At 51.1% G+C, this 57202-nt stretch overlaps 1 protein-coding gene across 1 annotated transcript; it reads right to left on the bottom strand.

The window, feature by feature from the left end:
* Positions 1–14173: 14173 nt before the first annotated feature.
* On the bottom strand, positions 14174–54266 carry KIAA1755 (KIAA1755 ortholog). Its single transcript, XM_055305726.1, has 14 exons — positions 54090–54266; positions 43261–43458; positions 38353–39697; positions 37655–37843; positions 31804–31927; positions 29186–29279; positions 28267–28353; positions 26644–26760; positions 24596–24694; positions 23552–23700; positions 21450–21588; positions 20136–20258; positions 19314–19535; positions 14174–15386 (listed from the first exon to the last, which is right to left on the bottom strand). Exons 1-14 carry the CDS (start codon positions 54090–54092, stop codon positions 14685–14687), a joined length of 3591 nt encoding a protein of 1196 aa, XP_055161701.1. The 5' UTR covers positions 54093–54266; the 3' UTR covers positions 14174–14684.
* Positions 54267–57202: the final 2936 nt, after the last annotated feature.

The following is a 57202-nucleotide window of genomic DNA, read 5'->3' as shown; positions in this document are numbered from 1 at the left end:
TCCATTCTTGCCCCTCCCTGCCTGTCGGAAAGTTCTCTGGGACAACAGAAAAGAAGCGAGGGCCTGCCCCGTGCCTAGGTGCTTGCGCAGTGCGACTCCACCCTCATTACCTCCTCAAGGCATCCGGTGCCTATCAGAAGCGGTGACAGGAAGAGGAAAGAGGAAATTGAGGCATGGAGAGGAGATTAGAACCCAGGCCACCTGGGGGTAAACTCAAAGAGTTTTATGCTGAAATTTTTCCGATTTGTCCCTCGGGAGGTTTGAGCTTCTAGGTGGGGCCGCAGATTCCCCAGGCAAACTTTCTGGAAAGGGCCACGAAATAAATGTTCTAGGTTTTGTGGACCATCCAGGACTGGGCCCTTACAGCGGAAGCAGGCACGGCCATCTGTCAGTCATCGGGTGTGGCTGTCTCACAGTAAAGCCTGCTTGCAAAACAGGCAGTGGCCCAACCCGAGAGCTGTCCTGTGCTGATTGCTCTGGAGCATCTGGTTTAATCAGAGCTTCCCTTGCAGCACAGCAGGTAGCTGCTGGAGGCTGTGTGACCCTGAGGCAGTCCCTGGTACCTCTGAATCTGTTTCTTCCCCAAAGCAATGAGGGGATGTTCTGGGTGAGGTTCTGCAATGAGATGGGGTGAGAGTGGCCACGGTGGGGCAGCCCTCAGCAAGGCACACTGTTGCAGCACCACCATCTCTGCCTCCCAAGCCTCCCAAAATGCTTCATGGCATAAAGCACCATTTCACAATGCTAGATTCTGTGGGTCAGGAATTCAGACCAGCACCATTAGGGACAGTTTGTCCCGATCCCTGATGTCAGCTGGGAACACTTGAATGGTGATTCAATGGCTAGAGTCTGGAATTATCCAGAAGCATCCTCACTTGCAGATCTGGCGATCTATGCTGGCTGTCAGCTGGGGGCTCAGTGAGGCTCTGGCCAGAACACCTCCACGTGGCCTTTCCTGGTGGTATCTCCCTGGGGGCTAGTTTGGGTTTCCTTTCAGCAAGGTGGCTGGGTTCCCAGAGAGCAGAGTGGAAGTGCATTTTTATGACTTAGCTTTGGAAGCCACAGAGCGTCGCTCTGGCCCTGCTCTGGTGGTCAAAACAGTCACAAAGGGAAGGGAATATAGACAATCGCCTCCCGTCCTCCGGGGCTCTGTGAAGAAAAGTCAGGGTCACATCTCCATGGTTGTCTTTGGGAAACACAGTCTGCCCCATACACGTGGTGTGAAAGCCCCTGAGAGGCATCGGGGCCGAGGATCTCCTTCACTGGTTCTAGGCAGCATCAGCGTCCTCACTGGCTGCCTATTCTGCTCAGACCCTTCCCTGGGACCCAGTTAAGCTTTCTCTGATCAATCTCAGCCCATGCTCAATCCTGGATCTCCTGCCAGAGCTGATCCTGGGGCCCTTCCGGCGGAAGGAAGAGTCGTTAAGCATTTTTCTTACAATGAAGGAAACAAAGGCAAACACCTCCCCACTCACACATCAGCCCTATGACCCCCAGCCATTTGCAAGAGTGTTGGCCAAACAGATGGGAGAATGTTGAGACAAAACCAGCTGGGAAATGCCTCTTCAAGCCCAAGGACACAATTACGTATTGAGGGCTGGAGGGCGGAGCTGGGGTTCTGGTTTTTCCTGAAGAGAAGAGCGAAGACTCTCAGACAGCTGGTGGTCAAAAGAGGCCCAGAGCACACCAGCGTCACATGGTTGTGAGCAGATTTCAGAGAGGAAAGAATCATTGACATCTGGGTGGCTGAGATTCTGCGGGGAGATGGGAGAGCCAGGCCAGCCCTCAGATTAACAACAGCTCCCTGGAATCAGATCCAGCCGATTCCCAACCTCCACCTATTCCAGGGTCCGATCCTCCCCGCAGCAGGATGGGAGAAGAAACCGGGGCTCAGAGACGGGGAAGGACTCACAGTAAACTGGTGGCCGAGCTGAGACTTGAGCCCAGGGTGCTGCCTTCTTCCACGGAGGTGGCCCTGCAGAGACCTCTTAGGGTTCAGAATCTCTTTTAAATGGGTCCAATTATCAATAATAATGTGACCTCCCATTCGTGGGACTCCCAGGCTGGGCATCACAGCACAGGCCTCCCTTCACCCCATCCCACAACAGTGCTGAAGGGTAGCGGCTGTTACTAACACTCCCATCTTCCCAGGAGAGAAAATGTGACTGACACAGGAAACAGAGGGTTAAACAAGGGTGAGACCATGGGCCTGGCACTCATGCCCTCAGAGAGAGGGAAGTGGCCTGCCCCAACCGTGCTGGACATGCTGGCATATTCCCAGTCCTTGCTCAGGTGCATTGGTGCTTCCTGCCCCGGGTCATTGGCAACTAGAACTCCTAGCAACCCCAGCCAGGTATGACTGGATTAACAGGAGTTCCTGGGGTGGGGGTATGTGGGGGGTGGAAGCTGGTGGCCCCTGCAGGCATCTCACTCCCAGCCATCCTATCCCAGCCTCCTGGCAATTAGAGCCAGGATAATTGTCCCCATTTTAACAGATAGGAAAACTGAGGCCCAGAGAGAAAATCAGGTCACCCCTCTTCTGGAGTAGTTGAGGGTGGGAGACAGAAGTTGCAGCTGCATCCTAACTGACATCCTGCCCACACGGCCCCTTCCCCAGGGTGAGTAAGATGCCGAGGAATGATCCCGCAGCTCCTTCCCTGCAGACTTCAACAATCCGATCATCCCCATGACTCATCCCCACACCCGCATGGCCCTGAGGCTGCTCTCCCTTCAGCCTGCTACCCCAGCCTTGCTCCTCAGCAGCGAGGAGGCCACCAGGCCTGCCCATCCCCTCCATCATTCCTGGGGAAGCATCATCCTCCAATGAGAGACAGCAGATGGGTAGGGTGGTCATGAAATTTACTGTTCAAACCAGAACACTTTGGGGAGCTATTCATAATTACAGGGGGGACAGGACGCCTAGACTATCTAAGGCAAATAGGGAAGTCTGGTCACTCTGCTGCTGGGCTATTGCTTAGCTCAAAGTATTAAAAGCACAAATCTCCCACACGGAAGTACCAGTCACAGACAAGGGCAAAAGAGTTCCTAGGGAGATATATTTTTGAGAACTCTTCAAGTCATAGGGCAAGCCCGGGGGTGGGGTGGGGTGGGGTGGGGTCGAGTGGGGTTCAAACCTACATGCAGAGCTTCAGAGCACATACCCCAAAATGAGACTGTCTGGCTTCACATCCTGGTTCTGCTTCTTGAGGGCCGTGTGAGTTCATGTCTGTTACCTAACCTCTCTGACCCCTACTTTTCTCATCCATAAAACCAACCTACCCCCGAAGAACTGCTGTGAAGGTGAACACGGGTAATGCAGGTGAATCGTCCACAACAATTTCGGCCCAGGTTAAATGCTCAGAAAATACGAGGCCATTGCTATTTTGTAGTAATTTTATTGTTATTAATTAATGATGCCAGGCACTTAAAGGGGCAGACCTCAAGGTCTCAGGTATACACAGTCTTGTGGGAATGAAGGCTTGAAGGACAGACCCGGGGCTGTAGAATTCAGAGACGTGTGGGTGGCCACCTTTCTGACTTGAATGGGGCCATCCGGGCGGGCTTCCTAGAGGAGGTGGCCCCTGGGCAGGGTCATAGTTCAGAATCTTTGGAGATTACGGCCACAGTTCCTGTTTCTAAAGAGCTTCTGATGTCCCTCGGTCTCCACATGAGTACCCAAAAAGAAAGTTCACTGAGGTTCTGCTTTTTATCTTCATGACAACTTCCATGTTGTATTTGAGATGTCAAATACCAAAGTCTTTTCCCTCCAAAGTTCCTCTTGGGGTCCTTGGGCTCACATTTCTTCTGCCTAATGTTTTGTCCCGGTTGCAAGGATCACAAGGCCCTAGAGCTAGCTGGACTGAAGCTGGACTGGCACACGGGGTGGTGAATGGGGGTGGGTGGGGCAGGGGCCAGCAGGTCAGCAGGCAGCCTGGCCTCAGAGCAGGGCTGATGGCTGGAGCTGGAGGCCAGGGCCCTCACTGCCTCTGGGTCTCTCTCGAGTCCGGCTCTGGGCCTCTCAGTTTTAGTCCACCCCCACCGGGGAATACTTTCCTGCGTTCTAGGGACATGTTGTGACACAGCGGCCCTCTGCGCTTGACTTTACACCACCTGCTCGGTTCAGAAACTGCCTAGCATCGCCGACTCCCAAATTCAAATCCTGGGGACAGACCCCCACTGGCGAGCTTGGGTCACTTGTGTACTCCTCACCCAACCCCGGCTTCAGGGCCCAGGACCTAGGACTAGCAGAGGACTGCTGGCGGGGGGCGTTGGCCGGCCACTCTCAGGAAAGGCAGAAGGCTTTGCAGGAGGGGGACACAGCTCAGCCAAAAGCGCAGAGGCGGGGCAGTGGCGGCTTTGTGTGGAGGACACCGGGTGGCTGGGTTGGTGTCAGCCCAGCTGTGGCTGCTTGAGGGGTGGCTGCTGCAGCCACATCCCTGCGTCTGTGCCCAGCGGCCCAGACGTGGCCCAGAAAGGGAAGTCACAAGTCACTCAGCAACAGAACCAGAGCTCAAAGCTGTTTCCTCCTCCCAGCCCAGGCTTGAGTGTCTGAGGTGTAGGAGGAGGGAGAGGAGGGGAGAGGAGCAGGGAGGATGAAATCAAGAAATAACAGGCTTCATAGGAGCGATAATGACATTTTAACTTGAAAATTGCAAGGAGACAGGGCTGTGGAGGCGTATGCAAATTTCCATGCAGATGAGATGCAAATGAGCCTGCCTGCTCTTGCCTGGTGCACCTGGATGTGGCTTGGTGACAAATCCTAACGGGCACCGCATGGCTGTGTGATTGATTATCAAGGCCAGCTGGGATGACAACTGCACTCCCCTCTTGGGAGCTGGGGGAGAGAAGAGACTGCTTCTAGAGCGCCCTCTGATGGGGCACCCTGAGGCATGGCCCTATTGAGTTGAGGAATGGCAAATTTGGGACACATCTATTACTTTTATCTATGCTGGCATCCGTGGCAGACATCATTAATCAATCACAGATTCTTCTCACTGAGCCAGCTGTGCGCTCTAGGCAGTCCCTACTAATTGATCAAAGTTGGCATTCATTCATTCATTCATTCATCCACTCATCTAACAAATTTTGTTGAGTTTTTTTTCCCTGTGCCAAGGATATATTGAACAAAGACTTTCAATTTCTGCTCTCATGAAACACACAGTTTAGAAAGGGATATGTGCGTTAACAAAATATTCCAGAATGGCAACTGGAATCTGTGCTGTGATGAAGTACCTGGTTTTATTATATTATTTTTTAAGATTTTGTTTATTTATTCATGAGAAACACAGAGAAAGAGACATAGGCAGTGGGAGAAGCAGGTTCCCTGTGGGGATCCCTATTCGGGACTCGATCCCAGGACCCCAGGATCACCACCTCAGCCAAAGGCAGATGCTCAATCCCTGAGCCACCCAGGTGCCCCCAAGTACCTGGTTTTAATACAAGGGGGGTTTAACTTGGTCACCAGGGCCAGGAAAGGGCCAGCCTGTTGCAGATACCTGAAACATAAGAAAGGCTTAACTAACTGAAAAGGTAAGGGAAGAATGTTCTAGGCCCTGAGACAAGGAAGAGCTTGTAAGAAGACATTCTCCATGCTACACCTACATTCCCTATGGTTGCTTTTTGTTTCTTTGCATCCCTTTCACGACTTAAAAAAAAAAAAAAAAAAAAAAAAAAGCTTTATTGAGTTATACAATTCACCCAAAGGGTACAATTCAAAAGTATTTTTGGAGTATTCACATATTCACAGATCCATATAACCACCACAGCCAATTCTGGAATATTTCATGACCTCCAAAAGAAACCCTTTACACTTTAAGGATTCATACCCTTTTACCCCACACCCCCAGCTCTAAGCAACCATTAATTTACTTTCTGTTTCTACAGATTTGCCTGTTCTGGACATTCCATGGAAGCAGAATCATATAACATAATCTCTTATGACTGGCTTCTTTTACTTAACATGAAGTTTATAAGGTTCATCCATGTCATAGCATGCATCAGTATTTCTTCCTTTAAAACATTTTTTTACTGTGATACAATATAAATAACACAAAATTTTCCATTTTAACTATTTTTCAGTGTACAATTCAGTGGCATTAATTATACTTGCAATGTGTCATCATCACCACTATTTCCAAAATGTTTCCATCACCCCAAACAGAAACTCTGTACCAATTAAACAATAATTCTCCATTCTCTCCACCTCTCAGGTCCTGAGAACTTTTTTTTTTATTATTATTTTAACTGGGTTCCAGGCCCAGCACAGAGCCCAATGCAGGACTTGTACTCACCACCTTGAGATCAAGACCTGAGCTGTTATCAAAAGTCAGATGCTCAACCAACTGAGCCACCCAGGCATCCCAGGCCCTGGTAACTTCTAACTTACCTTATGATTCTATGAATTTACTTATGCTAGATATTTCATATATCAGAATCATACAATATTGGTCCTTTTTGTCTGGCTTATTTAACTTAGCATATTGTTTTCAAGGATCATCCATTGTAGCAGGTGTCAGAATTTCATTCCTTTCTATGGATGAATAATTTTCCAATTTAGGTATATATCACATTTTCTTTATCCATTTATCTGTTGATGGACATTTTGGTTGTTTCCACCTCTTAGCTATTGTGAATGATGCTGCTGTGAGCATTGGCTTACAAGTTTGAGTCCCTGTTTTCAATTCTTTGGGATACACACCTAGGAGTAGAATTGCTGGGTCATTCTGTGTTGACCTTTTAGAGGTACCCTCAAACTTTTCCACAGTAGCTGCATCATTTTACATTTCCATCAGCAATTCAAGGGTTTCAATTTTGCTACACCCTTACCAACATTTGCTATTTTTCTGCTTTTTTGATTATAGCCATCCTAGTAAGTATGAGGTGGTATTTCACTGTTCTTGATTTGCATTTCCCTAATGATAATTATGTTGAACATCTTTTCACCGGCTTGCTGGCCACTTGTATATCTTTGGAGAAATGTCTGTTCAATTTCTTTACCCATTTTTAAATTGGATTATGTGTCTTTTTCTTATTGACTTGTAGTTCTTTATATAGAATAATTATTATTATTTTTAGAAAGAGTGTGTGCATGAGCCAGGGGGTGGGGGACAGAGGGAGAGGGAGAGAGACAATCTCAAGCAGGCTTCATGCCCAACATGAAGTACAATGCAGGGCTTGATGTCATGACCCTGAGATCATAGCCTGAGCCAAAATCAAGAGTTGGTTGTTTAACCAACTGAGCCACCTAGGTGCCCTTGTAGTTCTTTTGATATTTTAGGTATTAAACCCTTTATATATATATGATTTGTGAATATTTTCTCCCATTCTGTGGGCTGTCTTTTTCACTTTCCTATTGTCCTATGATGCACAAAAGTTTTCATTTTGATAAAGTCAAATTTATCAATTTTTGCTTTTGTTGCTCGTGCTTTTGGTGTTGTATCTAAGAATCCACTGCAAAAGCCAAGCTTATGAAGATTTACTTCTAAGTTTTCTTCTAAGAGTTTTATAGTTTCAGCTCTTACATCTAGATTGTTGATCCATTTGAGTTAATTTTTATATGGTGTGAAGTAGAGGTCCAACTTGCTTCTTTGACATGTGGAAATCTAGCTGTCCCACCAGTTTGTTGGATGGACTTGGTACCCTTGTTGAAAATCAATAGGCTATAGCTATATGGATTTATTTCTGGACTCTCAATTTTATCCCTTTTGTCTGGATGTCTGTCTTTATGACAATATCACACTATTTTGATTACTGTAGGCTTGTAGTAAGTTTTGAAATTGGGAACTGTGAGTCCATCATCTTTGTCCTTTTTTTCAAGTTGTTTTGGCTGTTTGGGGCTTCTCGCAATTCTATGTGAATATGAGGATTGAGGGATGCCTGGGTGGCTCAGGGGTTGGGGGTCTGCCTTTGGCTCAGGGTGTGATACCTGAATACGGGATCGAGTCCCACATCAGGGTCCTTGCAGGGGACTTGTTTCTCCCTCTGCCTGTATCTCTGCCTCTCTCTGTGTGTTTCTCATGAATAAATAAATAAAATCTTAAAAAAAAAAAAAAGAATAAGAGGATTGACTTTTCCATTTCTTCCCCAAAAAATCTGTTGGAATTTTGATACAGTACATTGAATCTATAGATTGCTTTGGGTAGTACTGACGTTTTAACAATGTTAAGTCTTCCTATATATGTACCTGAGATGTCTTTCCCTGCTTTTAGGTCTTCTTTAATTTTTTTCAACAATGTTTTAAGTTCGCAGTGAAATTTAACCAAGTCTTTCACTCCTTGATTAAATTTATTTTATTCTTTTAGATGCTATTGTAGATGGGATTGATTTTTTAAAAAGATTTATTCATTTATTTGAGAGAGAGTAGAGGTCCAGGGGCAGAGGGAAGAGGGAGAGAGAGACTCATTGAGCAGATTCCTCACTTAGTGCAGAGTCTGATGCGGGGCTCAATCCCAGGATCCCAAGATTATGAGCTGAGCCAAAATCAAGAGCCAGCTGCTTAACCGACTGAGCCACCCAGATGCCCTGTGAATGGAATTGATTTCTTAATTTTCTTTTCAGATTATCCATTGCTGATGTATGTATAAAAACACAACTGAGTTTTGTATCTGATCTTGTATCCTGCAACTATTAGCTCTAGTAGCTTGCTTATGGATTACATGGGATGTTCTATATACAGGTTATGTCATCTGTCAATACAGATTGTTTTACTTCCTTTCCAGTTTAGATGCCTTTTATTTCTTTTTCTTATCTAATTGCTCTGGCTAGAACTTCAGTACAATGTTGAATAGCAGCAGTGAAAGCAGGCATCCTTGTCTTTTTCCTGATCTTAGGGGGAAAGCTAATGCCATTGAGTTTGATGTTAATTGTGGGGTTTTCATAAGTGCTGTTGAGTGTGTTGAGTAAATTCCTCTCTGTGCCCAGTTTTGTGATTATCTTTTATCATGAGAAGGTGTTGGATTTTGTCAAATGTCTTTTCTGCATCAAGATGGTCATGTGGATTTTTAACCTTTCATTTCATTAATGTGGTATATTACAGTGAACTATTTTCTTATGCTTAACTCCCCATGCATTCCTGGGATAAATCTCAATTGGTAGTATTGTATAATCTTTTTAATATGCTGTTATATTTGGTTTGCTAGTATTTTGTTGAGGATTTTTGTATGTATATTCATAAGATACATTGGTGTGTAATTTTATTTTCTTGGGATGTCTTTATCTGGCTCTGGTATTAGGATAATGTTGGTTTCATAGAATAAGTGAGGAAGTGACTTCATTCCTTTTTATGGCTGAATAATGTCCTATTGTTTGAATATACCACATTTTGTTTATCCATTCATTAGCTGATCAATATTTGGGTTTCTTCTACCTTTTGGTTATTATTAACTATACTATAAACATTCATATACCAATTTTTAGGGGAACTTGATCCAGAGAGAGCTTGGAATGGCTGAGGAATTAAAAGGAAGTCAGTGTTACCAGAACTCAGAGAGAATATGGAAATTGGGGGATACAGTGAGGCGAGAGCAGTCGGCAGATGTCTGACCACACAGAGCTTTGTGTAACACAGTGAAATGTGGGTCTTGATCCGGAGAGCCATGGGATGCCACTGGGTGGTGTTAAGCAGGACCTGACTTTATTTGACATTTTGTAAAGGTCCCTCTAGGTCCTGTGTGGAAGACCATGGAAGGGGCCCAACTGGCTGTAGGAAGACCATGGAGGAGATACTATTACAGTTGTCCAAGGGGAGAGAGGATGGAAGCTGGGATGAGGATGGGTAGTGTGAAAGGAGAGAGAAATGGAAGTTTAGAGAGAGATAGGCAGGTGGATTTCAGGGCTATGGGGAAGCTCAAGGACAACAACTGGAAGATATCCAGTCTGAGCACCTGGATAGATGATTGGTGAAGAGAGGGGGAGGCAGGATTGAGAAGGCAGAGAGGGAGTTCCACATGCAAGATGACACCAGCTTACCATCAGTTTCTGGCCCAATCCCCTCATTTTACAGATGGGGCAAGCGAGGCCTGAGGAGCAGAGTGATTAACCCAGGGTCCTCCATCATGGTCTGAACAGAAGGGGATGGGACTTCAGGAGTCCTGTTGCCCAGCCAGAGCACTTACTTTCCAGGAGGCCCACTGTCTCCAGCCTCAGAAAACTATTTTTTTAGCTGAGAGAGGGCAGGGTTTTGAGGCTGATGGATTTGTCCCAGGCTGGAGGCCAGTTCCAGCCCCCAGAGAACAGAATATCTCTGTTTCATGAGGGCAGCCCATGCCCTGACTCTAACCAGCTGACCTGTCTGGGTCTGGTATGAGTAATTTGACATCAGGAGGGTGTGGGGCGCTCACATCAGAGTGGCTGACAAATTAGAGGCTTATCTGCACTCCCGGATTTGGCATTGATCAGAACTGGGTCCAGATCCTGAACTTTCCCCTCTTTGCCTTGTGACCCCTCTCCTTGCCATTTGACTTGGGCAAGGCACCTTCCCCTCCCCAGTCTTCATTTGGTCTTCTCATCTGTAACATGGGGACATCCCAGAGTATGACTTTGGTTTCCTCAGCATTGTAGTGACCATCAGATGAGAAAACAAATGGACCAAAAGGTCTTTGTAAACTGTAAAGTGCCTAAATGTCTATTTGGGCCCAGTCCTACCTTTGCCCCAAGCCACTACTCAGTGGATTCCTAAGGCTTTGCTCCCCGACAAGATAGTCCACCCCTCTGGAGAGGATAAAAGTCTGGCATGGACCTCAGAGACCCAGAGATTTTATCACCCTGGCCTGGGAGACTTGATAAACCCATTGGACAGGTGGAGAAAACAGAGAGGCGCCCACTGGCTCAGAGTCCCAGGCTGTTATGCTTAGATTCAAAGGCAGGGCTCTCTGATTCTAAAGATGCAAAAAATCCTTTCCTGTTCAATGACCCAACTGGACAGGCAGGATAAACTGAGGGCCAAAGGGGAGGCAACAGGGTGTAAGTGCCACCTGAGGTCCTTGCCTTCTTCTACCACCTTTTGCCTACCAACCCCTCACATGTGAAAGGGGGCACCCATCATGGTGAACTATACGTCGTCATGTCATTGGTAGACGCGGGGTTCCTTGACAGCCCATCTTCTAAGCACAAAGGGACACTGCACCTCTGCCTCCTCCGAGCAGCCTCTTAGGGGCTGAGGCTTTGCTGACACAAAGCTCTGTTGTCACGAGTGGGACATCTCCTGGGCGAGGTCACATGCCATGCACCCACCCACCGTGGGCAGGTTAGGGCTGAAGGCAATTAATCAGAAAACTAAGAAATCCACATGATTCAAAGAGCAAAAAATTCTTTTGGAATCTTGGTGGCCTCTGGAGAAATTTCTTCCTTGATTTGCTGGATAATGAAAGCAGGGACTGGCTGGGCTGGTGCCAAAGTATGATAACAGATACAATCACTTACTATGTTCCAGGCACCTTTCTAAGGGCTTTCCACGTATTCATTCATTTAATACTGACAGCAATGGGATCCCTGGGTGGCGCAGCGGTTTGGCGCCTGCCTTTGGCCCAGGGCGCGATCCTGGAGACCCGGGATCGAGTCCCACGTCGGGCTCCCGGTGCATGGAGCCTGCTTCTCCCTCTGCCTGTGTCTCTGCCTCTCTCTCTCTCTCTCTCTCTCTCTGTATGTGTGTGTGTGTAACTAACATAAAAAAATTAAAAAAAAAAAAAAGAACTAATACTGACAGCAAGGCTCTGAGATCTGATTAGTCTTATTTTATGGGTAAGGCAACCAAGGCACAGAAAGGTAGCACAACTTGGCCAAGGACTCACAGCTTGTGAGTCAGGGAGCCTGGGCAGAAATCTGGCCTGTCCAACTCCAGAGCCACGTGATGGACCACTTTGCGACCCTGGCTAGCGTGCTACAAGAGACCAGATGTGCAGTGCCCAGAGGATCAAGACCAGCTCAGCCAAGGCCCCTGGGGCACTCGGCAGCAGCCCAGGCTCAGCAGGATTTCTGAGGAGACAAAGCCTGTGACCAATTCAGAAACAGCAATCAGCCCAGGCTTGTCCCAAGATAAGTCCAAGGTATCAGTGTGGTACCAAGTCCTGGCTCTGCCACTCACTGCATAACACTTGTCGGAGTCTTGGTATCCTCCCCAGTAAAATGGAGTGAAATTGGTATTGTATTGACTTCCTAGGATTGTCATGAAAGATCCAGTGAGCCTTGTAAAGCTTCTAAAGTGCTTAGCACCGAGCTAGGCGCTAAGAAAATGCAGCATAAATGTTAGCTATTATTATTATTATTATTAATTTGTTTTTATATACTAGTATGCATCATTATATTTCATGTCTGCCTCCCCTCTCCCTCATGGGCTGCTCTTGGGGTTTGGCTCTTTTTAGAGTCAGTGGGATGCACAAGATGGCTTTGGGGAGCCCTCCCTTCCAAGGATTCGGGGATCATCCATCCGCCTCCTCAGCCCCTCTCCTCCCTTACAGTGTCTTGTATTCTCTCTCAGAAGTTAGCTTCTATCCTTGCACCCCAGGTGCCCTGGCTCCCTGCCCATGGTCCCCACTGGTTGGATGCTGTTGCTATGGCAACAGCATTTTAAGAGCCTTCAGCCCCCCTCTGAGGCGACAGGCATGGATGGAGGTGGGCTTATCACCGCCTCCTGCATCCTCAGGCCAGTCTGGATGGAAGGCAGGAGAGTGGAATGCAAGAACGTGGGCTGGCCTGGGCTGGGGGGCCAGCTCAGACCCTAGCCTCAAGTGTGGCCCCACAGTACCTCACCTCGCCGTGTCGCAGGGGAAACACCCAAGTAGTTGATTACAACTGCAGTTCCCTGCCATGCCCTGGCTCCAAGGGTCTGATTTTAATTATCTGGGTGGGACCCCCTAGGAAGCTGCCTTTGATCAACTCTGCTCATGGTTCTGAGGCAGACAAGCCACAGACCACACCTGAAGAAATCTCGAGTCTTAGAAGATTCCTGAAGCCAACTTGGGCATTGAGGTTTGTGTTGCTTTCTCTGCTGAGCTGTTTCCCAAAAAACTTGCCTGGCCCTCCCAGGCACACTCCCATCCAGCTTCCTTCTCTTTCCAGAGTTGAGCTGAGTGCCCCACCCTCTGCCCGGAGCTAGGAAGATTCCAGGGCCAGGCTGCCAGGGGCCACCTTATTAATATATCCTAGGCAGGGACAGGGCCTCATACTTTCCCAGCATCATGACACTCAGGGGAGGCACTAGCAGGGGTTACTCTGAGCCAAGTGAAAGGCTGGCTGTCTTCTAGATACCCTAGAAAGGACAGTTGGGGTGAGGTAGAGAGAGATAGGTAGGAGGCTACGTGACCAGGCTCACAGAAATCCCAGAAATGCTGAGGCCTAACAAAACCAGAGATAAGGGAACAAACCAGACTAACCTGCCCTGGGCATCAGCGGTAGGGTCTTTTTATGGCAGTCACACTGTGACCAACCAAGAATAACCATACCCCATGGAAGAAGTGAGCCATTAAAGATGTTATCACCAGTCCTTACTCAGACCAAGCCATCCCAAAAATGATAAGGCCACAGGCTCCCCAGTTAGTTCTAAATAAGACTGTCGGTGGAGGCTCATGTTGGCAGCACTATTGGGACCCCTCTCACTCCTGAGAGCTTTTTCTGTACCCTTGCTTCATAAAACTCTATCACTTTACTCATTCTCTTTTGTCCTCGGGACTCATTCTTTGACTCTGTGAGACAAGAAACTCGCGCTCCCGCTTCACTCTGAGATCGGAGGTGTCAAGGCCTTCCCACCCTGTCCTCCTGTTGGATGGGGATGTGGCTCCCTACTCTCACCCAAACCCAACCACCAGCAGAACCCCACCTAAGACCTGGGGCACCAGAAGCTGTGCCTAAAGAGAGATGGGGACCTGGGGAGTGGGGGAGTGAAAGTCGAAGAGTCTGAGGAGATGTGTGGGGAGAAGAAGCTAGAACATCACCGGGGGAGAGGGTTCTCTCTGGAGTGCGTGGAGGGGGACAAGATCTCTTGGGGTTCCTGGACTGTGAGACTGATGGCCCTTGTGTGTGGGAGGCGCCAGCGAGAGAGCAGAGAGTGCATGCCCTGCCCTTACTTACTCCTTCAGGGTACACTGACTGGCTTCCAGCAGATGATTCTCTTTGCCCGAGGCCGAGGCTGGCCCAGAGAATAAACAGTCAGCATGCGGTGATTTACTGGACAACGCGCCCTTTATTCCCTTCCCACACTCACCTCCTCCCTGTGGTTCCTGGAATCACTGCCAAATAAACAGGCACTGGAATCCTAGTCTCGGATCAGAAGCCACTCCCCGGAATCTCCCCACTCATGGCAACTATGCCCCCGCCCCGGGCCCCAAGGAGAAGCTAATGCACCCCCGAACTCCAGATGGGTGTCAGGCTTGCCAAGACCTCTGGAAGGGTCTGTACCAACAGCTCCATCCATGATGGGATGCGGGGCTTACGGAGTCTCCCAGGCTCTACGGTGTCCTGCCTTGCCCTCAGTACTCTCTATTCCGATGGAGTCAGGTCTTCCTAGAGTTTTCTAGAGCTGGGAATGGGTTCGGGTTCTTACCCTCTCCTAGCATGGGCCAAACATACAGCGAGTGCTCAGGAGCCAGGTCCCATAGGATCAGCCAGGGCTCCGCAGCGTCCTCTTGTCCCTGGGCCCCTTCCCAGCCACCCCCCCCGACCCCAGAGCCTGGTACGATTGGAGGGGGTCCTAGCTAGAGGGATGCAGGGGGACTCGTCTGGGGGGAGTCCTCCAGGGACGTCTGTGAGTCTGTCCCCTCTGAGGAGAAGCTGCCCCCCGTGGGATGGGGGGTCTGACTCTGCCTGGGGAGTCGCTGCCAGGAGAAGAGGGGGGCCAGGAAGCCCTCAGGGGCAGGAAACGGAAATGGCTCATGGGGGCCTTTGCCTTCATCAGCCTCTGGGGCCTGACCAATGTCCTGCGGCAAAAGGCCTGCCTGCAAATTTCTGTTCTGCCCCTCTCTGGGGGCCTGAGGCCAACAGGAATTTGGCGAACTATCCAGGCCTAGTGAATCCTGGAGGGGCAGGCCTGGTCTTCCCCTGGAAGTAACATCTCCATTCAGACTCTGGCCCTTGGCAGCTGCCCTTCTGAGTCCCGGGTATGCTGAGGGGGGAGTGGGCCCTTCTGGGCATGGACAGTGGGCTAGTGCCTTCTTCAGGAGGGTCTGGATCTCCTCGTGTCTCACCCGGGCCTCTTCCCACAGGTCCTGGCCCAGGCCCTCCTGGCTCAGAGAGGCCACCTGCAGCTCCATGGCCGTGAGCTTCTCTGCAGGGAACTCAGACGCCAGTCGCTGCAGGTAGCGGAGGAGGCGGCGCTGGTCTCCAGGGCTGGCCCTTTGGGTCTTGCCCAGCCTGAGCTGTCTCATCAGGTCCTGACAGTCCATGTGAAACCAGGTCATCTGGGGGCGAGAAGAGGGGGATAAGGAGTTCAGACTACGAGTGGGACTGTGGGGCTCCATGAGGAAAGGGATGCGCCTCTCCAAGCAGAGAGTAAGTATTCCTGGGCTGAATTCCTAAGAAATGCCCAATCAGTGACCTGGCCTCCTCTGTGTGCCATGAGGGTCTCTGCCATCAGTGAAGGCAACGGTTTCCCTCTCTTCCCTGAGGTAAACACACCTGCGATCAGTAAAGGGTCCCTAGCACCCCTTGGATCCTCAGGCATGGTCTCACAGACCCAGAGGGCCAGCAAAGACTTAGCCCCTCGGGAGCTCAGTTATTCCTTCTCGAGAAGATGAGGTTGTACTAGATGATCATTCGGGTTCTTGGATTGTGGTAACAATTGTCTTCCCGCCTTATGAGTGACACGGAGAGAAGTGTCTAGTGGATGTTAATTGAGCACCGACTGTTCGCTGGGTTCTATGCATCTCAGGTAGGATCACACTGAACTGTACCAGTAGCCCATTTTACAGAGGAGGAAACCAAGGCTCAGAGACATGAAACCTCTTGCCCCAGGTCATGCTGCAAGTCAGTGGAGAGCTGGGATTTGAACTCAGAATGTGTCCAGCCTTAGACTCCGATGTGTCCAAGCACCTCCTTGCACGGGAGAGACTGGCCCAGGCAGGGTGGTGCCGGCGCAGTCACCATCAAGACGGCCAGCCAACCCGGGCCCGGGCTCCCCTCACTCTGCCCCATTTTAGGATGTGGCCCGTCCCTACTTCACCCACAAAATGTCTGCAGGCTGCAAAGGAGCCGACACATTCCCAGCAGCTTGTGAAAAACATAATCTTTCTCTCCATTAATTTAGGAGCCGACAGCGAGCTGTTAGCTGTGGGGATTGAGAACCGTTTTCTCCAAGGAAACCATCTTTCCACGGATTAAGGGAACTTGTCTTTAGATAAATGGCTTCATATTCGCGGAAGCACACGGAGCTCATGGCTGGGAAAGGGCTCCATAAATCTCTGTTAGCGGCACAATTGTTTCATTATTATTTAGTGCCAAAGCTGTGGTCCACGCGCTCTCGGCCTGGGGCTGAGTCCAGCCCCAGGGCTGTCCTGTCTGTCCGTCTGTCTGGGACCCCATGTTCTAGGCTGAGCCACACGGGGATGGGTAGCCCCCCGAGATCATCCTGTCCAACCCTGGATCGTGTGGATTAAGAGGAGCAGAGGCCTGCTGCCAGGTCAGTGAGATGGCCGGGGTGAGATTCCAGGGTTGAGGCCACCTCCTGTCTGACTTCCAGGCCTGGCAGGGGGTGGCCAGGGGTGGGGGGGATCTATCCTCCCACTTGCCTCCCCCCCCAGTCTTCCTTCCTCTGCCTCACTCCTCGCTCTTCCTGTAGCTACTTGGCCTCTGTGGGGGCCGACCCTGCACCTGGCACCAGGGATGCATGAGGACACAGTCCGGGGCTCACCTCCCCAGTCACAACAGGCAAGCAGGGGAGGAAGCCACAGGATAACTGCAGATGGTGAGGAGCACCGTGAAGTGAAAAAAGACAGGGTGACTGCAGGGATGGGGGGCCAGGCGGTCAGGGAAGGGCGGGGGCCAGGAGGGGACCTGCGAGCTGAGCCTGCAGAAAGCAAGGCAGCAGCCGGTCTTGAGGCAGATGGTTCCCCACGGAGGGAGCCGCAAGTGCAAAGGCGCAGAGCTGCAGCGAGATGGCTTTATGGGGCTGAAATCGGCTAAAATTAGTAAGCAAGGGAGAGAAGCTGCCAGATGCCCTTAACCCATGAGGCATTCCACGCTCCTACTGCTACTAATGATGATCATATTGGTGTCGATAATAATAACACCAAATTTGAGTAAAGCCCCAGGGGGTGAGGGTTTACTTACATTTCCTTTCATTCTCTCACTACCCAGCAAGGCTGGCACCAGAGCCAAGGGTTCTGGGTTTGAATCTCAGCTCTGCCGCTTTCCAGCTATGTGACCCTGGAGAGTTATTTGACCTCTCTGTGTTTCCTGGTGCATAAAATGGGCATAATAATAGCATCTGCCTCAGAGAGTTGGCGTGACAATGAAATGACCTGTGAAATGACGGACAGGGCCCACCACATAATAACTCCAAAAGCATTGGTTATGATTACTATGACGATCGCTGTTACTGATGAGGAGCTGAGGCCCAGAGCAGAGAAGACAGTCGCTGAGGTCACACGGCCTGTGCAGGCAGGAGCTGCCCCACTGGCTCTAAGCCCCAGACTCTGGCACCGCCTGGCTCTCTGCTGTCAGCTGGGAGTGGGGGTCCCTTCACTGCCACTGTCATATCCCTTGCCAGCTGCCCTGCAGAGACAGAGTGGCCTGTTCTTGCAGTGCCCCAGGCGGGACTTGACCAGAGTCCCTCCTGCTGCCCTCTGAAGCATCCGGTGTCATTGTCTGCTGTGTGCTGGACCAGCCTGACAGCTGGGAGGCTGGGGTCAGGCCCTTCCCACACTCTGTCCTCGGGGGCAAGTGCGAGGGGGCAAGTCTGAGGACCCTGGGCCTGGGCCAGAGCTGTGGGTTCTTGTCCCATCTGGGGTGCAGCTTTCTGGGGCTGTGCCTTGTCCTCCTAAGCCTCAGTTCCCCATCAGAAAAATGAGAGATGTGGCTAAATGGCTAAATGGTGGGGAGGGTCTTAAGTCAAATCCTGCTTGGCCACCAGTCCTCTGGGGAACCATGAGTGAGGCACTCTCCTCTTTAGGTACCCTTTCCTCGTAAAGATATGGTGAGATTAGGGGTGCCTAGATGGCTCAGTCAGTAGAGTGTGTGACCTGATCTCGGGGTTGTGAGTTTGAACCTCACATTGGGCATAGAGCCTACTTTAAAAAAAATAAATGGAAAAAAAAAAAAAGATGAGATCAAAACAAGCATGTGTCTGGCACGGAGTCCACAGTCACTAATGTGGGCTACTCTGATAATGATCGTACCATCATCATCACCATCATCATCACACCCAGTTGAACAGGGGAATCTGTTACCACCGGCCTTCTCACCGTTGGAGAAGAACACAGAGCATCACGAATGCATCTGTGTTTGGATTCCAGCTCTTTTCTGCAGCCTTGGGCAAGTGGCCTTAGTCAAGTCCCTTCCTTCTCCTCTCAGGGCCTCAGTCTGCTCATCTGTAAAATGGGACTGCTCAGCCTGGCGACACTGGATTGCCGAGAGATGATGGATGCCAAGCAATGGAGTTCCCCTTGCCTCCTACCCCAGCACTGCCCCACTCCCATCCACCTTCTACCTTCTCCTCCCCATTCCTAGCCAAACTCTGGGCTCCCGGCAAGGGCCGAGGCCTCAGCTCTGAGGGTGCTCAGAAAAACCCCTGGGCCCACCCTGCGCCGACGGTCCATCCCCTCTTTCCCAGCTCCTGCTGTCTGTGCCGGACAAGGTGGGGCATGGGAAAGAGCACTAGAATGGTGTCATGGGCTTGCTGTGTGACGCTGGCTGAGTGACAACCCTTCTTTGATCCTGTTTCCCCAGCCAAAGGAGTAGGGTAAGGTCAACATTCTTAAGGCGGGTCTGGCCACCAGAAGTTGTCAGCTGGGAGCTGACAGGTAGCAGACAGCTACCTGTGGAGACAAAGTCCACAGCTTTGATTGGATTCTCGGAAATACCTGGCCTCCTTTCCCCTAATCCCAACGTTTAAGAAGCAGATGATTTCTGAGTGTCCTTTGAGAGCTGGGAAGCCACCTGGGTTAGTGGGACAAGCTGGGGTCAGAGATCAGCCAGGACTGATTTAGGGGAGTAACCTATCCTCTCACACGTTGCTTCTCTTCTAGAAAATGCTAGGTAATGCTCTCCTGCCACCCCCCAGGACTACAGAATGAATCACACTAAGAACCCAGGGCTGCGTGCGGGTTCCCACGCTCCCTCCCGGCTGGGGTGGGCAGGAGCGGTCTGGGCAGGGGAGCCACGAGGCTCACCTTCCTGCAGAAGTGGTATAGGTGCAGCAGCGTCTCCAGGTCTGTGCGCTGCCGCTCGGCCGCCATGTAGAAGTGGGTCAGCTTCGCCTGGAAGGCCCGCCGGGTGGAGGCCAAGGCCGCCAGCTCCGGACACTCCGCTCCTCCGGCCTCTCTGGTGCCTTCGGCCGCAGCTCCCAGCTGAGCCGCCTGCTTGGACAGCTCCAGGCCACGGCGGTACTGGGCCTGGGCGGGACAGGGGGCGTCCACTCAGCTCCCATCTCGGCTGAGGCCTCCTCCAGAGGTCAGGAACCTCTGCTGCCCCGCCGCTGAATTGCGGGTCTGTAAGATGGGGGCCAGGCCTCTGCCTCAGCAGCTCACTTGCCTAGCTGGGACTCTGTTTAGTGTCACCTCCTTCTGGAAGACTTCCCTGACCCCGGGCCTGGGTTAGGGGCTCCTGTTGTGTGTCCCCTTTCTGTTTCCCTGTTTGTCTGCCCCCAGAGCTCCCTGAGGACTGAGAAGGGGCTGAGTCACCGTGTCCTAGGGTCCACTACATCAAGGGTACAAATTCCTTGCCCACGACCTCTAAGGCCGACCCCGGAATCTGTATTTTATGAAATCTGCCAGGGATTTGGAGATAGGTCTTTTTTGGATGTGGTGGTCCAGGAAGGATTCTTGGAGGAGACAGCATCTAAGCTGAACCCTCTGTGATCTAAGCTGGTCTTCTCTGTGTCTCTGGAAGTTTCTTCATACTCTCCTACCTCCACACCTTTGCCCCACAGGGCCCCCCTCCTCCACTGCCTTCTCCATTTGCTCTGGTCCTGTGTCTCAGTCTTAGGAACGCACCGCAGCCTGAAGGAAGAAGTCCTCAAACTCGGCGTGGGCCTTCTCTATAGTCTCCAAGCTTGTGTCTTTGGGGGTCAGCACTTGCAGGCACCGGCTCCCCTCCTGCTCCATCCAGCTGCTGACCTAGGGCAGGGGAGGGAGGTTTGGACATGGAGGGCGGGTGCCTGGGGGGACGTCCCTTAGCCAGTTCCCCAACTCCCTTGGCGGTGGGGATCTTCTTGTCCTCAGTTATTCAGTGGCTGGGCCTATGCCCATTGGCCTAGACTGAGGCCTTCCCAGTTCTGGGGAGGAGGGACAGTTTGGGGAGGGTGGGTGTATTGTCACGATTTTCAAATACCTGAAGGGGAGATGACTCCCGAGTGGAACCCCAGTACTACTGTGGTACCCTGGCCAATACCATGCACAAAGTAAGCCTTCTGGGCATGCTTGTCCAAATGAAGTCACGGGGAGGCGAATTTCAGCCTGTGATAACCACTTGGTGCCACCATTCATAAGAGGCAGCTTTTAGAGTAATGAGCTCCCCATCCCCAGGGGTATGCATACAGTGCCAGAGGAAAAGCTGCCTTCTGTAGAGTCGGGTGCACCAGTGCTGTGAAGTAAGGTGCAATGAACTCACTGTGTGAACTGGGCAAGTTATACTCCTCCTTCTGGGCTTCAGTTTACTCAGTGGCATAATGGGGTAGACATGAGGATTCAGCGAGGGATGGAGGGGATACAACGGCTCTTGAACCCATGAGCAGAAGTTCCCTTCTTATTCTGGGACTATGTATTCCCTTGCTTTACCCTCAAAAAGCCTGGTGTGGCAGGCACTACTATTATTCCCCATTGAATGGATGGGGAAACCGAGGCAGAGAACAGTTAAATAAACTGCCTAGGGTCAGAGTCAGTGCTGGAGCCAGGATCAGAGCCCACACTGGCTCTGTGATAAAGGGATGCACTAGTTCTAGGCGCCAGCAGTCAGAGTAGTGATGCCAGGTGTGGGCTCCAGGATCGCCAGGTGTGTGACCACAGGCAGGTGATGTAATGTCTCCCAGCCTCAGTGTCCTCATCGATGAGTGGGAGAAATCCTGGCATCTTCCCACATCACCGGTAAGTGATAAGGTTGGAAAATCATGGCAGACACAAAGGCTCCGGCCCAGGGCTTGGCAGGGTAAGTATGGCTTTTGGGGTTAGGTCTTCACTGGTTGGGCACTCATGCAGCGCCGTCATGTGCCATGTCACGGGACACCAGCCTTGGGTCCTTACACCAGAGGGAGTGCCTGGCTGGGGCAGGGCCCGGGGCTTCCCTGTGGAGAGGTCAGCCTCCCCTTTCACCTGGTGGATGGCAGCTTCCAGGCGGCCCAGTCGGATGCGGAGCTCCAGCCTCCCCAGGAGGTGGTTAGATGCAGTGACCAGGACATGCAGCTGCTCATCCACGAGGCCGTACCAGGTGACAGCTTCAGCCAGATGGCTCCTGGGAGGTGGAAGAGAGGGAAAGGGGGCCCAAAATCTTCCTCCCCACCAGTACTCCTGCCCAGCACAGGCCTGCCCCCTGCAACACCTACCAATTCTCTGGTTCCAGCCTGGGTATTCCAGCTGCTGCCTTGCTGTGTGACCTTGGGCAGGTCCCTATACCTCTCTGGACTCAGACCTGGCCTTCCACGGGACTGAGAAGACCAGAGCACACAGCAGGAAGCCAAATGACCCTCCCCTTCCCTGGGAGGGTATGAAGTGACCTGGACAGATCCGGGTTCAGATCTTAACACCTACCCTAAGCCAACTGAATCAGACTTTGAGTACGGCCTGGACATCAGTGCTTTCTAAAGCTTCTTAGATGGTTCCAGAGGGGCAGTAGGGCCTGAGAACCAGCCCTCACACATTCAGACCTCTTACCACAGGGCCCACCACACAGTGTTTGTTAGCACTTATCATTTCTATTGTAATGGTGGTGACTGGCCGGAACACGTCCTTCCAGCCTCGCTTCCATTTTACAGATGGGCAAACTGAGGTCCAGAGAGAAGAACTGACTGGTGCATGGCATTCCGAATTGAAACCTGGTCTGCGGCTTTTTTGCACAGTTTTTTAAAAGTCGGCAAAGCCAGTAAGACATAAGTGAAGAGGCACAGACTGGATTGGGGCATGGTAACACTCCAGGGAAGGAGGGACCTCAGGGCTCTTCCCAACACCCCTCAAATCCCACCCCACCCCTCTGCCCTCCGAGGTCTTACTCCAGAAGGAGATGGAAGGAAAGCTGCTACCCATGCTCTGGGCCTCCTCATCTGCCTGCAGCTGCCCACAGATCACTGCCCTTCCCGGGAGGGGTGAGGGCCCAGGGCCCGGATGGAAAATGCTAGCCTGCCTGGGGGCACAGAGGGCCGCAGGGGTGGGCGGGCAGAGCTGCAGGGACCCGGCGGCTCAGATGGGAGCACAGCGCCCCCTGGCGGAGCTGCTGGTGGCCAACGGTCTGCAGAGGCCTGGGGAGGCCGGAGGAGCCAGGCGGCCAGCCGCGGAGGCCGGTCACTCGGGGAAGGACAGTGCCAGCCCCGCCGGGCCCTGGGCCAGGCAGGGGGACGCGCCCAGCGCCAGCACCCACGTCAGCGTGAATCTGTCTGCAGCTGCAGCTCGGGGTGGCGTGTTCAAGAGTCTGGGCCAGGCTGCGTGGGTTGAAGTCCCGACCCCACCACACCCCCATGTGTGATCCTGGGAAAGTCACTCAGCCTCTCTCTGGGCCTCAGGCTCCTCCACAGTAAGATGAGGATAATGCTAGACTCCACCTAGTGGGAATGAAACAAGTTAATATTCGCAAAGCCCTCAGAATGAGGCTGCGCTCGCACTAAGTGCTATTAGGTGTTGGTTACACAAACTTATTCTCGGGTGCTTGGGTAAACTTTGTTTTGTTGTTTGTTCTAATGGAGATAAAATATCTCCAATTACTGGCTGATTTAATTACTGACTTGCACCCCCACCCCTATATTTAAGAAAACTGGTACTGGCCAAGAATATATATGTGTTTGTTTTGTGACACAGCATGGGGTTGTCTCGGGCAGGCTGAAGAGCCCACCAGGGAAGGCAGGGTCTGCAGGGGTTGCTGCTCAGATGTCCTGGCTGTCAGGGCATTTCTCAGAGCCCTGGTCACCCATCGGCCAAATGAGGACTATATGGCCCTCACAAGGTTCTTTTGAGGGATAAACAGATGGACCCTTGAAGGGACTCAGCCCAGTGTCTTAGAAAGTCAGAAAAAGTGCTTGAGGGTGGCCTGGAATGGGCAGGGGCCGTCCTCTGCCTCTTCTTCTACCTCGGGCTGAAGAAGGGACGGGGATCTTACCAATGCCTCTGCGCAGGAGACGGGCCCTGCAGATGCCCATCTTAGGCGTCCCAGCTCCAAGCCCTCAGGCCAGGGAACAAAGGTGGGGGAGGATAAGCCTGGGTGTTGGTACCTGACATCGGGGTTGAAGTCCAGCCGACCAGCTTCCTGCCGCAGCCTGGCCAGAGTGGCTCCCCCTTCCCGCTGGAGGCCCAGCAGGCCTGGGTCCCTCAGCACGGCCTCCATCAGCTCCTTGGACTTGCTCAGACACCTGGAGGCCTCCTGTCAGTGTAGGGAGGTGACCTGAGGCTCAGTCCCCACTCTCACTCTACACCCAGATCAGGCCAGACTGCCCCAGTAGTGGCATTCAAGGTCCTGCAGAAATCTGTCCTTTCTATCTGTAAAACGTCTCCTTGAGCCACTCTTCCTCTTGTCGCCATGGCAACCTCACTGGTCCAAGCGCCATCATCTCTCCGGGACACTCATCTCAGCCTCTTCACTGGTCTCCCTGCTGCTCTCTGGCCCCCCACCCCCTGCAGTCTGCTCCCCACACGGCAGCTGGACGGATCTCAAGATGCCAAGGTGTTCATCCCACTGCGTAAAAGTGGGCTTCCCTGCCAGCTAAGAGTCAAATCCCAGCCCAGCTCCTTGATACAGCCTCCACCGGATTAGAAGATCCTCCAGCTGTCCTCTTCGCCTAACCCACTCCCACCACTCAGCTCTACGTTGGCCTCCGTGCTACTCTCAAACATAGCAGAACAATTCCATCTCAACACCTTAGCACGGATTTGCCCTCCTATTCCATGGCTAGCTCCTTCTCATGCTCAGGTGGCAACTTAAATACCATCTCTTTAGGGAGGCCTTCCCTCTTTCCTTATTGTTCTTGATCTTTCATGACATTTGGCCCAATTTATAACTACATACCCATTTTTCATTTACTTTTTTAATGACTGCCTCTGCCACTGTACCACTAACCACTCCAAGGGCAGGGATGAGTCGGCTTGCCCAGGCTGGGTCTCCAGGGCCTGACACATAGTGAGTGTCCAATAAACATTAGTCCAGTGAATGGATGAAAAATGGGATGATGATGCTCACTGTGCCAGTCCCCTTCACTGAGCCCTTGCTCCATGGAATCTGGGGTGTAGTGGGGCTTCCCCACCCCATGCACCTGGCTCACCTGCACCCCTCCAGGGGGGTGACTCTTCTCAAACTGCTTGATGGAAGTCTTTAGCAAGGAGGAGGCCTGGCGGAGGTCAGCTAGGAAAGGGTCCAACTTCTGCAGGATGAGAGGCCAGAGTGGGGGTGTTAGCCTGGACCAGTGAGGACGGCACCTGGCCCCCTCCAGGAGGACATAGGGTGGGTGTCGGACAGTGGTTCTCAAACGTTAGCTGCATCAGAATCACCTGGAGGGCTGGTTAAACTCCAGACTGCTGAGCTCCACTCCTGAGTTCCTGATTTAATTTTGGGGGGGTGGGGCCTGAGAGCATGCATCTCTAACAAGTTCCCAGGTGGTGCTGATGCTGCTGGTCCAGAGACCACACTCTGAGAACCACTGGCGCTGGGAATGAGAGAGGGAGAGAAAAGAAGACCCAAGGAATCCCCTTGGGGAAGAGGAAGGAGCAGGTGTGGGAGGGCAGAGCTAGGAGACATCCTCTGTTGGGTCCCACTCCAACCCAACTCCACCATTGACTGGCTGTGAGACCTTGAGCAAGTTGCCTAGCCTCTCTGTGCCTCTGTTTCCTCCTCTGTAAAATGGGATGGCAGTAGTTCCTACCTTACAGGCTTGTGTGAGGATGAAATGGGTTCATGTGTGTGAGGCACTAAGTGTATTAGCCATCATCATCATTAGTTTTATATTCTGTGGGTTAGATTCTGTTTCAAGGGGTGGTTTTAAAGTGAAAATACAGGGATCCCTGGGTGGCGCAGCGGTTTGGCGCCTGCCTTTGGCCCAGGGCGCGATCCTGGAGACCCGAGATCGAGTCCCACGTCGGGCTCCCGGTGCATGGAGCCTGCTTCTCCCTCTGCCTGTGTCTCTGCCTCTCTCTCTCTCTCTCTGTGACTATCATAAATAAATAAAAAATAAAAAATAAATTAAAAAATTAAAAAAAAAAGTGAAAATACAGCTCAAAGGCCACTGGATTCATCAGAGGGGAACGGGGGATGAACAGGAAGGCAGATTGCTCAATATATACCCTTTAGTAGCATTTGAATTTTTAATGTACCGCCTGTTCAAAAACAGGCACATGTTCAACAAGAGAGTGCCTGGGCCCCAAACAAATAAATCAACCACCACATCAGACCGTTAGTGTAGACCAGTGATTCTCACTGGGGGTGATTTCATCCCCCAGGGGACATTAGGCAAAGTCTGGAGATGATTTTGGTTGTCCTAATTTGTGAGGCACTCCTGCCAGAGTGCATGTAGTAGCCGGAGACGGTGCTAATCATGCTACAATGCACAAGATAGCAACTCCCTACCCCCCTCTAAAAAAAAGAATTACCAGTCCCAAACATGGACAGTGCCAAGGGTGAGCAGCCCTGCTCTAGGGAAAGTCCAGGGTGGCATTTATGAGCACTGGTTTCTGTGCAATTTGAGCCTGGAATCTTCTGTGTGCTGTTGTGCTAGGGCCCCTCCCTGTCCTCTGTGTCCTCATGTGTTAAACTGGGCATGAAATGCCCCCTCCGGGGTCGTGCCGAGGAGAAGCTGAGATCACTCGGGGAGGGAGCCCAGCCCTGGCCCTGGCGGTTTCCTGATCCCTTCCCTCTCTCGGGAGGAAACGAGTCTGCCTCCCCGACCAGCCCCTGTGTTCTCTGAGCTGTGTGGGTCCACAGAACAAATGTCTGTCCATTTATTTTCGGTTAACATCAACACAGCTCTTTGCATGCGCCAGCCACTCTTCTAAGCTCTTCGCCCACGTTAACTCAATTAATCCTCACCACGGCCCCCTCGGGAAGTGCTATCATTACCCCTTCTGTTTTGTACACAAGGTAAAGGGCTCAGAGAAGATAGATAACTTACCCAAGGTCACACAGCAGAGCTGGGATTGGAACCCAGGCTGTCTGGGCCTGGAGCCTGAGCCCTTCATAACTGTACTCTGCACCCTCATCACAAATGTTTGTTGAATGTCTGTTGTGGAACATGACAGGGTCACTGGATTCCTGAGGCAGGACAGTGAAGGGAGGAAGAGGAGGAGGCAGGGTGGGGGGTGGAGGCTGTGAAGCAGGCACCTGGAAAAACTGCACCCATTCGCCGTGGCAGTAGGGGAAGGGGCCCTCCAGGGCTGGGGGCAGCTGGCTGGGGTCCACGTGGTGGCCGAGAGCCTTCAGGGAGGTCACCGCCTCTACCTGCAGATGAAAGAAGCTTGTCAAGGGGACCAGGGGACTTGGGTGTGGGGACATGTTTGAGAAGGGTCTGCAAGATCCCCGCCCCAACACCACTCCACCCGCCACAGGTAGAGCTGGCCTTGGCTTTCTGGGCCAAGGATCTTCTCTGACAAATCAAAATTCAGAATGAGACCCTGGCTAAGGAATGGCAAGTAACAGTGGTCATACTGCCCCTCTCTTATCCTGTGCCCAAGGCAGACATCACTAATCAATCACAGCACGGGCTCCCTCTAAGCCAGCCTCTTGCCCAGCACAGCTCTCCCGGCAATCGCACAAGCTCATTGAAGCTGACCCTTCTCATGTAACTTCTCTGTAATCTTTGAACTGTCCTCTGATGACCCACCAAGGTGCTGTGCCTTTTTGGGGCGGATGAAAAAGGTCACCAAATCTTGACAGTATCTTCTAAGACATGGAGGAGGGATGAGGCAGCTGCCTCTCCTGAGCGGGGAAGTTGGAAGCTTATGCCAGGCCCGGCTCCAGAGACCTAAGCTTGGGATTGGGTGGATTCTATTTTTTCTTTTTTTTGGACTCTTCTCTTCTCCTTGGTACTCAAAGTGTGGTCCAGAGACCAGCAGCAGCAGCAGCACCTAGGAGCTTCCTAGAGATGCAGAATCATGGGCCCCATCCAGAACTACTTCATCAGAACCTGCACATTGACAAGGTCCCCAAGGGATTCACTGGCACATAAAAGCACCTCGCTGCTGGCTCACGACATGCCTCTTTACCAGCGAGGAGGAGGGAAGAGGAAGGAGGCCTTTAAAATCATTTCCTGAAGCAGGGCAGAGGGCAGGGTGTCCACGCTCAGGATTGTAATACATGGCACTAATTAAAGAAAACAGCAGGGCTTTTTCCTACAAAGCCCCAAATCATCTCAGTATCTGAGCTGGAGATACTGAGACACGAGGGAGGGGAATGCAGGAAGACAGAGGCCACAGTATGCCTCTAGCTTGCCATGTGGCCATGGGCCTGTTTCCCCTTCTGAAAAGAGGGAGGGAGTGGTCAGGGGGTTGAAGGTTTTTTATTTTTTTTATTTTTTTATTTTTTAATTTTTTGAAGGGTTTTTAAAAAAAGATTTTGTTATTTTTATTATTTATTATTTATGAGCACGAGCAGAGGGAGGAGAAGTAGACTCCCCGCTGAGCAGGGAGCCTGACACGGGGCTTGATCCTGGGACCCTGGGACCATGACCTGAGCCAAAGGCAGATGCCCAACCACCCAAGCCACCCAGGTGCCCTGAGATGAAATAGGTTTCATGCCACCGCAACTACAGTCATGTGGCAGTGTCCCCACAGGAGGTGCTGGGTTTGCCAGAGAGAGTGAACTGTATGATTTGGGAACACCTGCCACAGAGGGCAGGCCACGGGGTTGTAGCATCCCACCTTGAACTTGTTGACCTCTACTAGGTTGTTTCACGGTGACCCCTAGCAGGTGAATCTGCACCCCTGCTCAGCTCAGCCTCTCCCTCACCTGGATGCCAGGTAACGTCTCCAGCTGGAGAGCAGCCTCCTTCTCCCCCAGGTAGAGCACAGCACGGATGGAGGCTGGGGCCAGAGCCTGCCAGAGAGAACCATTTCAGAGAGGCTCTGCCTAGACCTTCACCAAGCCCCCCTGCTAAGATTCGGGCAAACAGAGAAGTGGGGCACTGCTGGAACATGTATGTGGCATGTTTGGAGGGTGAGTCATTGGGAGTCAATAGAGCAGCAGGTCCAAGCCATGTTACAAACTTCCTGTCCCTTCTGGGCCTCAGTTTCCCCATCTATAAAGTGAGGAGGAGGAGAAGAGATCGGACCATTAGGTAAGCATATGCCAACCTTCCACTTCCTCTGCTCCCTAAACCAGCTACTTAGGAACCTCTGCTTTCCTCTGGCATTCTGGGCTCACGAGGCTCATGGCACCCAAGTCTAAGCCGATCAGTGTGTCGCATTCCTCTGGCCACAGAGATTGGCTGGTGGATGGACACCTGAGCTTAAGAGACAGAAGGAAACTTGCTGGGACCTCTGGGAAGGCAACCTCTCACTCTTTCTTACTGGATTTAAACGAAAGACCATGAAAAATGACAGCTGTGGGGAACCTGGCTGAGAATAGCACCCTCCTAGGAGAACCCAGCCAGGCGTGGAGAGACAGGAACCAGGTCTCAGTGACAATATTCAAGCCCCTGCATCCAGCCGTACTTGCAGTTGGATTTAATTTCTGATTGTCAAGTCAATGAACCAATGGACGCCCTCCATCTTCAGGCCTGTCTGCGCTGGGATTTCTGTACCTATAACTAAGAGCACCTGCCTGGGGCTCCTGGGCCCAGCTCTGAGCCCCCTGGGCTCCATGAATGTCATAAGTCCCCTGGAGCTCTCAAGACTTGCTAGGCTGAGGCTGTCCACCTCCTACTCACCTGGGTGGACTGCAGGGCACTGACCAGACCAGGGTGTGGGGGCTGTTTCCTGGCATCGATCACAACCGCCAGCCCCTTGGTTTTATCTTCAGGCCTGTGGGTGGCAGACAGAGTTGGCAGTCTTGCTGGATGGGCTGGGCTTTCTAGAGGGAAGGACCTAGTGGAAGGGGAGGGAAACTGGCTTCCAGAAGCCTTGATTTATCGGTGAGCTCTTCATCCTACAAGACCAACTGCCAATGCCCACCCCACTCCAGGAAGCCCTCCATGATCCCCCTGCAGGTGGAGTCCATCGCTTTTCTCTTTGGTGTCCCCACAGGACCTCACACAGCCCTCTGTCACATCTTATAAGCCACTGTCCCAGCCGTGGTAGGTGAGCCACCCAGCATTCAACCCATCCCTTCCATGTGGCCAGAAGCCTCATTTTGTTCAAGAATCCATAGCCCTCCAAACAACAGCACCCCCACTCCCCCCACCCCCGCACCGGGGGGCTGGTTTATGATTGGTTGAGGTCATCACTGATGAGCTAATTCCTCTGGCCAATGATTGTTTTAAGTAGGGGTCATATGACATATGACCTCTGTCCAATGGGAAGTGAGGGGACTTCTCGGAAAGACAGGCTCTCCTTTAGGAGATTCTTCCTAAGAGCTGGAAAGTGGAGACCAAGAGAGAAATTTCCGTATTAGTTGAGACCTCTTGAATGGACTTTGTTATTTGCAGCCGGAACACCCTCACTGGTTCACGCTGTACTTTTCAGTAATTACCTTAGGATTTCCCAAACGGGCCTAATTGTCTGGACTTGTTAAAATAATCGACTCCTCACCCCCAGCCCTGCCCCATCCCCCCAGACATCTGGCAGCAGGTGCAGGGTGAGGGAGGGGGGTCTGTCTGGTTCCAAGTGCCCTTGGCCATCCTGATGATCAGGCAAGTTGGGAAAATACCTGCCCACCCCCCACCCCCCACCCCAGGCCTCATAGATAAAAGCAGAGGTGGCCAGTGTGGATGGAGGTGGAGTTGCGACGCTGCCATAGTATCTGGTCACCTGGGCATGTTGTTTCATCTTGTTGAGAGTCGATTTCCCCATCTGTAAATGGGGGCAATAATAGTGCTGGCCCCGTGGGGCTGTGGTGAGGACTGATGAGTTCATTAGTGGAAGGCACTCAGTACCTGCACAGAGTAAGAGGAATATAAATGTCTGCTACTGTCACTGCCCGAGAAGGGGAAACTGAGGCACAGAGCAGTGACATGGCAGACAGTGAGGAGAGGCCCTTGGAAGGGAGGCCATACCTCTGACGTCATGACCTGCACCTCGCCTGCCTCTAGCCGATCAAGCTGGGAGCACGGTTGGCTTCCACACCTGCCTTGCTATCAGCCTGGAGGCCCCTGGAGGGCAGAGCCTGATGTGAGGAGCATCTGAGGAGCATGTGAGGAGGGGCTGGGTCTCTAGCATGCCCAGTGTGAAGCTGGGTCTAGTACTCCAGTTTACAGTGGTCATCAGAGTCCATTTGCTTATCCCTTTTTTTCAAGTGAGACTCAGAGAAGGGAGGTTACCGCCTCCAGGTCACACAACAAGTTGGTGGGATTCCAGACTCTACCATGCTGGCCAACATCTCAGCACAGGAAAAGAGGTCCCATCTCCCCCAGAAAAGCCATACTACCTTGGAGAAGAGGAAGAAAAATCTCAATGGCCAGCAGATGGCAGTGATGGCCTCCATGGGGTAGAGCAGGTGGGGAAGGTTCCAAAGGGTTCCATCAGTCCCTCCACACCCTACTCCTAGCCACATAGCCTCTAGGTTGGGTTGGGGTATATACCCACAGTCCTGAGCAAACACCACGTCTGAGACCCTCCCAGCTGGGGGCCAGACCTCTGAGGAAGGGATGGTGCCTTTCCCCAGCCAGTCCAACATGAAGTCACTCAGGTGGAGGAGTGGACGTGTTACAAATTAGCCTGGATCACCCATTACTCACACACTAATTCTTTCACTCTCTTATTCATTCATTCATTCGTTCATTCATTCATTCATTCACTCATTCGTCCTCATTTGCCCAACAAATATTTATAATTCAGATGCCAGCTCAATGATCATCTCCTCGGGATGCCTTCCCTGATTTCCCAGTTGAAGTTAGCCCCCCACCCTTCCCACTCTACTACAGTGGTATTCAAAACGTGTCCCTAGCCCAGCAGCATCAGGATCACCAGGACGTTTGTGAGAAATGTAGATTCTTAGGCTCGAGATCTGAATGACAAACTTGGGGTGGGGCCCAGTGATCTGCTTTAACAGCTCTCCAGGTGATTCTGATGTATGCTTGAGTTTGTGAACCACTGATCTACATCATCCCGTTTTCTTTACCTCACTGATACTCCTGAGAGGGGCTTGTTCATACTTTGTTTCTTACACATCATCCATCTCCTCCCTGTCGCCCCCCCCCAAACTGGGAACCCCATGATGGCAGGGACGAAGTCTGTCCTGGTTCCCCGCCGCCCCCTCAGCATCTGGCTTACGACTGGCTCTGGGAACAGATGCCTGGGTGGAAGGACATGTCTCCATTCAGTGCCTGGTCCTGGCTCTGGGCCATGAAGTCAGAGGGGGATAGGGTGGCCAGCTGGCCCAGCGCCTTACCTGGGGACTGAGCACAGGTAGGAGAGCAGCTTGGTGACCTCTGAGGCTGTGCACCATGGTGCCTCCCAGGCCCCCTGGGTGGTTGACACCAGAAGCAGGGGCCTCCCTGCCCTGTCCCGACCACCTGGAGGAGAGAGGACACACGTGAGCGGTGAGAACTTTGGTGGAGCCCCCTCTCTCTTTGGGAACCTGCTCTGTGGCCTATAGGTCCCTCCACCTGGGGTGTCCCTTCCTCCTCCCCCGTGAGCTCTGAACTCAGCCTTCAAGACCCAGCTCAAAAACCACTTCCTCAGAAAGCCATCCCTGTATCCATCCTCCATGCAGAGAGACCCTCATTCCTGCATAGGACTGGACCCCCCTCTGCACAGGGCACTCTGGGAGGCACAGCTCAGGGAACAGACTTTGGAGTCACACTGATGGGTTCAAGTGGCAGCTCTGCACTGACGCACTGCGTGTCCTGGCGCTAGTCAGTGTGCCTCTGAGCCTGTGTCCTCCTCTGTCACACGGGGAGAAAAAAATATGGAGCTTACTCCCTAATTTCGAGGACTAAAGGAGAAGGTCCTGAGAAATACTCTGAGCCTCGGGCTCAGTGACAGCAGTTATTATACACATCTCTGTCGTCTATGCCCCCGGCCCACGGCTCCAGCTCTCTATTCTTGCAGATTTTTACCCATTGGTTCTCTCCAGACTGTTTCCTGTCCCCGGAATCAGGGCTGTGTGGCCCACTGCCCCCATAGGGATTAAGAGGCCCATGAGTAAACAAAAAAAAAAAAAAAAAAGAGGCCCATGAGTGGCAAGGTGAAAGGGAAGAGGGGGAAGGAGGCTCAGGCTTCTGGAAACTGGGCCTGCCTCGCACCTTGAACTCAGAGCCCGGCCCTCCAGAGTCATCTATTGCAGAACCATCCAATGGCTGCTGCCTACTCCATGTGGGCATGACCCTCTAAGTGTGTGAGTGTTATGAGACCCTTTATGGCTCACGAAGCCTGGGAGACAAACTCAATTGCCTTCACAAGCACTGTCTTACACAGGGGTGTAGACTGCTGGAACATTTCTTTCTTTCACACGTCTGCAAATTTGACATGACTTTAAAATTTTATTTTTTTTAATTTAAAAAATTTAAAAGATATCCATCTGTGTGTGTGTGTGTGTGTGTGTCTAACTTTATAGCCTCTTGATATTATGAGTTTGATTTTTTTTCCCCTAATACTCCCTTATAAATTTGAAAAACATTTTGTTGGGGACATTGCAGGAAATTTGAATATGAACTGGCTGTTGAATAGTAATAGAAATTATATTTAGTTTCATTAGATGTGCTAATGGTGTTGCAATTATTAGGGGAAATATCCTTAGGGCTGAGAGAGGCATGCTGAAGTATTTAGAGGCAAAATATGAAGATCTTTCATTTATGCCCAAGTGTGAAGCTTTATTAAATCTGAGTGATCGTATGGGGGTGTTCATTATACTACAGTTTCTACTTTTTTGTGTGTTTGACATGTTTTATAAGAGAAGATCAAAAAATGTGAAATGATTAAAGCATGGGGAAATGACATAACCTGCAAAGTCAGAGATGTCTGTCCATGTCCCTCTGAAATCCTCTGGCAGCCACTGGGGCTGTCAGGTTGAGAAATGCTGCATCACGCCCCTGGGCCCATTTTATTGATAAGGAAACTGAGGCCTGGGGAGGGGAACTGGCTTCCCAGTCTCCTACAGAGCCAGGTCCCTAACCTGCCAGCGAGGGAGGGGGTCATGCTTGATCTGGCCCTTGACCACACAGACAGATGAGCACTCATCTCTGTAGACCAGCGACTAGAGTTCAGTAGCGGCTCCCAGGGTGCTACTGCCCTACTCTAAGCCCTTCGTGGCTCCCCATGGCCATCAAGAAAAAGTGCAAGCTTCTCAACTCGGCACTTAAGGCTCTCCAGGGTCTGCACACTCTTCTGGGCCCATTTCATTCACTCTGTGTTATGAGCTGCATCATGCCCGCCACATGCCTCCCCACACCTTCCTATGTTAAAGTCCTAATCCCTAGGACCTCAGAATGTAACTGTATGTAGAGATAGGGTCTTTAAAGAGGTGATTCAGTTAAAATGAGGCCATTGGAGTGGGCCCTAATCCAATAGGACTTGTGGCCCTATGAAAAGAGGAAATGTGGACACAGACACCCATACAGAAGAGCACATGAAGATGTAAGAAGATGGCCCTCTACAAGCCAGGGAGAGAGATCTCGGGGGAAAGCGGTCCACATGACACCTTCATCTCAGTTGTCCAGCTTTCAGAACTGTGAGAAATAAATTCCTATTGCTTAAGCTCCCCACCAAGTCTGTGGCACTTTGTTATGATAGCCCTAGCAACTAATACACTGTGTCACCCCTTGTCACCTATGGCCCAGCCAGAATGGGTCAACTGTCATTGCCTAAAGTAGTCTGATCCTTTCTCATGTCCCCACATTTCTGTGCTATTTCTTCTCTCCTCCTATCACTGTCTGGTGAAACCCTCTTCATCTTTCCAAGCCCTGTTTAGACGCCACCTTCTCCAGGAAGACCTCCTCCCTGCCCTTCTATAGAAGCCCCTCTTTGAACCCAGCCTCCTTTAGCAAATGTAGGCTGGGTTTATTAGGTCCCACAAGACTGAGGGCTCCAGTGTACACTGGCTCAAACTCATCATATCCCAGCACTCAGCACAGAATTGAAACAGATAATCAATGTCTGTGACTGATGAATGTGTAGATTATGAGCATTGTGCCTCTCAGACTTCCATGCGCCTGAGGATCATGCTAGAATGCAGATTCTGATTCTGATCAGGTCTGAGAGTCTGCGTCTCTCCCTAGCTCCAATGTGATACCCGTATAGTTGGTCCCCAGACCACACTTTGAGTAGCAGAGGGTTCCACACTGGGACTCAGCTATCAGCTCATGTGTCTGGTTCCCCAACAAGCACTGCCTGGAATTGGGTTTGCCCACCAGAGCTAGCTGGGCACGCAGATGCTGGCTGCATCCACTGGAGTGATGGGCAGTTGTCCACCTGATGTGCCTTCAGCTCCAAGGCCCTTCTGCCCCAGATGCCTCCCTTGTCTGACCGCTGGAGCCACCAATACCGTTAGTGCCTCGGAGCCCTGGCTCAGAGCTGCGCTGTTCACACTGGGTTCTGAGTCTCAGGTGGAAATAGGGACTGCAAGTTGGGGGAGGGGGGCGTACCAAAAGTCACCAAAAAACTGTTGCACCTTTCTGCAGCATTGTTCTCTCCCAGTCTGGGGGGGAAATGGTGAGTGATTTAACTGGCAAGCAATCGAGAGCATTTTTTAATATCAAAGCAAATATGAATGTATTCTTAAGTAGAACACAAAACGAATAGAAATTTTAAAGACAAAAACGATTTCAAAGATACGTGTAATGCAACTGAGAGCTTGGGGTGAAGTCTCAACCCCTATGACCTTGTTTACTTTTTTCTGTATTCCAGGTTTCTCCATGCGAAGCCTGAGAAGCCCTCTCCAAAGGCTGGGTGCCTGTGGTAGTGGAGTGGTTGCAAAGATGCCCACATCCTAATCGAGAGCCCTATATGCCAGGTTACCCGGCAAAGGGACTTTGCAGATGTGATTAAAGCAGGACCTCCAGTTGGAAGATTAGCCTGGATTATGCAAGTGGTCTAATCTAACCTAATCATGTGATTCTTAAAACCAAACACCTTTCCTGGCTTCAGGCAGTCAAGAGAAAGTGTGAAAACAGATGGGCAATATGCCAGCATGTCTTATGCTGGTGGGAATGGTCCGAGAGAGGAGAATCTTGCGGCAGGGACATCTCTGAGTAGGTGAGCAGGAGCAGAGCTGGGAAGAAGTGAGGACATGATGATGGTGGAGAGGGAGGTTGAGAAGGTAGTTGGACCAATAGGTTGAGGGTCTGTGGGACTAGAAGATTATTAAAATTGGGCCGGTGGGTGAGCCAGAAAGAGGGGCAGTGTACTGTAATTCTGGGGGTGGCATGGTGTGAGGAGCCGGTGGGAATGATCACCAAAGGACAGGATCACCAAAGACAAGGAGATGAAGGGAGGGAATGGAAGGAGCACCTACATGGGGAATATTCATTCACTCAAAAAATTCTTTTTGAGGGATCCCTGGGTGGCGCAGCGGTTTAGCGCCTGCCTTTCGCCCAGGGCACGATCCTGGAGACCCAGGATCGAATCCCACATCGGGCCCCCGGTGCATGGAGCCTGCTACTCCCTCTGCCTGTGTCTCTGCCTCTCTCTCTCTCTGTGTGTGACTATCATAAATAAATAAAAATTAAAAAAAATTCTTTTTGAGCACCAGACACTGCTCCAGGCACCTGGGACCCATTAATGTGTGTTGCAAGTCCAAAAATTACAAGTCATTGTGGAAAGTGACAGTGAGCCAAGTCCTATCTGCTTCTACTCCTCTTACATAAGGAGGAGCCTGAGGCTCAGAGAGGGCAAATGATTCTTCTGAGATCACACAGGAAGCTGATAAAAATGGTCTCCTGCCTCCTAGAACAGGGCCCTTTGATGGATTAAAATCTGAGCGCTTGGAACACGACAGCCCTAAAAGGACTGTGAGACCCTTTGTGTACAATTAATATGGGCAAACACAGCAGGAGTTTCAACAAAGATGACCAAGGAGAGGACAGGCAGTGCCTCCTAGGAGCTTCAAAAAGACAGAGCAGTGTCCAGGACCCTGCGGAGATGTCAAAGTCTACGAAGTAAAATAGAACTTCAAGACAGTAGGTCACAGGAAGCGCTGTGGTCTCTCTTGCCCCTAGACATTTGCACATCCTGTTCCCTCTGTCCCGAACACTGTTCCCACCCCTTCACCTGGATAACACCTGGTCATGCTCTAGGACTGAGCTTCATATTGCTTCTTCCTTCCTCCCTGACCTCTCCTTCACCCCACGCCTGAGCCAGGGTGCTCCTGGGTCCTCCCACAGCCCCCTGTACTGCTCCACAGCTGCAGTTTGTTTACACAAACAATAACCTGTTGCGTTTTCTCTACCATGAGGATAGAGACCTCTTGAGAGCAGAGCACACATCAGACTTGTTCCCCACTGAATCCGCAGTGCTAAGCTCAGGGCCTGGCTGGGCACAGCAGGTATTAAAGAAATATTTATTGCAAAGATGAATAAATATTCAACAGAAGTGATAGCACCTTCTCTATCGGATGCTGGTAACACCCCACTCAGATCCCCTCGTCATCAGAATACCCATTGCCCCCTGTTTTCTGTTGGCTGTATCGGCTCACAAACGTCCCCACCTCTGGGAAATTGCCCTCAGTGGAAGTGGATCACGGACTCACCCTGCATCGCCATCTCAGGCTCAGCCTGGGTGGATGACCAACAGACCCAAGCATACGAAAGACCAGTCCCCTACGCCTTAAAATGGAACCAGCTCTGTCGTGTAATTCATACTCCAGAGCTTCTCGTGGGGTCAGGCCACATCCTTGCTTAGCTCCTCCCCTGCCCTGTCCTGCCTCCTTCACTCCCTTTCTCCTGAGAGCAACCCTCAACAAATCACTTTCCCAAAGATCCCTGTCTTAGGCCCTGCTTCTAGGGAGCTGACCTAACGCAACCACCCTGGTTGCGCCACTGAAAGTAGGATGAATGGATGGATGGATGGATGGATGGATGGATAGATGGATATCTAGAAACTGCTTTCATATAATCAAACTCCTTCAGTGGAAAGATGAAGAGTCTGAGTCCAGGGAGGCTTGGTCCAGAACACAAGCCTCTAGGACCTTCCCTGCCTTCTCCATACCCACCAGCATCAAGGATGCTCAGAGACCCGCTCCCCACTCTGGCCTCCACCCCAACACCCTCCACTCCCCCTCCAGCTGCCCCGTGATCCCCGAGGACCTGGCAGGCATGCTATCCTTGACTGGAAGAGCTCCGCACTCAGAGCCCCAATCCTGGGCTCCAGCCCTGGGGACTCCTCGTCCAGACTGGGGCCTCTTTCTGGAGGGCCTTCTGGGAAGCCAGCCTTTTCCCCAGTCAGTGGGCCTGAGTCAGCGGCTGGGCCAGATGTTTTGGTCTGAGTTGTTCCAGCTGGGGAAGAGCAACAAAGAAAAGGGTATTAAGCAGAATATGGGTTTCCCCACAAGAAATGTCTTCTCTTGCACCTTCTGATTGCTAATAACAGCTTATTGATCTCTTACCATGTGGCGGATGTTATGCTAAGCTCCTTTCTATTTTTTTTTAAGTTTATTTGTTTATTTAGTCATCTCCACACCCAACGTTGGGCTCAAAATCACGACCCGGAGATCAAGAGTTGCATGCTCTACCCACTGAGCCAGCCAGGTGCCCCTAAGCTCCTTACTTCTGGTGTGTCTTTGTGTCTTTGAACCTCAAAGGTTCAAAGGTTTGAGGCAGGTAAGACCCACACTGCATGGAGGAGAACTTGACTAAAGGTCAGCTAGCTGGTGTGGGGCCGAGCTCGGTGTGGACTCAGGCCAGCTCAATACAGCTCAGCTCCAGATCCATGAGATGTCAAGCTTTTTGACCTGTCGCCTGTGCACTAAATCCCTGATACATCCCTGAGTGAGCAGGCACCTTACCTTTCCCCAAGCACTTGGCTCGGTTGGGTTTGGGAGAGTAGAGCGAACACAAGACTTTCCAGGGCCCGTCGTGCTGGGGTGAGGCTTTCTCGGGGGGTTGGGGGGCTTGCCTTTGCCCTTTCAAGAAAGAGAATCTGGGCCCAGGAGTGGGGGGTCTGGAAGAGGAGGTATGCTGACTGGGATCAGTCCCAGGTTTGAGAAGACTCCCATATCCCTGTTTGGCTCTCTCTTCCACCTTGGTTCCAGGGGCCGGAGCAGCAGGAGGGGAAGCTGGGCACAGGTGCAGGGAGGATGCTTGTTTTGGTTCAAGCCTGGGCTGGACCATATTTTCTGGGTTTCCTAGAGGTCCCTGCATCCTGGAGGAAGCTGACTCATCTGAACCACCTGTCTCAAGGCCAGAAGCACAGGGCAGTGGTTTCTCAAGGATGCTGAGGTACGGCTCTGGGGGCTGGTGTTCGGAGTCGTGAGTGGGTGAGTCAACTTTATGATTGACCTTTCTCCTGAAGCCCAAAAGGCAAGGCTCATCTTCTGAGTTTGCTGGCTTCTCACAAGCCCATTTTTTCAAGGAAGGTCCCCCATTTGTACCTGAGAGAGGTGGCATTCTTTGAGAGAAAGGGATTTCCTTAGTTTTGGATTGTTCCTCCAGGGTCCCCAAAGGATACCCACTGGATGTCTCCACTTCCCTACTGGGAGACCCTCCTCTGCTCTCCAGGAGGGCGACATAGTCTCCTTCCAAGTCCTGGATGGCCACATCGTCCATCCTATAGGGCACCTTTGCAGACCTGGCTTGCTCCACCTTGATGAGTCCTGGGTATTTGTTTCCATATGTCCTGCCCTTACCCTTGGCCAAGCTCTGGGTAAGCAGCAGCTGGCTGCCTGGGGACCGGGGCTGGGGCAGCTCCGGGGGGCGGCTCAAATCAAGTGCCTCTAATTGAAGGGAACTCCAGGCCAGGGAGAGGACATTCACTGCTTGGGGTCTGTCATCCACAAACTCTGGGCTGGTTATCTTGGTCCAGGGCACAGGGGCAATCCCATCTTCTGAGGCTACCAGGCAGTTGTGTAGGGGACTTCCCTCAAAGTCACTGTTGATGGCCTCCAGCCACGTTGAGGTGAAAAGTATCGGGTAGGATGACTCGGGAACAGGCTTTGTGTCCACTGTGCGGAGGTCCAAGGAGAGGCACTTGAACATGATGCAGGCCGACTGCTCCTCCTGGGGTTCGACTTGGAGGTAGAAGTCTCCCTGGCGCAATAGGAGGGGATTGAGGGGAGCCAGGTGCACCACGACCTCACCCCGAAGGCACAGGGGCCAGCCCTCATGCAGGAAGAGGCAGTGTGAGTACGGGGCCTGCAGACAGAGGGGTGACGTCAGAGAATCCTGTCTTGAAAGGCCCTGCCTGCCCATGGGTCTACTTCCTTCCCTCTTCCAGATGGGATCTGGGGCAGGTCAGGGATGGGGCCCGGGGAGGCAAGAGGGGCCCATCTCAGGGCCTTATTAGTCACACAATCCTGAGAACAAGTGCCTCTCCTGCCTCGCCCTAGGCCTGACCCTGACCTTAAAAATGCTTGCTAGCCTTCTGGCCCAAGGGAGAAACACTCTGAATGGCAGGCACCAATTAGCAGGTGCCTTTCCCGTGAAGATCATCTTGCTCAGGTCATGATCCCTTCTCCTCATTCACCCAAAACTGCTCTCAACCGAGATCAAGTCTAAGGCCTTCATTTTGGAGCCAGGGAGACATGAGTTCCAAGGTTTGAATCGCTAATTTGTGCAAATTACATAATTGCTTCAAGCCTCAACTTTCCTATCTGCAAATAGGAATCATAATATGTATCATATGATTGCGTTGGTATGAGGATTAGGCGAGATGTATCTAGATCAATCAATTGATCGATCTGTCTACTTATTTATGAGCTCCCCACAGCACAATGCCTGGCTACATACACTAAGTGGATGTTCGATAAATATTAGTTTCCTTGTCCTTTGACATTTACCCTTTGAAAAACTGGGAATTTTTTATTAAAAAGTAAGACATTTGGGATCCCTGGGTGGCGCAGCGGTTTGGTGCCTGCCTTTGGCCCAGGGCGCGATCCTGGAGACCCGGGATCGAATCCCACATCGGGCTCCCGGTGCATGGAGCCTGCTTCTCCCTCTGCCTGTGTCTCTGCCTCTCTCTCTTTCTCTCTCTGTGACTATCATAAATAAATAAAAATTTAAAAAAAATAAAAAAAAATAAAAAGTAAGACATTTTTACCATTCTCTAATTTTTAAGTGGAGAGATTACAGAGTGAAATCAAAACAAGACTGAGTGAAGACCCAGGAAATTTGCGGGATGACCTTGAAAAAAAAAATCATTGCACTACCTGGGCTTGAAGGTGTATTATTTATTTGTTTATGATTTACTTATTTATTTTCCTTTACTGAGTAATAACATGGCAGGTGAGGCAAAACTTTGTTTGTTCGTTTGTTTGTTTTAAACAGGAGGTGCCAGCAAGTCTCTGTATAGGTAGACACAGCGGGGCATCCTGGAGCCAGTTGGACACAGTGATCCCTCTTGATGGAGCTGCTCCACTGGGCTGTGCAGGGACCCGCGTCCAACAGTGACACCATGTAGCAACAACAGAAACAACACCCCACCGAACTGACAACAGCTCTCTCTCTCTCTCTCTCTCTCTCTCTCTGAGAGTCCTGTGGATTGAGTAAACCCTGGATAATCTTCTATCATTTGCATGCGTATGTGGGAGACCTCTGCAGAATGAACCAGAAGCTCCCACTCATTAAGCAGGTGCTTCCTGGCATTATTAATTGGGGAGATACTAAGAACTGACCACACTCGTACCTCGAGTGGATAAACCAGTTCCCAACAGCTACACTGTAGGTTTGGTGATCCCAGGGAACCTTCACATCCATCACCTCCACGAGTCTGTGAGTTCCTCCGCTACTGTCACTTAGCGCTCTGCTGTTTACAGCACGCGTTCTCCCGCCTTCTCATCGAACGAAGCAGAGCAACCCAGCAGCATTGTGCAAACAACGACGCACCACAGAGATGACGGTTATGATCAACTTATTTGAACCTCACAGTAAGTTGGTGGGGCAGGGAGCTTAGGCATCATTAGGGGATGAATGAGGCTGAAAGGGGTTCGAGGACTGGCTCAGAGTCACACAGCCGATAGCCGCATAAACAGGGCTTGTGCCTATGCCTTCACGTTTGGAGTCATCTCTGTCTGTCCCTGACCCTCACTGGACTGCAGTTGAGGGTGCTGGCTGCCTCGGGATGCTGGCCATTACCAGGGCCGACTTTGGGGCCGCAAGTTCTTATTTCCAAGGGAGAAAGGAAGTAGTGGGATAGTCACAGCCAATGGCTGCTCTGTGCTTACTGCAAGCCAGGCTCTGGGCCAGGCTGTGTGTATCATCTCTGTGAGGTAGGTTCTGTGTTATCAACATTCCCACTTTCCCATTAAGGAAATGAAGCTCAGCAGATGATCCTGCGGCTCCACAGTGGTGGACACTTGGCTTTGAACCCAGGGCACTTGACTCCTGCTGCCATGCTATTAATCCCACCCCCGGCTCTGAGGTGATATGAATTCATCTATATAATTATAATTAAGATCGCCTATAATTAAAAATAGAGAAATTAAAAGTTGTGACCCTTGTTCCTGGATGAAATGGGGAAGGAGACCATGCAAATGCAATTTTAATGGCCCAAAAAGGGAAGCAGAGGGTTGAAGAGCTTATCATGGGGAACCAGTCAGGAGCGGCAGGATGTGCATGACCTAGTGTCAGGGTAGGTAAGTGGGAATTGGGAGCAGGTTTTTGGTGAGAATCTTCCTTCTCACCAGGAGCCATACTTTTTGCTCCTGAGGTATCATGTCCCTGATGCACAAGAGCCGGCAGGACTTGTGAATCTCTTAGTGATTCTGGAGGCAGGGGCAGCAGGGGGATGGGCATCAACAGCAGAGCAGAGCACAGTTGGCAACCCTGTGAAGGTGTGGGCAAGTTCCTGCAACGGGCGTCTGAGGGTTTGGTCTCCAAAGGCCTGTCCCCAACTTTAAAATAGTCACCATCTCTGACAGAAATGTAGGCATATGATGCAAGCCCGGCCAGCCCCGCTTTCTCATTTCTCTGGCTGCAGTGATTGGTCAGGGATGGACACAGGACCCAAGCCTGGTCAGTTAGGATCCTTCCCGGCAACTTTTCTATCTGCAGTTGACAGGGAAGTGTCCTTTCGCCTCTCTAGGACAGGAGCTGATCCCTGTCTTGTGGGGACATTGAGCCTATAAAAATGATGTTGGCAACCAAGAAAAAGCAGAGGCAAGAGACAGAAACCCCTTAAGAGTTTGATTGGTGCATCAACCTGGATGTCAAACGGAGGCCAGATCACCTCGAGTAAAGATCTGTTATTTGCAGCCAATGAGACTTATTTCAAACACTTCTTTCCACTTTGCCTTAAAGAGGCTCCCTGAGATGGGTTCAAAGACGTCTCTGGGGAAGAAAGTGAGTCCTGAGGCCTCAAGGGCTCCAGGAAAGATCTGGAACATTGTCTACTATTTCCACTGAAGCTGACCCACTTCAGCCAAGGCAGTCTGGTGATGCCCACAGTGCCAGCCCAGGGCAGGCCCCCAGGGGCTATCCCACAAGGATGCCTTTTAGCCAGGATTTACTCCCTGCTGGTGAAAATATAAACATGGTTGATTCCTAGATACCAGAGAGCAAAGGGCCAAGTGAGCTTCCTGCTCCACCGGGGGTGCTGACCCCTCCCTTTGGGCAGGCAATGGTAGCTGGAGAATCATCCCACGTCCTCAGTTCTTGCTCTGACATATGACACATACCAGCTCACTTCCTGCTCTGCTCACCTCCAGCCCCCTGGTTCTGGGACAGCTTGTCCCCCGGCCCCACCATCCCTTCCAACTTACACAGGCTGCTTCACGCACATGCTCACACAGGCGCTTGGCAGGAATAAGGAAATCCAGAAGAAAGCTCAGCCCATCCCCCTGGAAGTCAGAATCCAGGAGACGGAACACCTGCCCCAGGATGGTGGGTGCTGTGGCCTCAAAAGGAGGATAGAGGCCTGCCAGGGCATGCTGGATGGCTGTGTCCAGGGATGGCGGGTCCTGTGGGGGATAGGAGGAGAGTGTGAAAAGTGATCGTAGCAGTAATAATAAGGGTAGTGGCCACTTCCCACGACCTTCCAGGCCCCATATGACTAAAGCTGCTCCTAACTCATTGATGTCCTTTGTTACCCCTACCCCTCAAGCCCTCTTCCACCCCCTGTAGCCACACTGGCCTTCTTTCCTATTCCTCAAACACACTGGGCATCATTCCACCTCAGGGCCTTTGCATTGGCTGCTCCCTCTGTCTAGAATACTCTTCCTCAAGACATCCTCATTCCTTCACCTCCTGTAGTCTTTACTCAATGTCATTCACTGGTTCGAGGTGGAGTGGAGGAATGGGGGGCATTCAAGTCAGGGTCAGAGGGAAGGGGAGGCCAGCATCCCCAGATCCTACCATCTGACTAACCTGCGGACTTACAGTTTGAAGCTGAGCCATCAGTGAAGCCCCACCTGCAGTCAACGTGCAGATGCATCAACGTGTAGGTGCATGAGTGATAATAAATAATTGCTGTTTTTTAACACCAAGTTTTGGGGTGGTTTGTTACACAGCAATAACCGATTGATACAAATTAATGTAATTGATATGTGAGCTCATAGATCCAGACTCATATAACGAGCTGCCTCTTGGATGCCTCCCCTAGATGTCCACCAGGCACAGATCATCAACACATCTAACTCAACTTAATACGTCCCTAAACCCACTCAATATGTCCCTATGCCCATGCCTCTACCCTAGTGATGACGGCACAGTCCAGTCAGACTCCCAGACTAGATATCTGCTCCCCGTCCTGCCCCTCCTCTTGTCTCCTCTGTTCACACACACCCCTCAGCCGTGTCCTATACTCTTCTCACCTGCAGCAGCTCACCTACCAGCTCTGCTCTGGTCCCCTGTCCCTGCCCTGACCCAGGTCTCTGTCTCTTCCACTGAATCCCCTCCTCATTGCCATCCAACCTTTAGGCTGCCTCACTTCCAACCATTCTAGATTAGGAACCCACAGTGATCTTTCTCAAATGCAAACCTGACCATGAAAGTACCCCTGCTGCCTTCAGGAAAGCATCAGCCTCTGGTCATCCAGGTCCCCTGAGATCTTCATAGCCCCTTGGCCTCTCTCATGCTTCAGCCACAGTGCTGCATGCATTCTCTTGCTTACCTCTGCACCTGAAGTTCCTTCCTCCTGGAATGCTCTCCACTTCCACTCCCTCTTCACCTGGCTAACTCCCTCTCGTTCTTCGAGTCAGGTGAGGCCTCATTTGCAGCATGAGATTTTTCCTGAATTCACTCCTTCACGCCACCAGTGTGGAGCTTCTACGGCGCACCTATCATAGCAGTTCCCATGCTGATTGCCATCTCCCTCAAGGGCTCTGGGGTCCCCGAGGACAGGACAGGTAAACAAAATAGTGGCCCCCAAAGATGCCCATCACCTAATCTCCAGAACCTGTCAGTATGTTACCTCATAAAGCAAAGGGGAACGGAAGCTGCAGTTGGAATAAGCATTGTGAATCAGCCAGCCTTAAAATAGAGAGCGTGTCCTGGATTATCCAGGTGGGTCCCAAGCAATCATAAGGGGCCTCCAAAGTGCAAGAGGATGCAGAAGAGGCGGGAGTCAGGGGCAAAGGTGACATCGGAAGAAGGACCCAAGAGAGACCATGTTGCAGGTTTTAAAAATAGAGGAAGAGCCCAGGAATGTGGGCTGCTCCCAGCTGCTGCAAAAGGTGAGCAGATTCTCCTCTGGAGTCCCCCGGAAGGGGGGCAGCCTGCCAACACCTCAATTTGAGCCCAGTGAGCCCCGTATTGGGTTTCTGGTCTGTAGAGCTGCGAGATAATAACCGTAGGCTGCTTTAGGCTACAAAGTCTGCGACCACGACCAGCAGCCCTCGAAACTGCCACAGCTGGCGGCTCCTCTTTCTCCAGGGCCTCGGCCTCCTGGCGTGGGGCCTGGGCCAAAATACCTGCTCAGTAAACACTGTGGGAGGACAAACAGAACGTCCCTCTCTGAACCACAGGTTTTCCCATCTGTCAAACAGCCTGGACAAGACTGGAGGTTTCCAATCAGGTGTAGCATTAGAACCCACAGGTTATGATTTTCAGTTCTTAGGAAGCCCAGGGGAGGCCGTTTGGGTTGGCCCAGACTGGTTGTAAGCTCTGGGCCCACCTGTCACTGAGAGATGCAAAGGAAGATGGGAATGAACGAGAATCCAGCATAAAGGGAGCTTATGTGGGGCAGAAAAATCATTTTTACAAATGAGGTCCCTTAAGACAGGGAAATAAAACACTGTCTACCCCTCAGCGAGTCCAATGCCAGGAGGCTATAAAGCAGGGGGCGCTAGCCCGGGGCAATTGGAGGCCCAGCACCCACACAGCGCTGGGCACAGAGTAGGGTCCCCACCACTGTTTGCATAAGCAATGAATGTCTGTCTACGGCCCGCATTCTGCAGGAAGGAGGGTCTCGCCACCGACACGGCGTGAACTCAGCGAGGACAAAGTATTGCAGGTACTTGATGTCAAAAGCACGCGTGCCCAGGAAGGGCTACGTTCACATTGAGGTGCTAGGCAAGGTTGGGCCGGGGGCATCTTCAGTTAGCAGAACAGGGAAAGGCTCATCTGGCCTGGCCACCTCTTCTAGTGCTCTTTCCCTCCAAAGCAAGGCCAAAACCCCAAGAGGTACTCTCCACTGACACAATCCTTGAGGACAGCAGTGGGAATGGGGACCCAGAGACAGAGGATCCTGTCTGACATCTGTGAACACATGGACACACTAAGTCAATTAAGGCAGCACCCTTCCCCCACCCCATGCCCTCCCCACCCCACCCAGCCTCTCCGGGGCATTTGCTTCCTGGGTTCCAAGTCACTGTGCCACCACCTTCAGTAGATGCTTTCCTTCTCAGGGCCCCTTTCCCTGCGTGCACGCCTAGATGAGCTAGGTTTGTTTCCTTTTGTTTGTGGAAATTTAATCATTGAAGTTTAGCATATGAATCATATGAAGTTTAGCATATCCCAGTACCATTTGTACTATTAGCTCTTACTGGTTTGTTTTTTTCAAATCACTCACTTTAAAAAAAAAAAAAAAAACTTACATAATTGCATTGTAAATGGAGACCCTGTGCCACCATACTGGTTATGAGAATGCAGCCAGACAGCCCAAGTTCAAATCCCGGCTCTTGCCACTTCTTGCTTATGTGACCGCCAAGTTGCTTAGCTTTCTCTGCCTCAATTTCCTTACCGGGAAAACCGGGGCTTGCGAGGTACATGCCTTAAACGATTGATCGAGACCGAATGAGGTAAGACACGTAGGGTCTCTCTACAGGACTAGCACTTAGTAGGTGCTCATTCAGCAACAGCCATTGCTTTTATGCTTGTGGCCATTACTGTGGTTATTACAATGGTATTACGTGGAAAATCATCAAGTGGCATGTACAGAATGGAACTCCAAAAATAAACCAATGATGCAAAAAAAAAAAACAAAAACCAATGATGCATTGGGCAGTTTTTGTATTATTTTATTTATATAAATATATTTATATTTATCATATGTATTTATTATTATAGCTACAGGATATACCTTACATTAGTATATATTTCCATAAATAATGTAATGTATAACTATAGAATAAATAACACGTTATATAAAATATATTTCTTTACTGGTCTAGTTCTATACAAATAAACTATTTTTTAAAAGCAAAAGTAAGTAATGAGAACAAATACATTTTCTAAATTAAATTCTAGGACATCTGGTCACCTCCTAAAGGCTCATCAATTTTCTCTCTTTCTTCCAAAGCAAGCTTGCCACGCATTAGAAAGGTGGTGAAGACATCTTATTTTGAGAGGGGGGGTTTTCTTTTGGGGACCTCAGAACACCACAGAAATATTTAAAGGGACTGAGTCTCCCACCCACACGACTCCATTTTACTTAGCTCCAGTCTGTGACAGCCTGTGTCCCTACTACGGTCTGTGTGCCAACCTCCGAGCAACACTGAGCTAACCATCTCTGTCTTGTGTGCCTCAGTTTCCTCATCTGTAAACAAGGATTCTAGAGCCTATCCTATCTTGCTCAGATGATTCTTCTGCGGATACAGGGAGATGATGGAGGAAAGGTAAAGGGGCTGCTGTCTTTTTTGGGATTGTCTTTTTGTTTTTATTCCTCCTGTCAAAGCTGGAGTCACCGCCTCTGTGTGAAGACATGTTCCCCTTCTGACCCCTTTCTGAATCCACTGCTGTCACCCCAAGAATAACAGCAGCTTCTCGGCACCTGCCGTGTACCAGGCCCTGCACTCACATTCCCTGGCTTAGCCACACAACGGTCCTGGAGCAGAGGGAACATCCCACTCTGAAGCTGATCAGGTCTAAGACTGCAGAGAGGAGAAGAAAGGCTGCGCCAGGATCCAACCCAGTCTTCCAGTCTTGGCCAGTTGGGTCCGCCCTCTCCCCCCCCCCCCCGCCCCCTGGGGCCTTGCCCGCCCCCCTCCTTGGCCACCGGCAGCCACCAGCCTTCGCTGCCTCGCTGCCTCGGTGGCCTTCCCAGCGGCCTCTCCTGCAGTGTTTCAAGCTGTTTACTTCTCGCAGCCTAAAGCTCGCAGATGGGATGCCTTTGGCTTTCACAAATGGGCTCAGTGGCCACACACTATAACGATTTTAAGGGGCAGCCAGTAAAAAACAAGAATGTTCCAAGTTAATGGGACTCCAAGCTCTTGGCCAGACCATTACCTGCTACAGGCCTGAACCCCAGGGGTTCATAAGCTATCCAAGTATGAGGATAAGCACACAGTAAGGAGCCCAGGAACCCGCAGGAAGGAAAGCTGGCCACTCTCCACTCAAAACCAATCGGGCAGCCCAGCCTGGGCCCGCAGGAACCCAAACACCGCTGGCCAGGCGCGGGCCCCTCAAAATGATTTCCGTGAAACTTAATCGATGTGTTTCCATTCCTCCCCAGTGAGCACAGCCAGGCTGGGCCTTTAACTGTTCCTCGGCAGGAGCCAGGAGCCAGCGTGAAGCTGAAAAGGGAGGAGGGAGGAGGGAGCCAAGCCAGAGCCGGTCTGCAGCCCTCCCGCCGCCTCCTTGCAGCAGAGAAGGAACCCCCAAGGGGGCCCACAGATCCTGCTGCAGGGCCAACGCCTGGACGTGCACACGGGCCTTCGGAGCGGACACAAGGGATCTACTGTGGAGCCGAAGGACACAGAAAAGGAGATGTCCCCTGTGGGGACATGTTTTTGTTTAATATTTTATTTATTCATGAGAGACACAGAGAGAGAGGCAGAGACACAGGCAGAGGGAGAAGCAGGCTCCCTGCAGGGAGCTGGATGTGGGACTCGACCCCAGGACCCCGGGATCATGCCCTGAGCCAAAGGCAAACAGACACTCAACCATTGAGCTACCCAGGCATCCCAGGAAGGGGGTTTCTACACTTCTGGATCAATGTTTTGCAATGACCCTCCACTTATTATTTTACAAAGCAAAATAAACAAGTTGATGCGTTTTCACATAAGCCCACCTCCTTGTGACTGCTGCCCAGACCCACATAGGAGATTGCCACCACCTCAGGGGAGAGAGGCTCCCTGCCAGGCAACTCCCCTCACTCCAGAGGTAACCAACCACTCTTCTGACAATTAGATGTTTTTCAAAGAAAAAAATTCCCAGACCCTGTGATCTCCACCGCGTAAAAATGTGCGGAGGCCAAGAGGACATGGAATCAAGCATCCACTGCGGTCGCCCCTGAGCACTGTGCGGGGCAGGGTCCTTGGAAATCACCCAGTTCATTTTCTTCACAGTTTGCTGGATTTTCCGACCATTCGGTAACCAGCTTGTGTAGCTTTTATAATCAAGGGGGGAAAATAAAAGTGTGATTGTATGTGTTTTTAAGGCCTGTTCCCTTTTTAAATGGTCTCACCAGATGTTGTTAGCTGGGCTTTCTGAGATGTGTGCTGAACTCCTCTTAAAGGCCCAGATTTATCCATTTGCTCCAGACAAAGCTTTTAGAACCTCTTAGCATCAGTGCCTCCTAGCTTGGGAAGAGAGAAGGCTGAGAAAAACTGAGGTAGGCAGTGTCCTCTTCCTCTCCTCCATGGCAGGGATGCCTAGGGAAAGGGAGATTCCACGCTCGACTCATGGGGTGACTGTGGCCTCAATTTCCCCATCTGTAAAATGGGAGGATTGGGCTTATCTATCTATCTCGAAGGATGCTTCCAGGAGGGCCATTCTAGAATTCATGGTATAATCAGGCTTAGGAAGGTTTGGAGCTGAGACATGGTTTCTGAATGGGATCAGTTAACCCTCCAACGGTGGGAAAGTTTAAAAAGATCTGTCTCATCCATCCCTCAACTCAGCCCAGGAAAAATCTAAACCACCAGCCACAGACACAAATGCCCACAGGGAGGGCTGAGAGGTGACCTGGAAGACAGAAGTAGGTCAAGTGGGAGAAAAATAACCTCTCCGCCCCCTTCCTGAATGGCCCTCAACAGTCAGCCTCAATGTCAAGGACGGGATGGGAGTAGAGCATGCCCCACCTCATCAGCTCCCACTGAGTGCTGCCTTCGTCCAACATCAGCTGGGTCTGCTGATACTTTAGTAAAGCCTCCCAATATGTTAAAGGTTAGCCTGACCAAACACATCTGTGGGCCAGATACAGGCCAGTGCATGTCAGCTTGTGACCATCAGGTTCAACTACCTGGGACCTTCCTCTTGAACTGCTCCAGGCTGGAGATTCTAAAACCAGTGCTCTATTGCCCTGGCTGCCAGGAAGTTGTTGCTCGTGTCCAACTAAAACTTCTCCTGCTTGAAATCCTTTTTATTTTTGTGTGGGTGGAGGTATGAGTGAGAATTGGCTCCTTATTCAAAAGAAGAAAAAAAAAAACACTTTCAGAAACTGGAAAAACAGCCCAGATGCAGTGAGCTGAGAAGCAAGTGGGTGTCAGAAGACCCACAATCAAGTGCAGCTCTGTCATGTGTCATCTGTGTGACCTTGAGCAAGTCCCTTCACCTGTCCACGTGCTTAGTTTCATGTTGGTCCTTTTGTCTCCCTGTCCCCTTTGCCTCTGCTTTGGGGCTCACCATCACCCACCCAAAATACATTATGATAATAGCAGTTATAACTAGAGCTTCTTACTGAGCAAGGTTCTGTATCAGGTTTTATCCTAAGCACTCTCCACTATTTTATTAACATTATTCCATCTTCCCAACAATTCTAGGGATGGGTATTTTTTTTAAGATTTTTTATTTATTTATTCATGAGAAACACGGGCGGGGGCCGGGGGAGAGAGGCAGAGACACAGGCAGAGGGAGAAGCAGGCTCTATGCAACAAGCCCGATGTGGGACTCGATCCGGGGTCTCCAGGATCAGGCCCTGGGCTGAAAGCAGCGCTAAACCACTGAGCCACCCGGGATGCCCGGGATGGGTATTTTTATTCCCATTTTACAAGTTAAGAAACTGAGCCCAAGGCTCTCCCACTAGTAAATGGTAGAGCTAGGGTATGAACCTGGCACACAACTACCAGCTTTCTTGCCCTTTCCCTAGGCCAGCCTCTCCTTTGGCCACTACAATGGCCTTTTTGCACACAGATGCCACTGTGACCCTCCACTGCTCAACAACCTCGAGTGGCTTCCTACTCAGTCTTACTACTCAGTCTAGCTGCTACTGGCCGTCAATCTACACCGGGGTACCTTTCCTGCTTCTTCTAACACACTTGACACTCTAGCCCTGGGCTGGCCAATCACCCATGCGCCACATGCATGAATTTTTCTTGCTGCTCACACACCCTAATTTATTTTCCTTGGTATTCATTATTATTTACTCAAGATTTTGTCTTTTTGTCAATTCATTTCCAACTCAAATCCACTGATTTTTATTGACTATCATGTGTTTGTGCTCCTTAAATCACTTTCTACCACTCACTAAGATGAAAAACAATAAAATAAAAATGTTCATCTAAAGTCTCCCCACCCAGGACCCACGGCAGATGCCCCACTTTGAGAAGTACTGCCTGAACTCACATTGCACCCCTCCCCGGACTGGGTGAGCTCCTTCCCATCCTTCAGAACCCCGCTCTCAACCTGCATCTCTTCTCTTTCCATGACATTTGTGCTTCCAGGCAAAGAGAGGGCCTCCTATCACTCATCACCCAGCCCAGAAATCTCGGCAAGTGGGTGTATAAACCTCCAGGGCAGGAGCCGGGGCTTAGTCCTCACATGGGGCCGGGCACACAGTAGGTGCCTTGGAGGAACGCTGTAAAGCAGGTGCTCTGGCAACGTGGGATGGACTGGATTCAATCAACTCTTCTCCAAGGGCGAGGTAGGATGACAGGTGACCCACGAGATGAGCTGGGGAGGATGACATGCGCTCCACAGGAAATCACAGAAAGCCACCCCAACTCTTGTTTAGATCTCCAGAGAGGACTTAAAACACCTCTCAGACACTCCCTGGTTATTCCTTTTAACAAAAAGAAAGCAGTCCTCCCCCTTGGGATCCTCCACAGCCAATCTCCTCCAGCCAGAATTTGCAAACACACAAATTCGCCTTCATTGCAGACATTTTAACAGTTACTTTGTGTTTATAACGATGGATACTAATTTTTCATGGTGGTGATATAAAATGTCTTAAATATATCTTTAAGTTTATAAAATAAGTTGATTAAAAGAAAAATATTAACTGAATAATTCTGATTTTGTTATTTCTTCATATTACCTTATCCAGTCAGTGAAAATGCAAAAATTGTTAGGATAATACTAAAAGTTCGGGAATATGAAACCAGATAAGCCCAGAGTGCTTTTGTCATAAGATGCTCTGACACTGGGCTGCCCCGAACACTACAATAGCCTCTACTCAAATCACGCCATGAAAAGAGTAACTGTGATAGGTCCATGGAGGGAAGATCCATGGCATGCTAGAGTGGGAGTCAGGGAAATTGGGAAAGGCTTTCCTGGGGACATGGTATTTGGGTGGAGATTTACAGGATGGATAGGAATTCTTCAGGTGAGGGAGTGCCACCCAGCAGCAACAACATACTCAAAGGCCCTGGGTCAGGAGGGAACATGAAACAGAAGAGGCTCTGAACCAAGGTCAGAGTGGACTGAAGTACAGAGGTGAGGCCAGTGGTGGGCAGGTAACAAAGGTGGGAGAAAAGTCTGTCCATCGTTCCTATTTAGGAAAGAGTTATTCAACCTTTTCCAGGAGCCACCCAGGGCCTGACTCTTGATCTGAGGGTCTGATGTTCAGCAAGGAGTTTCTGGATTCTAAAAGGAATAACTGAGTTAGGTCCAAAACTAGGGAAGGTTTAGCAAAGACTACGTGGTGCAGGTGTGGTTCTGCAGTGGTCATGACAGCTGAGTGCCTGCTCAGAATTCAGGCTGTCCTATCTCCCACTTCCCAGTTGGGTGACCTTGGGCAGCCACTGAAGCTCCCAGAGCCTCAGGTCCCCATCTGTGGGGTGGAGATAGCAGCAGCTTTATTTTTAGAGCTGGTGTGAGTTATACAAGCTCCTGCACATAAATTGGCCAGCACAGAGCACTGCCAGTGGTGAGAGGTGAATAACCATTAGCTCAAACAGCTCCGGCAGCAATGTGTGTGTACACCTGTCCTGCTGGTGTACGGATCTAGCAGCCTGGTTTTGCAATATGTCTCTGGTGTGGGTGCGGGTGTATGCCCATATTTTAGCAGTAGGGAGAGCACGTGGATAAGCGGAGTGTGTGTGTGTGTGTGTGTGTGTGTGTGTATCAGAGGGCATGTCTGTTCAGCCGTGTGAGTATGGGAGCACGCTTTGGTGTACTCTGCATGTGTGTGTTCTCATCTAAACAGAAGTCTTCCGCATATGAATGCGCACCTAGTGAAAACCCACACAAATTCACATGGTGAATCAGTCAAGGGGTTAAAGCCTTGGCCTGTCTTCACAGCACTTTTCCAAATCCCCTCTGCTCCCGTGAATCTGCCTGGGGCTCCTGCGCTTGTTCGGATCTGGGCTGGGATTCCCTGAAAACAGACTTTTCTTTCATTCCCTGTTCCCAGATACTGGAGCGTGGGCACCTCCCAGCGCATCTCAACCTTATGGAAGGGCCAGCCGAGGAAGCCACAGTATGGAAGTATTGCCCTCCTTCTCCCCCTCCCCTTAGGCCTGCCTCCCCACCCATTTCCCACGAGACCACCTCATGTCAGGACAATGTGCACATCCCACTTGCCTGCCTTGAGTCAAAAGCGGCGAAACCACCCCAAGTTTGGATGAGCCACTCCCTCCTCTCCACGGAGTACTGGGAAGAGCCTTTAACCCCCATCCCCATCCCCACCCTGTGTGGGGACAGTGGACACACCTATCCTCAGCCTCAAGTCTAAAATGCAACACCACCCCCCTGTTTCATCTAAGGCCCAAGGGCTATAGGTACCAGCTCTGATCCGTGCCTGGCAGGGGGCAACATCAAAGCTCACAAGTCAACTATCCCCTTCACGGCTGGAGAGACAGGGCCGAGTGGAGAGACCACAGGGCCAGAGGGCGCCCCCCGCCCCCGCCCCCCCCCCTGCTGCTGCTGGGGGGCAGTTAACACAGACCCGTGGCGAGGCACCCAGGGTCATAGCATAATAGGTCGGGCGGATCCGCCCTGGACACCCCCACCAGAAGGGGACAGAGGTGGTCCAGGCCTTGGTAGGCGTTACCATGGTGACGGGCTGCTCCGCTCGGCGGCGCGGGTCGCTCGGTCGGTCCGCAGGTCCGTCTGTCGGGGCGCGGGCCGCTCTAGCCCTGGAGCGGGGGAGCGGGGCGGCCGGGAGGGGAGGCCGGGGACACGGGAGAGCCCGACCGAGCCGGCGAGGCGAGACCAGACCGGAGGCCGGGCGCGGCGAGGGGGCGGCGGGCGCGGGGCGGGGCGGGTCGGGTCGGGGCGCTGCTCCCCCCGCGGGACGGGACGGGACGACGGGACGGGGCGGCGCGACGGCGGCCCCTTTGTGGCGGCGCCCGCTCCCCTCCCCTCCCCGCCCCGCGCCGCCCCGCGCCGCCCCGCCCGCCCGCGCCGCCCGCCCCCCGCCCCACCCCGTCCCCTGCCCCACCCCGTCCCCTCTGCGGCGCGCCGCCGGGTCCCCCGCACCCCCCAGGCGAGCACCCGCTGCGGCCTCAGCCCTGGGGTTGAGTCTCCGCCTCGCCCACTTCCCAGCTGGGGGGATCGGGCCAGTCACCAAGTGTCTTAAGCCTCAGTTTCCTCATCTGTAGAATGGGGATGATGCTCTGCTGATGCTGATGGTACCTGCTTCTTAGACTTGGTGGGGAGAGTAGGCATCCGTCCCCACATCCCGCCCCTGTGAAGCCCATGCCACCCATCGTCAAGAGGACCCAGTTCAAGGCTTAGAGGCGATGGTGGCTGGTCTTGTCTCTCACACTTAAGGACTAGCTTTGTGACCTTGATCAAGCCATTGTTCCTCAGCTCTGGAGGGAGACTACAGACTGGATGATTTCTGGTTGGATGACTCTGGGGTTTATCCATTTATTGTCCAAACATTGTGCCAGGGAGGGAGCCAGAAGTCAGAGCCTCTGCCCTCAGGTAATGCATAATCTAGCCGGGAAGACAGGCAAGAAACATAAACAGAAACGCGTAATAATTGAGTATGGTAGCTGCTAAGGCAACAGACAAATGTGGACATTGGGAAATGTAGGGGGACCAACTTGGAGCTGGTGGTCTAGGAAGGGTTAGAGAAGCCTTGATCTAAAAAAAGGGAAAAGGATTAGGTGAGGGGAGGGGGAGGGGTGGGGGTGGGGAAGAAACAGAATTCCAGGCAGAAGGAACAGCATGTGCAAAAGCCCTGAGGTACCATTAAGCTTAAAGAAACTGGGAATCAGTGAAGAACTGAAAAAAAAACAAGTGGAGTAATGAGGGCTCAAGTTCAAAGTCCAAGCCTTATTCACACCCCATCTCCCATCTCCCACCTCACATAGGTTAACCAGTCTTTTAGCAGAGAGAACCTGAGCTAGGAACCATCCCATCTTGCTGTGTAACTTATAGCAAGTCCCTTCATATCCCTGGACCTCCCATGTGCTCATTGTTAATTTGGAACTAATAATCCCAAATAGTTTTATCATGCCACACAGCCCAAAGGATCCCTCCCTAGCATGTATTCAGCGATCAGTTAAGTGTCTCCAACCTGCAGGAACAGTCTGTTTTGGCATCACTGCTCCAGACATGAATTTGGGAGAGAACAGACTTGTTGATGTCAGGTGTAGAATTTCACTGGGAATTGGGGAGATCACAGCTCGGGCCTCCAGAGTCCCAGTTTTGCAGTGAGACAGAATTGACATGGTACCCAGTGTTCTGGGGTTGTAGGCAACAGAGACTGAGTTAGTTTAGCAGAGAAATAATGGATTGGTAGAGTATCGGGAGCTCACAGAATCAACTAGAAGACTGGGGGCCCATCCTCTGGAAAGCAGAGGAACTAAACGAGGTGCTCTAGGGGTCTCCTTTGGGAACCCTTGAAGACTGATGGCAATACATCAAGACAGACAAACATGCCAAAGTAGAACTTTCTATGTGTCAAGTACTTCTCTTAGTGTGTAACAGTTATAAGGTAGATTCTATGATTGTCCTTATTTTACAGGTGAAAAAACCAAGGCCCAGAGAGGTCAAGTAGCTTGCCTAATGTGGGATTGCTACTAATTGTGGAGGCTGAAATTACACAAAGCTATTCATTTCCAGAAATTATGTTATTCGCCACCTTCCTGTGCTACCTAAATGAATCCCAAGCCATGTGTCACTCTTTTCTAGATTCAAAGACTTAAATGAGAGATTCTAATTGGGTCACATGCCCCAGGTCCCATAACACTGAACCTTTCGGGACTGGTTGGTTACCTAAAGGGAAATTAGGTTCCCAGAGAAGGGTGAGTATGGATCTGAAAGAGCTTATAAACAATGGTGCTCATTACAGTCCATCCCCTGGGGCTCTCAACATCCTTTGCACCTTTACTCCCATGCACGCTCTCCCAAAAATACTCTCTACAGACATGATACTACTCTACATGCAACCAAAAATGTCCACATGCATACCTATATCCTTGTATGGTTTGGTTCCATACTGTGTGTGACCTCAGGGAACTTCACCTTTCCAAGCCTCAGATCTGGCCTTTGTAAGACAGAATAATACTTACTTCCTCATGGGACTCTGGTGGGGATTAAATAAGTTAATGAGTGTGAAATGCTTTGCACTGTGTCTGGTACACAGAATTAATATATGACACATAAAATGATGTTGTTTATGTGAGGGACCAATGATTGTGAAATCAGTCTCCAACCACACAGGCTGAACTCCTGGATTGGATTTGGTTCATCTCTCAGGGACTTTCCAGAGGATTTTCCAAGGACTGTTCAATGTATTTCCTCCCTCTTTGACAAATGATTAACTAAATCATGCTCCACTTGCTACACTAGATTCAGAGAAATAATGAAACCCAGCATTGGTCTTACACGTGGTGGAGTGGAGAAAATGGGAAAGAGTGGTGGAAATGAGTCTTGGCTACCCATCTGCTGCATGACCTTGCACAGATCCCTCCTCTTTTGGGACCACAACTGCCTCAGCATAAATTGGAGGCTCTAATCCTCTCCTCATGAGGTTTTTGTGAGAATCCAATGAAGTGATGATTGAAAGAGCCTAACTTAGTGCCTGGCATATAGGAGGTCCCCAGCAAATGGCAGTTGTCCCTATGATTCTGTGATTCCCAGGGCCAGGTGCCAGGACATCTCCCCCAGAAACAGTTTCACTTTAGGGAAGAGAGTTGCCTAATTCAAACA

This window comes from Nyctereutes procyonoides, unplaced genomic scaffold (assembly GCF_905146905.1).
Source record: "Nyctereutes procyonoides isolate TBG_1078 unplaced genomic scaffold, NYPRO_anot_genome, whole genome shotgun sequence".
Classification (NCBI taxonomy): domain Eukaryota; kingdom Metazoa; phylum Chordata; class Mammalia; order Carnivora; family Canidae; genus Nyctereutes; species Nyctereutes procyonoides.
This window is presented reverse-complemented; position numbering and strand designations above follow the sequence as displayed.

Coding starts and splice junctions, on each gene's coding strand:
- KIAA1755 (XM_055305726.1), bottom strand. Junction 24,695..26,643: donor AATGGGTGCAGTTTTTCCAG/GTGCCTGCTTCA, acceptor CTCATCCTGCAG/AAGTTGGACCCTTTCCTAGC. Junction 20,259..21,449: donor TGGAAGCTGCCATCCACCAG/GTGAAAGGGGAG, acceptor CCCCTGCCCTAG/GTCAGCAGCTGGATGGAGCA.